The 72089-nt window shown below is 34.5% G+C and overlaps 3 protein-coding genes and 2 long non-coding RNA genes across 7 annotated transcripts; 3 read left to right on the forward strand and 2 right to left on the reverse strand.

Annotated features, from left to right (window-relative positions):
* Positions 1-1857: 1857 nt before the first annotated feature.
* Positions 1858-6107, reverse strand: LOC129926442 (uncharacterized). Its single transcript, XR_008778101.1, has 2 exons — positions 3653-6107; positions 1858-3563 (listed from the first exon to the last, which is right to left on the reverse strand). It is a non-coding gene; the product is annotated as an uncharacterized LOC129926442 (long non-coding RNA).
* LOC129926443 (uncharacterized) lies at positions 2522-3450 on the forward strand. The gene is made up of 2 exons (XR_008778102.1): positions 2522-3028; positions 3184-3450. It is a non-coding gene; the product is annotated as an uncharacterized LOC129926443 (long non-coding RNA).
* Positions 6108-8174: 2067 nt separating the features above from the next.
* On the forward strand, positions 8175-30380 carry LOC106078896 (elongator complex protein 3). Of its 3 annotated transcripts, none has more exons than XM_013239966.2 (19): positions 8175-8283; positions 9989-10093; positions 10314-10419; positions 10530-10620; positions 10756-10803; positions 11201-11271; positions 11369-11432; positions 11609-11677; positions 11987-12084; positions 12546-12602; positions 13031-13111; positions 13352-13432; positions 13686-13812; positions 14094-14166; positions 15239-15359; positions 18380-18536; positions 19316-19543; positions 19759-19840; positions 26412-30380. In XM_013239966.2, exons 2-19 carry the CDS (start codon positions 10072-10074, stop codon positions 26486-26488), a joined length of 1653 nt encoding a protein of 550 aa, XP_013095420.1. In that variant the 5' UTR covers positions 8175-8283; positions 9989-10071; the 3' UTR covers positions 26489-30380. The 3 variants fall into 3 exon arrangements, with proteins under 3 accessions (XP_013095420.1, XP_013095418.1, XP_013095419.1); XM_013239964.2 differs by having other exon boundaries at positions 8194-8352; XM_013239965.2 differs by lacking the exon at positions 8175-8283 and adding an exon at positions 8510-8720.
* On the reverse strand, positions 29851-41751 carry LOC106078895 (transmembrane 9 superfamily member 4-like). The gene is made up of 21 exons (XM_013239963.2): positions 41599-41751; positions 38807-38917; positions 38445-38547; positions 38292-38335; positions 38053-38186; positions 37637-37736; positions 36915-36967; positions 36724-36765; positions 36483-36571; positions 36163-36315; positions 35692-35762; positions 35288-35420; positions 35021-35102; positions 34635-34710; positions 34432-34515; positions 34069-34164; positions 32583-32662; positions 32394-32457; positions 32162-32281; positions 31945-32034; positions 29851-31104 (listed from the first exon to the last, which is right to left on the reverse strand). The coding sequence occupies exons 1-21, from the start codon at positions 41608-41610 to the stop codon at positions 30955-30957; spliced, it is 1887 nt and encodes a 628-aa protein (XP_013095417.2). The 5' UTR covers positions 41611-41751; the 3' UTR covers positions 29851-30954.
* Positions 41752-48477: 6726 nt separating this feature from the next.
* Positions 48478-56446, forward strand: LOC106075322 (40S ribosomal protein S20-like). The gene is made up of 4 exons (XM_056030510.1): positions 48478-48634; positions 55289-55400; positions 55999-56198; positions 56358-56446. The coding sequence occupies exons 1-4, from the start codon at positions 48632-48634 to the stop codon at positions 56415-56417; spliced, it is 375 nt and encodes a 124-aa protein (XP_055886485.1). The 5' UTR covers positions 48478-48631; the 3' UTR covers positions 56418-56446.
* The last annotated feature ends 15643 nt before the right edge of the window (positions 56447-72089 follow it).

Here is a 72089-nt window from a genome sequence, read left to right on the forward strand (position 1 = left end):
CAGACATTTGTCAAATTTTATACAAAGTAACGTTACAAGTATGAGCAAAGAAGATCTGCAGAAACATGTTTCAACTGTACAATCAGAGTTAACTTGCTCTGAGTAGACGTAGTCCGATGTGGTTGGGAGGAGCCATAGAAATCTAAATGAAACATAAAATAGGTCCCAGCGTACTGAAATATATTTAAGAAATAATTTATCCTCAATTTGTTCAAATTTAGTAAATGTACTGCTAATGTTTCTAACTTTACCACTGTCAGTGTCTAGCAGAGAACGGAGATTTTCAAAATTAAACTGTTAAAAAGGTGGCCAAGTTGAACAAGAGATGCTATCAGTGCTAGCATTGAAAGCAAAGAATTTTAAAAGTATTAAACATAACTAAATAGTTTGTTTTTTAAGAGCTTTTAGTGAAAGTGTGTGGGATGAGTGGTTAAGCGCTTGACTTCCGAACCTGGGTTCGAATCTCGGTGAAGACTTTTTTTTTTTAATTTCGGGAATCTTAGGACACCCCTGAGTCCTTCCAACTCTAATGGCTACCAGACTTTAGTTGAGGAAAGTAAAGGCGGTTGGTCGTTGTGCTGGCCACATGACACCCTGCTCGTTAACTGTTGGCTAAAGAAACAAATGACCTTAACATCATCTGCCCTATAGATCGTAATGTTTGAAAGGGAAACTTTGCTTTTTTTTTGTTACTAGCGTTACTCACCGGTTACGCCTGTTGATTTGGTCCCATGCTATATATTGTTTAATTTTGCCGAGGATGGCCTTTTTTTTTTTTGTTGTTTTACTTATAACTTGGACCGGCTCGTTAATTCTTATTTACACTATCATTCTCTACGGACAACTCGTGACTGGCTCAAGAAAAACTGGTCGCCCACACCTCCGTTACATAGATGTAATAAAACGGGAAATCAAATCAGTGAACATCAATACTGACAATACTCTAGACCGCACCAGATGGAGAGACAGTGACCAAGAAAGCTATGGAAAGCTCAGGAAGAAAAACGTACGAAAAATGGCCAGCCCACTACCACCGCAGCAAAAGCCACCTTAACCTGCGATATTAGTGGACGGGAGTGTCTCTCCAAAGTAGGGCTCCACAGCCACATGAGGATGTGCGCGAGATGAATCATTGTCGTTCTACGACTGAAGGAGGCCAACTACACTATCTGTCTCCAGTGACTTATATCCGGCTCGGATGCTATTAGCTCTAATATATAAATATATATGTGTGTGTGTGTCTCTCTCTCTATATATATATAGGCCTATATATATGCGTGTGTGTGTGTCCACGCTATTTTCTCTTGGAATTGATATTGGTTCTTATTGTAAACGTGTTAACGTGACGCCTGACTTAACCCCCCCCCCCCCTTTTTCAAAAAGTATATTCATCTTGAGGAGAGAAAAAAAAAACAGTTCTGTGACTTGTGCCAGCCTTTTCCACACACTAAGTGAGACGTCAAATTATACTCACTGGAACATTGCACTATCAATTGAACGTTTTATCGCCTCATGTAATGCTAATAAACTAATTAGTGAGCAAAATGTTAGCAAACGTTGACTGGTAAAGGTCAAACAGCACTTCCTCAGTCTTCCTGTGAGTTACTAACGTAGGGAAATGTTTCTTAAAAAAGTTGCAAAATGTTTCTGTTTCAAAGAGGCCCATTACATAGATCACCTAGTTCATTAAGTCTAGCAGGTCATCTGTCCAGTCCATTGAGCACCTAGTTCATTTGGTCTCTCTGGTCATCTATCCAGTATGTTGAGCACCTAGTTCATTTGGTCTCTCTGGTCATCTGTCCAGTCCTCTCAGAGCTGTATAGAGAAACAGTTTACAAATGAAAAGTTCAACATCAATTGAGATTTGAACAATTTTATTGTCAATGCAAAATATTTTCAAGAAAATACAATCTGGACACATTTGTAGGCCTAATGGCTCTGTATGTACAAATATTATTTTTTATAATTTAATTTTTAAAAAATTAGAAAAAAACATTTCTGATAAATTCTCAGGCAGTACTAATTTGTTCAAATATAATTTTTTTTTCCTTTCAAAAAGTATTTGATTACTAATGAATGGAAGAATTGAGTCGAATGAGATACCAAATACTCGTTTCAAAGTGTACCATGTAGAGGCTACTTGGAGCTACTTTAAACACAAATTATTTGTTAGAGAAAAAAAACTTCTATGGTAGCACAAAATAAATGTGTTTTAAGTGTGTCTAAATTGAGCAGTCTAAGGGTGCACTTGAAAATGAAAGGTCTTCAAAGGTTTAGTACCAATAGAAATAAGAAGAGGTAGAAAAAAAAAAAGTGCTGGTCCTTGGCTATGGTTACTTTGGGGAGGAATTGGAGGCGGTGCTCAAGTGATAATAAGCTTTGGTCAAAGAATAATTCTATTGCAAGTACTGAGTTGACAATATATGATAAAATATAAGAGTCAACAAATAAGAGAAAGTAAACACTCTGTGAATAAAGAATAAATTCAAATCTATGCAAATTCATACAAAAGTCTGTACAAAAGCACACAATTCTATTTAAAAACATTTTGATAAATGAATATTCGCTTCTGAATCATTTGTGATAAGTTTCGTATAACTTTCAGGATAACTTCAATGGTTTGAACAGACCTCCAAGGAAGCAGCAACTGACCAATCAGAAGACATTTTTTCAGCAGTCAATAAGACATTCAGATTTATTTATAAATCATTTGTTTATTAAGTAACTAGTGGCGTGTGTGTGTGTGCACTCACCAGAGGGCATATGTGTGTGTGTGTGTGTGTGTGTGTGTACACCAGAGGGCATGTATGTGTGTGCATATGTATGTGTGTGTGTATTGTTGTTCTATGGTCATGTACTTTATTATACATTTGACATGACTCAATATTTCAATAATTCAAAAATAGTTTTTAAATCACAAAATATATTTTAAGTAATCATTTTAACAACTACTGTACACTATGTGACAACAGATATAAGTCTCATAATGTCTAATAGTAGGTAAACATTCAAACTTCCATACAGTGAGGTCATCCTAAACCTCAGCACTATACAGTGAGGTCATCCTAAACCTCAGCACTATACAGTGAGGTCATCCTAAACCTCAGCACTATACAGTGAGGTCATCCTAAACCTCAGCACTATACAGTGAGGTCATCCTAAACCTCAGCACTATACAGTGAGGTCATCCTAAACCTCAGCACTATAACTACAGAAGATGTGTGGAGCTGGAAGAAAAGCAAAACTGTTTCTTACTGGCCACCATATTTGTCTACACTGTCAAACATTTTAGTCTACAACCATGAATAACTTAAACAGCAACAGAAAAACTGAGCTAGACAAAGCATTACTGAATTGTATCTTGACAATATTACACTATTTTCCAAAAGTAGCTAACTTTCCAAGTATATTTTTAGAAAACTTGGTAAGACTAACACATTTTTAAGGGAACACAGTGTAATTCTAAAGTATAAAAGCTATATTTTAAAAAAATGCATTAAAAAAAAAAATACAGCCAGACAGCAATGACTCTAAAGAAAGATACTCCAGATAATGTTCTGTACCTTATTCAGCACAGAGGATATGATACCATTTGTGATGTATAACGACCTTGTCCTTTTTCTTCATCTATACTCCAGATAGTGTTCTGTACTTTATTCAGCACAGAGGATATGATACCATGTGTGATGTATAAAGACCTTCCCTTAATTCTTCTTCTTTTTCTTCTTTATCACAAGCACAAAATGCCAGGCTTTGCTACTTTTGACCTCAGCACTGTTTTGACCCTTACTACTCCAGTGGTGAATGTTGTTATTTTGTAATTAATTCCATTTCCAATATGGACTTGGCTGTTTGATATAAGCATACCAGTGATATTTTAAAAGTCATCTGCACTCTTTGGAATCAGTAGAATTAATGCCACAGCAAGTCACAGCACAAATTCTTACAGTCTCAACATTAATATATAAATATCAGTACGGTAACAGAAACATATTCACTAATATTAGAAATTTTTAAATTCAAACATCATTAAATGGAAAGTAATCAAAACTGTTTTTAAAAAAATACACTAGTAAAGTATTAATGTGAGCAAATTGAAGGGAAAAAAGAAAAACAATAAAGTGACATTAAAAAATAGAGAATAGCTGGCAATATTTGTACAAGCCTATTTTTATTTTATAAGTCAATAAGTTAAGCTGCTGACAAAAAGTTCTGAATAGAAGAATATAATTGAAAGTCGAAGATATTTTCAAAGTTTAACTCTATGTCATCATTTTAAAGGGAATTGGGAATATTACTTTACATAATTATACATTTTTGAAAGTAACAATATGTGTTTAAAGAAATGTTTTGTTTTTTTTTGTTTTTTTTCAAAACTAAGGATTAGGGTTCATAATGTATTATTTACAATTATTATTTTTTTTTAAAAGTATTTCCATTTACGAGACTTAATAATTTTTTTTTCAACCCAGAAATTAAATGCTCATTTTGACATTGGAAACTGGGAACTAAAAATATATTAAGAAAAAAATGAAAGAAAAATCAGGTCCATAAGAAAGACAATCAGTATTATTGACTCAAGGTTCAACTTATTTAATACAATTTAACTTTGAAGCCTTAAAGACAATGTTGTACATAGAAGGCCAGGGCTAGCTATATTGTAAAATGATATATTCCTATCCAGAATAATGCCATCTTTCCACATGACTAAACTTTATCTTTTTGAAGCTTTTTTTTTTTTTTTAAATTCCAAAATTGATGATCATAAGTTATGCGCAAATGGCTTCATAGACTTGCAAATGTTGTTTTTTTTTACAAAGGTGTAGACTACATAGTTTGACTAATGCACCTTTAAAAAAGGGGTTCACTTCATACACTTACCTCTGTACCCTTTCACCAGAGTTTACTTACAGTCTTTCTATAGTACTTTTACACTGTCCAATATACTTTTTACCTCTTAATTAATATTAATTGATACCACTCCTTAAAAAAAAAAATGGGAAGAATTATGCCAAGCATAATTAACAATTGTTCCTTCAACAATTTTTTTTTCTTTGTCAATGACAAATATTGAAGAAAACAATCAAAGACTAGAAATTTTGTATGCAGTGAACAAAAAAAAAAAATGCAATCTTATTTTTAAAAAAGTGATATCATGGAAATGTAAACAAATGAAATAACAAAAAAAAAAAGGTTTAAATGAAGTCAAAGAAATATGGCCACAAAATGATGCAAAAAAAAATGTTCACAGATGAACAAATTAATGTTGATGTTTAATTAAAAATTTGGAGAAAAATAAATCACAATATTAAAAGTTATAAATAAAGATTCCAACATTAGTTTTTGTATGTACTCTAATAAATGTAACAATTCTCTCAAGTTTTCCTTTATCAATGGTTAGCTGATACATTTTTTAAGAACATACTTAACAAGTATGATAGTGGTCTGCAGTTGCAGGTGAACTATATCAATAACAATATATAGTCTTCATGTCCAATCTAATTACAAAAAAAAAAGGTCAATAAAAAAAATTATTAAGTAACCTCTATTTTCAATTTTAAAAATATTACAATTTGTAAAAGATCTTCTGAGATAGCTGCATCAGAGTTGATGTTTGCATGGGCACATGATGTATCACCTTTTAGTAACAGATACCAATTGAAAAATCAAAATGAAAGACAATAATGTTAGGTTATCCAATCTCTAGAGACAACTGGAAACAATGAGAACACATTTCAAGCTAAATCAAAGATCATCTAAATCTAAATAACAATCACAAATTATCATTTTTAGTCAACTTTTATCTCATTGGTATATTGATAATCCTATTTGATATTCTTGATAACAGGGACTCCTTGAAGGTGTTAACAAATGTGTTGTTTTTTTAACTGCTGGACCCAAATACTTGATAACTCAAACAAAAAGACCTTCACCGCTAAGAAAAAATGGCAACACAGGCACAGTAACAATTAAAAATGAAAAATATGATTTTTAGTATTAAAGGAGGTCAACATTAATATCATTTCATCTGATTCCTGTGATATTTCATGCATAAATGAATTTATTTTTTAAAAGATATATTGCAACGTTAACATTTCTTTACAGCAAAAGACATCCCTAAGAGTTGTCGAAATTCTCACAATCTGCACCTTCACATTCATCAGAGGAGCAGTGCCAGAGGATGCAATTTCCAACACAATTGTAACAGATGAGAAACACTGCTGCCAGAAAAACAAGGCTGCATATTGTACATGGCTTCCGCACTAAGAAAAAGCTTGTCAGGTAGAGAACGATGAACATGGCATGGTTGTAGATAAAAGCTGGGTTCAAAGGCTTGGGCATGAGAAGAACTGGAATAAGCCATTGGAGGCAATACATGATTAGACTGGTCTCCAAGTAAGATTTACAGATGTGACAACTTTTGCTTTCAATACACAGTGATGGTACACGATGATAAACAGAAGTTTCAGGAATTAATATTATACACTATGAGCAAGATCACATGATATTTTCAATAAGATGATTTGTTACTTGAAGTTGAAAACCAACTAAGTTCAAGTTTCAGAAAAGGCGTGATCAAATGTTTTTGTAAGTCCAAAAGAAAAGGCTGAAAAACAAAGATGGATATAATGTCAATTAATTTTATAATTTTTTAAAAGTTATTCTTTTTTTTTTTAAATTAATTTTAAACAAAATATAAATATTAACTAATACAGAATGAAGTAAAGCAAAAATAATAATAATGGAAACCCTGGTAGATTATATTTTAGATTTGTATAAGATTTTACTTCAGTAGGGACTGGGCAACATGTAGCATAGTACACCAAACTTTTTAACAAAAACAATTATCAAAATACTTTTTTTTGTGATTGTTTATTTCAAAAAGAAAAACTAATTTGTGATGTGCAACATTCACTTTGCTATAATAATTACTAATGTGACAGTGCAAATATTAGAAAGCATAAATAATTATTAATATTGAACTTGTTAAAATATTTTTATTATGAATGTTAGCTGCTAGAAATGTCTAACCCAAATATTGTAGAAGTTATTTATAGATCTACAGCAATCTAGCTGGAGTACCATCAGGTCCAGAAGCTTAACTTGGTTTTATGTTAGCTAATAGTTTTTTGGATCCCTTTTTTTTGTACATTTACATCTCCTATGTTTTCTTCTTGGTTTAAATTTTTTTTTAAATGTGTTTTTGTCTCCTGGGGCTGAGAATGTTGATGCAAAATATTTATAACTTTAGAAGAATGTTAGCTTTAATTTCATCATTATGTGTTAAGTTATCTTCGCCTTTTAATGGGAATACTGTTGTTCCCATTTTTTAAAGATTTAATGTATGAACATAAGTTTTTATTGTTGTCTTCAGATATTACTTTATTTATGTATTAACTCTGCAGCTGTCTGCTAACTTTTTGTTTTTGGGTTAGGTATTTCATTTGATTTTAATTTAAGGTACTTTTTATGGACTTCTTCTGCCTAGGCGCTTACTACTTTAGTTTCTTAAATTTAATTTTTTTCAATAGGTTTTCTTTCTGTTTGCAAAGTTTCTTTAATTTAATATTAAACCAGCATTTAATAATTTAATTATTATAACTTAAATTTAATAGATTCTATATAAATATAATATATTATAAATTTTATATAAGATAGAAAATAGAAATAATAAGAATATTTAATTAATGATCATTATATATATATATATACATATATATATTAATTATATATAATCATATTTATAATAATCTATTCAGTTTATTCAGACTTTAAGACATCTAAGACCAAGACTAAACTAAGAGTCAGACGTCTAAGAGTCTAAGTCTATAAGAGTATTGTGAACTATTGTGACATTAATGTCATTATCATGATTATGATGATCATGATTATTAAATTATTCAAATTATTCATATTTATTGTCACTATTCTAATTCTAGATAGTTAAGATAGATTCAGACAGTAAATTCTACACATAAACACACTCAAATAGATATATGCCTTAAAAAAAGGAACTTAGTTGAACTAGTTATAGATCTACACAACTACAGTAACTTACAGTTTTTATACTTAACAAAACTTAGACCGACTTAGTTGTTTTTTTTATAAACAATTGTTTTACTTTAATTATGTTTTGATGTAAACAAAACTATTGCATAAAAACTGGTACTTCCCCTTTAGATGATTCTTATAAAATGAGGAACAGGCCCATTTTACGAAACATTCCGTGTTAACTGTTATTCAATTATAGAGATCTAGAATTAAAGATCTAGATCAATCATAGTATTACTAATTAGTAATTAGTATTAGAGTCTAGACTATCTAGAATAATCTAGATCTGGAGTCTAGATTGTAATTATATTTAAATTAATAACAATTTATTAACGAATGACAATGTAGAGATCTAATTCTGACAACTGCTACAACTCTTACTCTTACTAATACTAGACTCTAGTCTTACACTCTGACTTACACTACTTACAGTGACAGTTACACTATTCGTGACTAGTCTAAGTCTTACTTACTACTAATCTAAGACAATCTAAGTCTAAGAGTCTAAGTCTAACTTAGATCAATAAATAATCAAATAGATGATGTAGTAATACTAATAGTAGTAATAGCAGATCATTTAAAAATTCTAGGTCTATAATAATAAGGTCATGGTCGCTTCCAATGTGAGCTCCAGGAAAACTTCTAGTTTTGGCCGTATGAGACGTACGGTATGCTCATATCATATATCACATATGGATTCTGACATAAAATGCAGTGGCATACTGTACTCTAGATAGTCTAGACACTCTAGATCTAGTAAAATGTAAAATCTAGATTCTAGTATAGATCGATAGGTTACTATCATCAGTATAATGAGTATATAAATAATATAATATATAGATCTATATAATGATCTAAACAGTGTACAAGTAAACACGTCTAAATCTCTATAGAGACTCTTCAATCTAGATTAAATTATATCTATAGGCTCTTCATTACATTCTCATCCTGTTCCTAATCTGTATTCATTTAGTTATGCCTTCAGTCATGAAGTGACTATATAGATCATCTCATGGATGATGAGATGAATGCCTGAGCATTAGCTTTGGTCGGAATGATGTTGCCCACACATCAGTTTCCCCCTTTCCACGCAGCTGATGTATCCAAAAGAACTGCAGGTGCCAATACAGTTTGAGGTCACCGGCTCCTGATTTTTCCTCATGATTTGGTATAGCTGCAAGGCAGCAGATGTTTGAATTCAGAGTTTTCCTTCTCCTAGGTGGGTTGGCTGCAAGGGCTAATTAGCCCCTCTGCTCGAAGCTTACTGGTGTAGGTGCCAGTTTCTTGCCTAGGCTCCTTCTTCTGTAAGTGAAAACACTTCCACCGGACTCAATATTTGAGCCACATTTGAAGGCCTGAAGTTGTCAGAGGCTATATGAGACGCATAATAATAATAATTTTATTTATAAAGCGCTGTTAAAAAACAAAATGTAGGCTCAAGGCGCTAGGTAATAACATTACAAACACAAACACAACAGCTAAAATGACAATTAATCTAAAAAAAAATGTAAACAGATAGGTCTTAATGTTCTTCTTAAAAGTGGTGTAGCATGTTGTCTGTCTGACATGTCTTTATATCCATCACCACTTCTGGCAATGACAACCTTTTGGAACCACCTGTCTTGATTACATATTTTCTTTTTTTACCTTGTTAATAGGAATCTTTGTATATTTTTAGAATAACACAAACAATATATTCTAGAGATTTAATAAACAAGTTTGTATTGATTTTGATATGGGTCTTAAAGGATGCCATTTTAATTAAATTTTGAATTTAACTAAGCCCCAAAAAAGTCATTTTTCCCTTATCAACATATAGAGGCACATATAGAGGCACAAGCTGTTATGATGCTTAATATTTTTAATCCTTATCAGTATTTAATTAGTAATTCTTAAATATTAATTAATACTTATTATAATCCTTATTTCTCAACAGTTTCCATATGAAATTATAGGCCTTCTTCATTAGAGCTAACGTTTGCTATTCTCTTTGATGTTCGAACTAAAAAACACTGTAAAATGGGAAAAAATAAGAAGAAAGGTACAAAATATTTCTTTACAGCTGATTATAATAAAGCAGTAGTCAATTTTTCACTCTTTCATTTATTTATATATGCTTAGTTATAAAATATAAGTAGCATTTTTTTCTTTTGTCTGAATTTGTTAATTAATATAACATCTTTATTATTTTATTTTTATTAATAATAAATTTTTGAGTCAATTTTTTTTCATGCCTATTAGTTTTTCTTTTTTTATTTTAGTTGCACAGAATTTCTCCAAAGAGGAACTGCTGGTCCTGTCAGTGACTGAAATAGTCAATGAGCTTATCATTGCAGACAGGGAAAAGAAGGATGTGGACCTAAATAAGTAAGTAGGCTAATCCAAGTTTTGTTTGGTTTCTGTGAAGCCTAATAGCGATGTAAGGAGAAAAAAACAACACAATTTCCATAGCAACAAACATTTTGTTTTACATGCAGATTGAAGACAAGAATAGCTAGTAAATACAATATGGCTAGTCAGCCTAGACTTGTTGACATCATAGCTGCAGTGCCTCAAGAATATAAGAAGGTGAGAGAATGTTATTTTAAACACATGATATGTGTTAGTCAGGATGCAGAATTACTTAGGTAGTGTAATCTTCTCAAGTCCTCATAATGGTAGAATCATAGCTTCATACATTTTTGTTGTATTTTTAAATTTCAGATTTTACTTCCAAAATTAAAAGCCAAGCCCATACGAACTGCAAGTGGAGTATGTATTGAATATTAGAAACAAATCTTACATTTTTAGATTTTATTTTTTATTCTTGCTAATGAAAGATAAAAATTAATACTCAGTCATCAAAATCATGGATTTGACAAATTTTTATTATTTCATTTTATAATTTCAACAAAAAAAATTAAAAGTAATTTATTCACAATCAACCTCTGTTGACTGACCTTTGTTTGTTTTGTACACATTGTAAATTTAAAAGTTTTTTTTTTTTCATTGACTTTGCTGTATATAAACAATCCAGTTTAATTGATTGACAAAAAGTGTTGCTCTTTCTTGTTATAGCTCTTAGTGTTACACAAATGGTTTGGTTAAAATTGTTATTTATAACTGTAGTCAGTACTGCTAGTAGCTCTAGAATTGATTCTATCAACAGATTGCAGTGGTGGCAGTGATGTGTAAGCCTCATAGATGTCCACATATTGCAATGACTGGAAATATTTGTGTGTAAGTTGTCGTTTCAATGAGTGATTGACCAAAATGCCTCTTTTATTTGTTTATTTTGGCTCATTTTTTATTAGTCAATGTGTAACACTTGTTTCAGGTATTGTCCAGGAGGCCCTGACTCTGACTTTGAGTATTCAACACAGTCCTACACTGGATATGAGGTCATTGCTGACATTATTGCTCACTAAAAATATGCTCATTAAATGTTCCTATTACAAGTCATCATCCATACATTTTCAAATGTTAACTTTTCTTTAAAGTAGAATAGTAGTCACAATACTTTTTTTGTTTTGTTTTAATACTTTAATGTCTATCACCTTTTTTCTGTATTCTTTAGCCTACATCAATGAGAGCTATAAGAGCCAGGTACAACCCCTATCTACAGACAAGGCACAGAGTTGAACAGGTAGTCCTTACTGTAATACACTAAAATAGTTTGAACATTAGACAGCTACTTGGGACATTTTTCATCTTACTCTACCAGAATTTTAAGTAATAATTAGCTCTTGTGTACAAATGTGCTTCAAAAATGTAAGAACTTAATAAAAAAAAAAACTTTATTTTAAAATGTTTCATTTTATTTCTTATTTATATAAATATAACATTTAAAATTAGGAAAATCAAAATCATATTTTGTAATTATATAAAGATATACCATTTTTTTCTATATGTGTATTATTTATAAACAGTATTTGATTTTAAAAATATTTCTTAGCTTCAACAACTAGGTCACAGTGTGGACAAAGTTGAATTCATTGTGATGGGAGGTACATTTATGAGTTTGCCGGATGATTACAGAGATTATTTTATCAGGTAACTGCCATAAAATTTGACTCGATTGAAATCATCTTTTTATAAATGTTTAAAACTAACAGTGAATGAAACTCAATATAATCCTCTCTCCACCACACACTAAATTTTATTCTCTGAATTGTAGTGGCCAAAAAGATTAAATATTTTTGCAACTCGTTTTCACAATTTAGCTTCCTGCCACCTTTCAATGTCTATTTATATCTATATAGTACCCAAGTGTCTCTGCCTGCTGCAATATTAATATACCCTACCATGAAGTGTTAGTCGAAGCTAAAAGTTTTAAGTCATGGATACATGGTCTATCAGTATGCATTCTCACAACATGTCCTTATCCCTATTTTCTATTCTAATCAGTAATCTGTGAGAAAAATGTTCCTTCATTTTAAAATTGTATATGAATATTGTTAACTGACAGTATAATTACTGTTGTGTTTAATTCATTGTAATTAAACATGCTCCAGGAATCTCCATGATGCTCTCAGTGGCCACACAAGTTCCAGTGTTCAGGAAGCTGTCAAGTAAGTCAAATATGTTTTCTCGAGAGATTTTCATTCATTTCATTTGCTTTGAATAGTAACAGCTAAGGTTCCCAGCATTGCATGATAAATATTGATGTGAACGAATGGCTCAAATACAATTTTCTTCTATTGCAAAGAGGTTAAAATAAAAGAGGTTGAACATTAAGTATACATTGTTTTTTGTATGGTCTTCAATATCATGTTTGAATAGGTGATGCAAGACAAGCAGTGATTGTTTTTCTTGTTTAAATAATATTTTTAGACATGCTAACATGATAAGCTTGTGTTTCTTGGCTTCACTAGAGTGTTTTGAGTTGTTTTCTATACCTAATGAAATTTATTGTAAATCACTTTATCACGTTATTACTTTCTGTCTCAGGAGACCACCGGTTGTTTAATAATGCAAAAAATGTTCTCAATATTTTTAGATACTCGGAGAAAAGTACCACAAAGTGTATTGGAATCACCATAGAAACCAGACCAGATTACTGCCTGAAGAAACATTTAAGGTAAACCAATAAATCTATCCACTGTTTTGTTGCACTGAAACGTAGGGCTAGTCAATGACATTTTTACTTTATCTTTCAAGTTTGGCATTGAGTGGAAAATATTTCTTTTTTTTCTAAATTAATATTAGCATGTGAGAGAAATAATGAGCAAAGTGTTGTTTGAACTGATATCTGCCATTTTGTTTGAAGGATAGTCTCCGTAACTTACAATCCATTCCAATTCTGTTTCTGTGCATCTAGTGATATGCTGAAGTATGGCTGTACAAGATTAGAGATTGGTGTTCAAAGTGTCTATGAGGATGTAGCTAGGGATACAAACAGGTACTTCAAAAACACTTTTTTAAAAAACTTGTTTCAAGTTTCAGATGATTGTTTATTTGAAGCGAAAATTACTCTATGAAGAAAAAACAATTGCTTGTTACCAGGTTTATTGTTTTTTTGTTGTTTTTTTTAATTCAACCCAATTTTTTTTCACAATTTAGTCTATTAAATTTGTTGATAAAATTATAAATAAAGTGAAATATTGATTATTATTTGGGCAATGTTTTCATCTAAAACTTGTTGATGTTTGTAGAGGTCACACAGTGAAAGCTGTTTGTGAGTCTTTTCAAATGTCTAAAGATGCAGGTTTTAAAGTAGTTTCTCACATGATGCCAGATTTACCAAATGTTGGATGGGAAAGAGACATTGAACAGTTTGTGGTAAGCATTTATCATTTGAAACTATTAGCTCTTCTGTCGTGTGAATACACTTATCTTTTAGAAATAGAAAACCATTCTTGAAAAAAAAACAATAATTATGTTGATAACCTTATTTCTTCCAAGATCGTTACATTTTGTTTTGACTCATATTATGGTAGAAGTATTTGATGTTTATAACTCAATTGCTTAACTGTGTTAGATAGTACTATCTTTATTCTTGTTTTGATATTTTTGTGTGTCATGGTTAATGGACTGTTTGAATTATCTCTCTTCTTGTACAGGAATTTTTTGAAAATCCAGCCTTCCGTGCTGATGGACTTAAAATCTATCCAACCCTTGTAATCAGAGGCACAGGTAACTTATATAAATTCAAGCATGTATAATTAGTGCTAATCATTGAATGTGTTTAAAAAACTGTACCATCTAGGAGAAGTACATTTCTTGATCAGGCTCTTTATATTTTTGTCCTTTCCTATGCTTTGTTTGTGTATATTAAGCTTCACAATGACAAGTATATTTTTTCCATTGGCTCAAATGTTTCTGTATTATATTGTTCCATTAAATAAGGAATTTATATTTTTCTACTTCTAATATGTATGATTTGATTATATACTTCTATGACTCTCTAGTCAGGCTCTCTGCAAACACTGCACAATGTGACATAAAAAAACAACTGAAGAACATGACTAAACCGGGCTCTAAAAAAACATGATACTTTAATAAATGATAAATCAACAGCCAATTCTGTATGATTGGAAACATGATACACTGGCTACAAATGCTTCACTCATCATATAATCACATACTGTGCTAAACTATATTGGTCTCTGTCTGTGTCATCCTGGACTTATGCTGCTTCAGTCTGGACTCTCAGTACTGGCCCGTCTTGCTGTGCTAAACTGTCCCAGACCAAATCATCTAGACTCTGCAACACTTTGTCTCCGTGGTCCACAAATGCCTTCTTGAAAGTGATAGAAATGATCACATGGCCATATCAGGAGTGATCATCACGTGGAGAATTCATACTTGCACTTCCTGTAGTTCCATCCCTTGACCTGGTAAACTTTCCCATTAAGACTTAATTAAGGTGAAGTCAAAGTCAACAGTTTCTATGGAATAATGCCTATGGAAATTTTTAAGAGCTCAAAATTGTAATAACCATTCACCATCCAGACATTTAGCTTTTCAAATTCACTAATTTGAGGCAATTTTGCTTCAGTGGTCAGACAGGTATATATGAAGGATGGAAGAATGTATGGGCATCCTAAAATATTAGTAGCCTACAGTTCAAAAGTTTACCACCTTCTTGTTCTCTCTCTCTCTCTCTCTCTCTCTCTCTCTCTCTCTCTCTCTCTCTCTCTCTTTACACATAATTGTCTGATTCACTACGTTATGATGGAGAACTCACTTACTTAACTCTATGCAGGTCTCTATGAACTTTGGAAGACAGGACGTTACAAGAGTTATCCACCCTCACAACTCATTGATCTCATCGCTAGAATTTTAGCCCTTGTTCCTCCATGGACTAGAGTTTACAGAGTTCAGAGGTCAGTACAAAGGGGTTTTAATTCTAACAGACATATAAAATTCCATTCCTTCTTCTTCTTCTAGCCAGCTTTTTGCTGCTGAGCGGTCAGCTCTTTTGCAGACTGTGCCAAGGAAAAATAGTGTGCTGTTTTCTTCAGTTGTTCAGCACTGCTGTACAAGGTGTTGGTTATGTTGGGCTGGAGTGGTTGTAGGGTCTGCCTAAGGTGGATTAGGAAGGGGCATTCAAAAAGGATATGGTTTACGGTTTCATAAGGGTGGGCGCAGTGTCTACAAAGGGGGAGTTGTGTGGGATTTAATTTTATTGTGATATTAATTTAACAGAGGTGTGTGTCCTGTCCTTAGTTGAAAGATTATAGATGGCTCTTTGCGGTGGAGGAAGTAAATACTGTCCAGTTTGTTAGTCATATTAATTTCTTTGTACATGGCTCTGCCTGTGTTTCCTGTTGCCCATTGGTTGAGCCACTCCTCTTTGTGGTTGTTGATTAACATTGACCTTAGAGTGAGGTAGTTAACAGGTCTATCTGGTTGTTCCATAGATGATCCTGCCTTTGAAAGCTTATCTCCCCTTTCATTTCCCATGACGCCAGTATGTCCAGGGATCCAATGTAATGTGATGTTGATGCTTAATTTTGTCATCATCTGGTGTATTATCACTATTAGTCTTGTCAACTCTATTGGGCTTTTTGAGGTGCTGCTGTTTAAGTGCTTAAAGAGTGGATTGGGAGTCTATAAAGACAACAATATTTGATGGTGGTTGTATCCCTTCATATAATCTGTTTTCGACTGTCTGCAAAGCTATGGTAGTTGTCTCAAATTGGGCTTGGAAGTTTGAGCAGTAGTCGCCACAGGGTGCACTTATTTCAAAGTGTTTATTTTTGGGAAAGACCAGGAAGGCACCAAGACCAGCATTGATGGTGTATATAGGGATGGCTATTTTTGGATAGCTTTCAATTGTTTCAAGCTTGCCTACTTTGAGCTCCAGTGGATTTGATTCTTTTGTTAGAGTGTTATTAATTAAATGTGTTTTAATGGTTGGTTGTTTGTAGTTAAAAAGTCCAGAAGTTATGTTTGAGAATCTGGTAATTTTTTCTCTGTTATTGGGTAGATGGTGTTTTAGGGCTAGTTCGTCAGTAAGTTGGATCAGAGTTCTTTGCTTTTTTTGCTTGTTTTTCTTTTTCTCTGTGTTAGTAGTTTATTTGTATCTCTCAATAGCTTGTAATGTTGCTCTGTTGCGCCTTAACTTAAGAGGTTCAATATTGGAGTCTATTTCACAGGCTGTTGTGGGAGTAGTTCTCATACCTCCACTGATTAGCCGCAAGGTTTGGTTTTGGATTGTATCTAATGATGATTGATAGGTTTTGTTGGCAGCTACTTGTATGGAGAGACAGTTATTCATGACAGATCTGACATATCCAGTGTATAACTGTCTCCCCAGGATGTTCCTGCTAGGTGTTTTATTATGTTTAATCTTTGTGATGCCTTTTCTTTTAAATCTGCCATAAAGTGTTTTACAGACAGTCTTTGGTCTAATTTTACACCAAGATATGTTGTATTTTCTTCTTTATTTATTGGCTGTGAGTCTATTTTTAGGATGTAGTTTCTTTTTGCTGTTTTGTTGCTGTGGCTAAAGATTGAATAAACTGACTTTTCTTTGTTTATTTCCATTTTCCATAATTTTGAAAACATGGAGATAGTTGTGATGGCTCTGTTTAATTTGGATCTTCTCAGCACCAGATATTTCTCTGTAGTCCAACTTAAGAGGTCATCTGCGTAAAGTGCCTTATTGACCGAAATGAGGTCCGGGAGGTCATTATGAAGATTAGAAAGAGTGTGCAGCTAAGGGCTGAACCTTGTGGTAGGCTTCTTCCAAACTTTTTTTTTACTAGAGATGGCACCTTCGAATTGGGTTTGGAGGTTCTGTTTTTTAGAAAAGCCCTGATCCAGCTATACATTCTTCCATGGATGGCCATTTTTTTCATATTCAATAATAGACCTTTTCTCCACACTCTATCCTAGGCTTGTTGCAAATCTATAAAAATAACTGTAGTGTGTTTGTTTTCATGAAACCCTTCTACTGTGTCCTGGATAAAACGAAAGAGGTGGTCTTCTGTTCTACTTGCTTTCCTGAAGCCAGCTTGTGCATTGTGGAGTGAGCAAGTGCTTTCTAGCCACCAGTAAAGTCAGTTATTGATAATTTTTTCTGCCATTTTGCCAATGTTTGATGTTAGAGATATTGGTATGTAACTTTTAGGGTCTCCTGGTGGTTTATTTTTCTTGAAAATGTTTGCAGTTCTCCATTCCTGTGGTATGTCTCCAGTTAAGTATACAGTTTTGGGCCTGTGATCCTATTCCCTAGATCATTTCATTTGTTATTTTATCGGGTCCAGGAAATGTTCTAACTTAAGGTTTTTTTGGGCAGTATTGAGCTCGTATAGAGTGAAGGGAGTGTCAAAGATCTGACAGTTGACAGTTGGAGCTTTTTCTTCTCTCTTTAGGATATTACTAAAGGCCTGGTCCAGTTGTTTTCTTGGATGTGACTTATTGATGCTAGCAAAGTATTTATTGAAGGTTTCAGCCTTTTTAAGGTTTTCTCATATTAGGTCATCAGTGTCTTTTAATGGTTGGGGGTTTGTTATTTGTTTCTTTCCTGCTAGCCGATGTAGGAAGGTCCAGGCCTTTCGACCATCCTTGTTTTTAGGTCTAGTTGTTCGCATGTTGTGGTCTTTTTTTTCTGTTTTAATTATGTATATAATAAACCCTGTCAATTTGTTGTACGTTGTTTTGTTCTCTCTAGTAGGGTTTTTTTCTACAGTCTTCCTGGCCATGTTTCTTTCTTTTACTAATTTATCTAATTCTGATGTCCACAAGGGTTCATTCCTTCTAATGTGTGTATTATCACTGCCAACATGTAGTGTGTGTCTATGTTCTTAGAAAATGACACTTTAAGAAAATCAATGTTAGAACAAACTTTGAATGATGGAGATGAATTGTTGAATGAATATAAATGTCACATTCTTAGAGATATCCCAATGCCATTAGTGTCCAGTGGTGTGGAACATGGAAATATACGAGAGTTGGCATTAGCAAGGATGAATGATTTAGGAACACAGTGTCGAGATGTCAGGACTAGAGAAGTTGGTATCCAAGAGCTCCATAACAAAGTTAAACCTGATCAAGTAAGAAACTTATTTCTATGCATTTATATTTAAAAAAAAACAAACAACATTTTGTCAAGACACATCATGATCAAGTAAGAAATTTTTTCTTCAAAGTATATTGGGAAAAAAAAGACTATTTTGCAGAGATTACAAATATTTCTTAATTGCTTCATTGGTTTAAAAAAAATGATTTACAAATCATTTAAGTCCCTACAAGTGTGTTTCCTTAAAGTTAATAATGTCTAAGAAAAAGAATATTTCAAATTTAACTTGCAGAATGTTAGTGTGATTGTCTATAGTTAAATTACAAGGCTCTTTTTCTCAACCTTATTTTGTTTATGGTTGAATTCTATATTCCTTATTTACCTTTATTAGAGTTGAGCTTTAATCCATTGGCTTAGCCTGTTTTTCTACCTCAGTAGAATGTCCAACGTCTGATGATGTTAAATCCAAAGACCTCCAATCTATTGTTTTATTTATTTTAATGCTCAAAGCTCTCTGAGATATCTCTATCATGGGACCTACATGGGCTCATCATATTTTTGTTAATTCTTGTCACACCAACATAATATTTATTATAAAAAATGTGTGCATGTGTTTTAATTTACAAATGAAACAATTGAAATTTAAAAAAAAAGGATTGATAGAGAGCAGTGTAATGAAAACAAAGGCCCTAAATTTCAATACTCCTTGGGCTTAGTAACAAATTGTGCTTTATCTTCTTTTGTAGAAATCAAGTTAATAGTGTCATCATGTTTTAATTTCCTTTTCAATCAATTAACTTGTTTGAATTGCAGGCCGAGCTAATTCGACGGGACTATGTTGCTAATGGAGGCTGGGAAACTTTCCTTTCCTATGAAGATCCAGAGCAAGACATCTTGATTGGTCTGCTTCGCTTGCGTAAATGTTCTCCAGATACATTTAGACCAGAACTTAAAGGTGGATGTTCCATTGTAAGGGAACTCCATGTTTACGGCAGCGTTGTTCCTGTGCATACCAGAGACCCCAGAAAATTTCAGCATCAGGTGTGTTTTGTTCAACACTTGCATTTCTAATGGAAGTTTTTGTGCCTGGATTATTTATTGAAATCTAGCTTTGATAACAATCAATCCTCTCTTGTAAAATTTGTTTTCATTGCTTCTTGAATTCAGTATAGCTAAGTCCTAGATTGCTTCCATGAGTTCAATATAGTTAAGTCCTTGATTTGGTCAGTAGATTACTCAATGCCTAAATTTTGCAGGGCTTTGGAATGCTGTTAATGGAAGAAGCGGAACGAATAGCTCTAGAGGAACATGGTTCAAGAAAAATAGCTGTTATTTCTGGTAAATATGTGTTGTTTTTGTCTGAGTTTCAATGATGGAATATCAATTATCTTTAAACATATTATATGAAATACATTCGAAAGGGGAGGGGGGAATGAGAACTTGAAATAAGTTCATTCAGCAAGGACCTTGGTTGTAAACAATCTTGCCAGTTAGTAATGAAAGGTTAAAGCATGCTTTCCTCTCAAAATGTGTATAAAACCTGGATAGGAAAATGTGTTTTTTTCCACTTAAATGTTATGAATGCCCTTTGAATGCCAGCAAGGTGATGGTGTGGTATAGGTTGAAGATCAGTTCACAGGCTCATCAAAGCTTACTTCTTCACTTCTTCAAAAATGATGAGTGGATCACAGTGACTATCATATCACTTAGTATGTTTAGATGTTGCAATCATTTTTTGTGAGTCTCCACAGCTTGGTTTCAACATGATGATGTGATATACCCCACTCCCCTCAAGAAAAATCCTGGTTTAGTGAATGTGTAAATCTACTAGACTTTATAATATTCTAATGACAGGCCTTTAGATCTAGAGCTAGAACACAGTAGGCAAAATGCTTCTGAACATTATTAATGTGGAAATACCCACTGTCCAAGATAAATAATTTTCTAGTACTACAGTGGAACCTCGAGATATGAGTTTAATTTGTTCCAGACCCGAGCTCGTAAGTCGATCTACTCGTATCTCGAATGAATTTTCCCCATATAAAATAAAATAAACCCAATTAATTGGTTCTAACCCTATATAAAGCTCCAAAATTACCTAAATGCTGAAAAAGACGTTATGAATTAATAAATGTAAATGAAATACGTATACATAAACAATAAAATAAATGAAATGAGAAATGCTTTAAATACAATGTATGTAAAGTAATGGTAAATGTACAGAATATTATCTGAGTGGCTGACGACTGCGGCTGAGTGTGGGTGAGGAGGAGGGAGTGAGGGGGGAGCACAGAACTAAGGCTACGTAAACAACACTTCATTAACAGCATAAACAAAACAACACTGCTTCTTTTCAATGGATATCATCCTCTTTTTCGTATCATTTGACTTTGCACTTACGTTAATTTTCTTGAGACCCATGATGCACAAGAATAATTCCAATTAAAATCACTAAACTCGCTAGCTACAACACTCACACTACCGAGACGAGCCTTTGTTAAGTGCTGTGATAGGTGCAAATGGTCGAGATCATGGTGTACCCACACGCTGCTGTTTTTATCCAAGTAGTGGCTGAGGCAACTTCTCCCCATTTTCCCGCGCTGGCAATTGTGGTTCCTATTCCAAGTGAGAACGGAAAGATCCGATTTCGCACATTCATTGTCAATCAGTTTTAGCTATTAAGCTCGACTCATAACTCGAATTGTCACTCGTAAAATGAACAAAAATTTTGTTCTTTGGCGCTGCTCATATCTTGAATTACTCAAATGTATAGCAGCTCGTATCTCGAGGTATATACTTTAAAAATCATGATGGTCAAATTAAAGTTTTCCTAGTGCAGCCAAGGAGCTAGTAATTCTTTTCCCTCAGTGTACTGAGTGCCATGGACACGTCAGATACCCTCTACCTGGTTTAGCCGGCCAGTCAAAGCCGTTTCCGGGGTGTGGCCGCTGCACATGCTACAGCTTCTGGGAGCCACAGGTGAGAGTTGGGTACCGAGTGGGGACCAAGAGTGAGCCAAGCTACCCTCAAAAAGAGGGTATGACTGCCTATCCACTAGAGGTGCTACCCCTCCTAGATACCCTACCATGTGAAGTCTGGACTTGGCGGCCTGTGCGTAACATCACAAAACTAGACTAATCGGACAGAAAGGCAAGTACCAGCACAGTGATGTGGAGTACCCAAGAGCAGGACAAGACACAGAAAGTCTCTGGTCATCCACTGCACCCAAACTTGTCCCCAGACGTCTTGACCAAATCTTTCTTCAGAAAAGGACAGGCTTTAGGGCAAGAGAGTGAGGTCGACGTGTTGCGTGAATCCTCCTCACTTTAATCCAAATCCCAGCGCAAGTCACTTGTCATCCCCCCCCCCCCCCCCCCCCCAAACACAACCAAACCAAAGTCCTGTGGCGACAGGCAAGCAGTGAAGCGGTAGGTGTGGGCACACTGGAAGCCGTAGCTGCAACCCTGCACACAGGCGGCTCCGGCCATATGGTTGTTCACCACTGACACAGAGCAGCAGTGGAGTCCGGCAGCCCCCTGAGTGGCTGAGCAGCCCTATTTAGGAGTGCACTGCTCACCTCCATAGCATGAGGACAGGGCTAGAAAAGGTGCCCCAAAAATTGCCTGCTCAAAACTACCCTAGCCAGCCTACCGCAGTTGGCGGGAACCCTACTCAAGCGGTCGAAATTCAAAGAAAAAGACGAGGATAGTTCCTCTTACCATAGGCGCATGGAATGTGCGCACACTACTTGACAACGACACATCTGATAGACCACAAAGACAAACTGCACTAGTAGCCAGGGAGCTCCACAGATACAACATAGACATAGCAGCACTAAGCGAGACTCGGCTTGCAGATGAAGGTGAACTCTGCGAAAGAGGAGCTGGATATACTTTCTTCTGGAGCGGTAGAAGCACTGAAGTACGACATGAATCTGGAGTCGGCTTTGCCATAAAAACATCAATAGTATCTAAACTAGTTGGGCCTCCCAAAGGAATTAGTGATAGGCTCATGACCCTAAAGCTGCCTTTACAAAACGGAAAGAAACATATTTCCATTGTTAGCTGTTACGCACCCACCATGACCAACCCAGATGATGTCATAGCAAAGTTCTACGAAGAACTAAACTCCACCTTACTTGATATTCCAAAAAACAGAAAAGCTACTCATTCTCGGTGACTTCAACGCAAGAGTCGGCTCTGACCATCACATCTGGAAAGGAGTCTTAGGCAAATTCGGGATAGGTCAATGCAACAGCAACGGATTATTACTACTCCAGACTGGTGCTGAACACAAGCTGCTCATATCGAACACAATATTCAGTCTTCCAATGAGAAAGCAAACTTCCTGGATGCATCTCCCCGCTCAAGACACTGGCACCTCATAGATTACGTCATCACCAGACAATCTGACCGTCAGGACATTCATGTCACCAAATCTTGCTGTGGTACAGAATGTGGAACAGACCACCGCCTCATCATCACAAAACTAAACATTCGTATTCAACCAAAGAGACGTCCGCAAAAATCTAAACCCCTAAAAAGGCTAAACACGGCCAGCTTAGCAGATGACAAAACTGAAAAGTCGCTTGCAGATGCGATAGAGAACTGCCTCAAGTCCACCCTCCTAACTGAATCAAATGTAGATAAAAGCTGGGAATGCTTCAAAGAAGCTATCTATAGCACAGCATTAAACATATTCGGTCCTATGGAGAGAAAGCATCAGGACTGGTTTGATGAAAACAGTACTGAGATCAGAAAACTATTAGACGAAAAGCACAAGCTCCACAAATTGTATCTGAACAACCCAAACTCCCAGTCCACTAAAGATGCTTTCACTAACATCCGCAAATATGTGCAAAAATAGTTACGCCAAATGCAAGATACCTGGCTTAGCAAAAAAGAGGAAACAATACAGGAATTTGCTGACAAGCACGATATGAAGAACTTCTACCATGCCATAAAAAAATCTATGGACCCACAAAGTCAGGCTCATCCCCTCTATTAAATGCCGATGGGACAATCCTATTGACAGATAAGGAAGAAATCCTAAAACGCTGGGCAGAGCACTTCGAAAAGGTTCTCAATACACCTTCCATCATAAATGAAGCGGCCATAGACAGGCCACAGCAAGTACCAATAAATGAAAAAATGGATGACCCCCCTATGCTAAAGGAAACCGATCTTGCCATTCAACAGCTCACAAGCGGGAAAAGCCCCAGGAGCTGACTCCATTCCCGCAGAGGTCTACAAAAAAAGTGGATTAGCCCTGATTGAAAGACTTCATAAGCTCTTCTTAATTATGTGGGAAAAAGAGTCAATACCACAAGACTTTAAAGATGCCACAATTGTTCATTTATACAAGTGAAAAGGAAACCGCCAGATCTGCGACAACCACAGAGGAATATCTCTTCTCTCTTTTGCTGGGAAAATCCTTGCACGCATCCTACTAAATCGGCTCATGCAACACATAGAATATGGTCTACTACCAGAAAGCCAGTGTGGCTTCAGAAAAGAGCGTGGAACCATTGACATGATCTTTGCAGCAAGGCAGCTCCAGGAAAAATGCCAAGAACAAAATGCTGACCTGTTCTCAATATATGTCGACTTAACAAAGGCATTTGACACTGTTAGCAGAGAAGGACTCTGGAAGATCATGTCAAAGTATGGCTGTCCACAAAAATTCATAACCATGGTGAGACTATTTCATGATGGCATGAAGGCTCATGTCCAAGAAAGTGGAGAACCATCAGAGCCCTTCGAAGTATCAAACGGGGTAAAACAAGGCTGTGTCCTAGCACCTACACTGTTCAGTATCATGTTCCCCGCTATGCTGACAGATGCATTCACAAATAGAGAAAACAACGGGATAAATATATCATACAGATTTGATGGTGGCCTATTCAACCCGAGGCGGCTTAAAGCAAAATAAAAAACAAATACAGCAGTAATCAGAGACTTGCTATTTGCTGACGACTGTGCCCTAAATGCCTGCTCTGAAAATGATCTGCAGAGCATCGTCAGTGACTTCTCAAGAGCATGCTCAGACTTTGGCCTTACCATCAATACGAACAAGACTGAAGTCTTATATCTACCTGCTCCTGGGAAAGCCTACTCGGATCCAAGCATCACTATAAATGGACAGGATATAAACGCAGTGGACAAATTCACATATCTTGGCAGCACACTCTCCAGAAATGGAAAAATCGATAGTGAAATCGACCTGCGTATCGCCAAGGCCAGTGCATCCTATGGCAGACTGTCTAAAAATGTCTGGAACAGACGTGGTATCACCACAAACACAAAGCTAGGGGTCTATAGAGCCGTCATCCTCCCTACATTGCTCTATGCCTCAGAAACATGGACAGTGTACAGTAAACATGCAAAGAAACTGAACCACTTCCACATGACATGTCTGAGAAAAATACTAAATGTCAAATGGCAAGACAAAATACCAGATACAGAAGTCCTTCGAAGAGCATGTCTGCAAAGCATCCACACAATCCTGATGCAGTCCCAGCTGCGATGGGCAGGTCACATCTACAGAATGGAAGACCACCGCATCCCTAAATCCCTTGTATGGCCAACTAAGCGAAGGAAAGCGCTCGCAAGGTGGTCAAAGAAAGCACTTCAGGGACACCCTCAAAGCTTCTCTGAAGGCGTTCAGCATAGACCCAGGCACCTGGGAGACAGAGGCACATGACAGAGCATTATGGCATTGCGCTGTGAAAACTGGCGCACAGGTTGCTGAGGAAAAAAGAACAACGCTGGCAGAAGAAAAACGCCAGAAAAGAAAAGCAAGGCAAACGACACTAGCTCCAGCTGGAATAACCTGCCCAGTGTGCTGCCGAACATTCCGGGCTCACATAGGTCTCACCAGCCACATGAGGAGGCACAAAACCCCAGTGCAAAGCCCTCAGCCCCCTGGATGACAAAGTGGTCATCATCGAACCACGATGGACGAACTATATATATATATATATATATATATATATATATATAATTCTTTTCCCAGCTGTCCAGTTTCTAGGAAAATTGTTAGAACTTATATCTTATTATCTTATATCGAGAACTGTCCACCCAAAAAGAAGGTTTTGCCCACCCAACCCTTCTGAATGGGCAATTTGAACAGAAGCATTGTTAACCAAAAAAATAGTTAACTACTGTAAATTTGCCTTCCATTTCTAAAGAGTCCATTATAAATAAAATGATCAATTGAATCATGAGAAAAAGAAGGTAGAGGAATGACATGTGGATTGTTAAGATGCAAGGTAGAGGAATGATATTTGGATGTTAAGATGCAAGGTAGAGGAATGACATGTGGATGTTAAGATGCAGAGATGATTGAAGAGAAAGCAAACATCCACCACATTGATGAGAAAGCAAACATCCACCACATTGATGAGAAAGCAAACATCCACCACAGTGATGCAGTGCTTGCCAGGTGAAGTACACTTTCAAAACCATTGTGTTACTAATGGCTGGGCTCAAGTCATTTACCTTCAAGATATCATCACAGAATTGGATGTTTTGACACTATGGCAATCAATTGGTTATCAAGACAGCCTGGCATCAACTAGCATTTATTTATATGTATATATTTTTCATTTCACTTTGACTTTACCTACAGAGTGGGCAACAGAATTCCTTTCTCAATCTTAGATACTAGTAAAATCCTTCAGTTTCTCTTTTGATCTTAGTGGTTGTCTTGCAATTTTGCTTTGAATACTTTGAATTGGAAGCAGTTTGTGGTTGTAATAATAAAAAAAAGTACTCAGTATTTTCTAAGATTGTCTTCGCCTAAAACTGACACAAGTTGAGAGAAAATTAAATTTACTATGTGTCAGTACCATTCTCAACTACTTTCATTTTAGTATCATTGTGTAATCATCTCTTTTTATCATCCACAGGAGTCGGCACTAGGAATTACTACAGAAAAATTGGATATGAACTTGAAGGACCTTACATGACTAAAATACTCAGATAGAAGAAGGAATATAAATTCTTTCAAAACTAGCCTTTGTGTTATGTTGTTCAATGCTTAGGGTTAGCGTTGGTTCATATGAGGAAGATTTTAATTCAAAACAAGATGAAGAACAAGAAATACGATGCAGTTATGTACATTTAGTGTTATACACTTTGACTGCTGAAATGTTTGCAAATAGATCTTTTTTCCTATCAGGAATGCTCTTTCACTACAAAACCAAAGGAAGTTTATATTAAGAAAAAAAATGCAATCATTTCCCCTCACTATGTTCAGTCACATTTTGATGAAACGTTTTTGACCAAAACAAAATGAATATTGGTAAATCAAAGTTTAGCAGTGCACTTTTAAAACAAAATGTCTACTAAACAAAAGTTTCCATTGTCTTTGAAACCAACAGAATTGGTAACTAAACTATATCTAGGTCAATGTCAAGTGTTCATTGCATGAATCCTAAACCCTTTTGTAAATGTAGATTTAGCAGTGACACTAGTGTTCAAATACTGCCATTAAATAATGGAGAGCAAAAGAAACAACATTGTATAACAAGCTAAGTATAACACTTTGAACTGATCTAAAAGTGATCAAAAGTTTCATTCAAAACATTCAAACTAAATGTTTAATGACAGTAACATTGTGAACCACATTTGATCCAGGTATGATTTGCAATGTGTAAGTTACTCAATTTGACGAACATTATTTATATATAGATAAAGATCTAGATTTAGATATGATTTTATTTGAAAGAAATAAAAGATTTTAAATTGTCACAGCATGTTTTAAACAAATAACATTTTTTTATGCTGTGTATGTTCTCACTACCAATAAAAGAGACAGTCGTGTTAAAAATTGATCCACAAGTCAGTCAACAAATGTGCATTTTCTTTAACTAGCTTTCACTGTGAACCAAATTGTTTTAGATCTAATTCTATTTTCGACTTGTATTTACAATAGCAATATGTAAAGTCTAGCTATAAGTTGGTGTTTTTTTTTATTAAAATTAAAAGTAATCCAACTTTTAAGAAATTTTCAGTAAATCTTATGTTCACCATGTCCCTTGTTAAGGTTTTCCCATATTTTTTTTTCTTTATTTCTGCTAATTTGTTTACATATAGACCAAGGTCTACACATTTTTCCTCTTCTTCTTCTTCATTCTCATTTGACATGTTGGAGGGTTCAGATCAGTAATCCTATATCTGAGATGAACTGCACAGTGGTTTCCAGATCAGGCAGTTCTCTGTATAGTTTTTGTTCTATAGGAAGGTTTTGGGGTCAGAGTCTTGTTCAGACCTCTTGATATGGTATGCAGCTTTGAAGGACATAGTCAGCATTCTCTGGTGAGGTTTCGCTCATTCTCACTTTAAGCTTCCGGAGCATATGTTGTCTCATTCTGTTGTGTCCGGTTCTGAGTAAAAAAGTTATGAGTTGGTCATGTCGAGATAGCTTTAACAGGCATCCTTTTTCTTGTAATTGGGATGTTAGCTAGTCCAATTATCATTTCCTCTGAAAAATCAAGTTTTCTTAATGTATGACACCATTACTAATAATTTACATGAGAATGTAATTTTATGTTGTTGTTTCTTTAATCTACCTGCCTTTTTTTGTGCATTTAGTAGGATTACTTCAATGTAAAATGGTGTAGACTTTGACACAAAATTGTTCTTATTACAGAATTATAACAATCTACGATTTAAAAAACAACAAACAATTGATTTTTGGTTAAAAGCAGGAAAAAAATATATACTAAAACATTCATTTCTGCAAAGACATTAGTTCAGAAACTTGTTTCTTCAAAATACAATACTTAAAAAATAAATAATATTTCTACATTTAACTACATTATAGAAAACAAATGACTCCAGAATTTTTTTTAATGATTTTAATAATACAAATGTAGCAAGAAACAATGCAGCCAATGAAAATGTTCATAACCTATATAATAATTGATGTTTACAGAATATCTATTGGATCACTACAAATGAAATAAGCCTTTCAACTGATATATTTGTAAATTATAAAAATAAAGAAAATAATGAAAATGAACAACAGTCAAATAAAACCAGATATTGTCAGACCAACCAATGTTTCATCCCACCCCAGACCTTCCATCATTGTTTGTAGTTCAAACAAGTTCCAGTGTCGAGTATAAATAAGGGGTATGAACAAAACATAATATTTACAACTCTAAAATCACCAAGTTAACATATCTCCCTCAGAAAAGAAGAAAAACATTCCAATGATTCATCCACAGAAATGAGCCCATGGTAAAATCTAATATTAATTCCTTTATGTCCATGCTGTGTACATGGCTGCAATGGTTTCAAACATGTACCAGTACCAGACATTGTAAATCCATGTTCAACCACAAGAGCTTTTACTTGGTACACAAAGCTCATAGATTTCTTTCCATAAAGTAGCAGTCAAGAAATCATTAGAACACCTAACTATGGCCATCCTATGTAACACGATGACATGGACAGTTTACAGTTGATAATTAACAATAGCCTGGACATGTTCAGGGGTTTTGAATATCTCCATCAACTTTAGTAGTAGGGAGCACAAAGCCTTTTTTTTTAAAAAAGGATGATGTTGTCTATCAAAATTTTTTATCTAAATTCATAGACTTTTTAATTTCGTCCATAGTCTATTTCTTATTTCATCAAGTTTTCATTTAATGCAATACATCAAATATTTACACAATGTATATACATGATCAAGTTTTCTTGTATTTTTTAAAGCCATATTATTTTAGCTTCATTTAAAAAATGGGTATAATTAACTGGATGATATATTCTATTGAATTGTCAGCCATTGCATTGTTTTCCCAGACAGTGGAATGTACTCAATAGACATTTACACAAGAGCTTGGAGTCAAGTCAGTTATATATTGTTATATATTTTCATTGCAGTTCATAATTTAAAAAAAAAAGGGATTATTTCACACACACATCAGGTCTGAAAAGAAAACTTTGGCACACTTAACCTTTTAATCTCACCCAAAAGTGTACACTATCTACATCAGTAATCATTGTTAGCTGATCCTTGGAGTATCTTAATAGTTATTTAATTCTTGATCTGTGATGACTGTCATCAAACAATAGACTCTTTCTTAGACTTTTGTATTTATTGTTGCTGATACTGAATTCCAAAAGTATACTTGACCACAATATTTAACTTCCAGTTCAAATGAAGATATTACTAGAACATTTGTATGTCATAATGATTTCAAATGAGTCATTAACAAGTGCAAATAAATAAAACATGTGACTGAACAATTCAACTATTTTAAATGTACATGTTCTATTCATTGGTATTTTACAATAGTGGAAAAATTAACATAATCCATATTAGACCAAGTGTCTTCACCACACACAGCTGTATGTTCTCTAGACTGCAACCATCCCCACCAGCTAAAAGATATCACAATGTTTTGTTCAAACATGAAATAACAACATTGAGTGTCTACTCATCAAATACTTCAGTGACATCAAACAACTTCAAGACATTCTAAGATACCACATAGACTCTTCAATGACAAACAACTTCAAGACACTCTAAGATACATTTCTTTTGTGTACAAGAATGTCTTAAATGATAAAATGTGAACAAATGAGTGTATAGCTTAACGCATGGTTGTTCTGAAACATCATTTACAAAGCTCATCTGAATCTGTAATCAACAGTCTTAATACAAGCTTGGTTTAAATTGATGAAGACACACTCCAACAAACATACTAAATGTCAGACAAATAACAAATACTGAAATAGGAATATACTTAACAGTAATTTTAAATTGCTACATAGGAAGCTTTAAACACCATAGCATCAAAATCTTGGTACCATAGAATTATATTTTTAAACCTAATCTTAAAAGCGTAAATAATAGATATTTTTTTTATAAAACTAGTATTTAAAAAAAAAGGGAATACTTATAGCTACAATTTCCTGCAGTATTGCAGGGGAAGACAACATTCTAAACCATCCTTGTGACAGCCTTAAATGCAAGCCTTCCTTTTAACAAAGTTTATTTAAATCCCTACATAATGGCATCAGTATAAACAAGAAGAACCTGATTTTTGAAGCTTTAGTGTAAATCAAGCAAAAACACTCACACATTTGTTTCTTTCCCACTCTTATACAACTACAAGACACAAGTTTTGAGTTGCTACATTAGAACAAAAATGAAGTTCAATTTGACTCTCACCTAAACACATTTAAATTCTATCTTCAATCATGCACTCTCCCAAAAGTATGAATCTATAGACCATGTAGAGTGAACACTACAATATGTTAGCACTAATTACTTAAGATCGTAGTAGCATGAAACACTGACAAGGCAGGTGTCAAGTCTAATCACATGCATACTGTCAACGCTGTATCAACAACATTTACATCCCAGGACAATCAAACGGATCAGACTCATCATTAACTTTCATATACATTAATATACATTCCTGTCAATCCTCTAGTCTAGTCGATCTTGATTGCTCCATAGATACGTCTTATAAACCAGTAGGCAGCAAAGAATCCAATAGTCCCAGTGAATACCCAGAAAGTGAATACAATCAATATGGTGTAGCCAAAGTACAGCAAGGTGGGAATGAACTCAGTGATTTCCAGCTGAAACAATAAAATGACATTTAGTTTGACCAGCAAAAATAGTATTTTATTAATTGTTAAGGTCTATTCTTATAAAGGACTGATCAAGTAGAGAGAGCTTGCAAGTTTCATAGACATCAACCACCTTCAGAGACAATGCAATGAGAGAAGAATCCATTGTAAATTATCAGACCAATTCTTCACAGGCAGATTTTGTTTATGCATGCAAATGTTTCCTTATTATGGCAGCTTTATGACAAAGTTGTTGTTTTTTCTTCTGTCTAAGGCCACCTCGACCTCTTAGTTTCTGTAATTATCATGGCAGAACACTATCTCTCATGCTGCATGATTCTGTATTTACATTGATAGCACTGGTCTTGAGGTTGAATTGCAGACATCTTAATAGGTTAGCTTTAGACATATGTTGGGTCTGGTTATCTTGACAAATTGTGTAAAGAATGTCTTTACAGATTCTTTTTTTATTTTTTGGCATGCAGCTGACTTGAAAACCCTAATTTTTTCTTAAACCATCAGAATTATTTTTCACACAATTTTTATCACATATGCCTATTTATATATGTCATACTGTTTTTATGTTATTAAAACATAGACTAGTTATATAATTTTTCGTTGGAAATTAAATGTATTACAAGACAATTTATACTTCAGTGTTATAAATAGTCATTGAGAAAAAAAAGGTAATATCAGAGATGAAAAAGAAATTTATATTTGATTTCCTATCCCAACAGTCCTTATTCATTATTATTGTAAAAAAAAAAATGAAACTATATGAACCATTCAAGTGATTCAAAACGTGGATCAGAAAAGAAAAAGACTACCATCAGGTTCTGTGGGACTCACCTTGGTGATGAAATAGAAGACTGAGTAAGCAAACACATAGACAGCTGATCCACCAGACACCACAAATGTTCTCCACCACCAGTGATAATCCTAAAGAAACAGTTTAACATTGTTTTAGAGTTACATGCATACTCTAGGTAACTCTAGTAGACATATTAGACTTTCAACATTGTCTTTTTCTAGGAAATAAAATCCTTAAGACTAAATTGAAACCTACCTCCCCACACAGCTGGAAATATACCATGACAACAGCAATCTGAGAGACAGACACAACCAATATGATGAAAACTAGAAACAAGAAGCCAAACAAATAGTAGTACTGGTTTTCCCATATGGCCTAGAAGAAAGAAAGATTTAAAATAAATCATTAGTTGTAAAGAAAGCTAAGATATGAATTATAATGTTCAGTTCAATTGTAAATTGACTATTACTGTATAAAAGGGACTTACAGTAAAAATAAAAAAGAGTTCAATAAACATGGCTCCAAAAGGTAAAATGCCAGCCATCAAAGTTCTGCCAACAACAAAAAAAATGTCATGCTCAGTCATCCAGATTAGTGTTAATCAATTCAAGCTAAAATAACTAACAGAACATATTATTGATAAATCTACATATTATTGATAAACATTTACACTTACCCAAGGAAAGGGTTCATGTACCAGGTCTGTTCAGGTACTTGTCTAGGAATCTGATTTGTACGTACTGGATGCTCATAAGCCTAAGAGTAGAATTAGATATGTAACAACTACATAATGTTAACAAGATTACAAAGAGAGTTTGTGTTGCCACACAAAATCAGAGGCAGCCCCCATCAAATTCACCAATGGATGAGAAATATATTCAAGCCATATTCTTTTGATCGCCTAAAGAAATTTTTAAAATTTGGCGTTATTTTTCACATAAAAGCAAACAGTGCAACACGTTGTCTTTGATAAGACTCTTCTAACTCTTCTGGAATAAGTATAGTAGCGTTAAATGATCACCTAAGATCAGCATGGAAACCTCCTAATACAGTGTCTGTGGGACCTAGTGCGGTAGCTCAGGAGTCACCCATCCCATCAACTTTCTTGAAATATGTTCCAATGAACACTATTGCTAGTTGTTTTTTTTTTGGTTGAACTACTACAGTGAGCTGATTACCTACTTTTATTGATTTTTACTCAAATGTAAAATCCCAATGTTTATTTATTCAAATGTTATTGCAAATTTTACAATAATATTTAATTAAAATTATAAACAGACTTAACGTCATATGAACATGTTTCTTTTGTTATACTTTAAATGGTATAACGTTGTGTTGTATCATTTACACTTAAACTACCATCTAGGTGTGTCAAGGCATATTTGGGCATATACATCAGATTCACTCACTTCTTGATGTGAAACTACTGCTTACATAATTAATAAATCTGCACCACTAAGCTATTAGAAGATAAACTATTCTTCTAATGGATTATAAAATTAAATTTTGTTCAAATTGTTTAATACAATTAAACCTAAATCTAGATTCTAGATCTATGTCGGGGCTCTATTTATTGTAATTTAGATTGTTGTCAAGAGTATAGCCTAATGAGGATATATGAAAACTGCGCGCTATAAAAGTAGTTCTTTTTTTTTTTTAAACTTACAACTGAAATTTGAATCAGTATTCTATTCCATGAGTTAGTTAATAAATGGAAAATCTCTTTTATACCACTTTTAAATGAAAATCTTCAGGGGAAGTAAGTCTTATTAAAAGGTTCACAGGCTTCTTCATTAATAAATCAAGCTTCATTCATAGATTCGCACATTGGTACAAAAAAATTGCATTTAAGGTCACAATTGAAAAAGCATCAATGGATCATTATAAAATAGATTTTCCATTTATTAACTATCTCATGGAATAGAATGCGCGAAAATAACTAAGTCAATGTGCTGTTTATTCCAGAGCCTACATTTATATTTCAAATAGTAAGTAATTTGCACGGAAATCTTGCAAACAGTACAAAGGTAATGCTAAAATTTAACATGCAGCCAAACAAACTTAGTAATTATTTAGGTGGTCTCTTCAAGAATAATTCTAAAAATCTCACCACAATTTTATTAATATAAAGTTTGTCTATCTTTAATACAATGAGACTCTACCTGTTTTCTGAATCCAAAGTAAAAGCCCATGAAGACCAATGGTAGTGAGATACCAAACCACATACACAAGAGAGCAAGCATTGTTGTGAATGGAACCTGTCAAATAAACAAAACCAAAAGTAATTAATGTAATGAATATTTACTATAGAGTATTAACAAAAAAAGGAGGGTGATTGTTTAAATAAGCAAACTGACAATTATTGACTGAACATTACAGGATACTTTTCATTAGAAAACAGACTACTTCCATCATTAGAAAGTTCTCACTAATAAATTAATACATTTTATTATAATCTTAATTAAAAAGAGATGTTCATGTTAACCCTAGTACTATAACTGACTATCACAGAAACAAATACTCACAGCTCCAGATGAATGTTTGCCCCAGATGAAAAAGTTGAGCAACAAACTCACTCCAAACATGATGGCAGGGTACACTGTTGCTGTCTGCAAGTAACATAACATGGATTGAGTCACATAATGTACTAGTCTTCTATTTATGGCAATGTACAGAGAGCTCACCTAAGACTAGGTTCCAATACTTGAGATGGATTGAGATCACTTACTTGAAATGCAGCTTTCTTCCACTGCAAGCCTTTCATTGTTTTGTAAAGACGAGCAGAAAAATAGCCAGCAAACAAACTGAAACATGGAATGTAAAATGTTTAATTCAATAGACATAAATAAAAATAATTAAAACATAATGGTTCAACTATGTAGATAAGAACAATGCAAAATAACTATTTTAAAGAACAACATTTGATGACAATGCAGAAAATAAAAACTAAAAAGGTTCTCGTTTAACGTATATGATATAATGACTTTTTACAAAAAGCTTCCATCACAAATGTGATTGATAATTTTTTTTTATTTAGATTTTTTTTTTTATGGTGCTTGTAAGATGTAATATTGTAACATGATTGGCACCTGTATAACTACTGATAACCCTTACCCCATAAACATGTAGAGAAATATTCCAACTGTCATGAGAGAGCCTCTAGCAGATGGTGATAACATTCCCAACATAGCAAAAACTGAAGAACAGAGGACATGAGAGAGAGAGCAAGGTTAGCACAAAATATACAATTGACTAGAGTGATCACTGATTAAAATAAAGAGTGCTTTTTAAATCTGTCAAAGAAGCTACAATACCAGATCAGAACAAAATGTTGTCTATTACAAAACAAACTCAGGACAATGGAGTATGTAAGATACTCACAAATTGTAATCAATGCCATGAAAAAAATCTGTATGCCTGCACCAATTAAAGATGTAAGTAGTTTGGAAAACCGTGGTGGGCGGAAAACATCCCCGTGAACCAGCTTCCATCCTGTTTCTTCAACTGTTTCATCCTGTTCCATGAACAGAAATAAAGTCAAGAAATGAGCATCCATTTATTTTACTTTAGATCTCTACATTTACCAAGCTGCACATGTAAGCTACCTCTTGTTTTATACCACAGAAGTATGTAATTCTAGAACACCATTTTCATTTTTATAATACAACATAAATCTAGTTGTTCATGCCTTTTTTAAAATAGGGAGATAAATGTAAAATTTCAGCAAAAAGCTATTTGGTTGTTAGTAATATAAAAAAAAATTATTACGTAAGATAAACATTTACCAAATCATCATCTTTGTTATATTGAGCAATATCTCGTCTAAGAGTCCTCACCATGATCATAGTTAATATACCTGTAAAAAAATTTCTTTGTTTTATCAAGTGCTCATCAGATAGGCAAGTGTTAATCTAATCAGAAATAAAAATTGGTTCCCAATAAAGAGATGCAAGCTTTCGATACTTTCAAAAAAGAATATAATGTTCAAACAAAGATATACATTTTCAAGCTTCTATAATATTAATAATGAATGGTCGTTTATATTATCACTTCTAGCATTGAGACAACCTGAAAAATACAAAATTTAAATATTTAAACATAAAATGAAGCAAGTTCTCTTTTTTTTAAACCAAATAAAACCAAAAGACTATTCAACATTTACTTTCACAAATAGTATTGATTTCTTCAACCTTACAAAAGCAAAAAAAAATATACTGCATTTTTCTGCAAAGTTTTCTATTGGTAGACAGACTTACCAGAAAGAAAGAAAACAACAACGACAGAATTGATGATAGAGAACCAATGTATCTGCACATCACTCATAGCCAGGTAGATGTCCCATCTTGAAGCCCATCCGATATCACTGTTCTCCCACTCCACTGAATATGTGAACAAAACCTCTGTTGGTGCTGCATATAAAAAATAAACACCAAATGAGATGAAATTGTACTAGTAATAATTAATTTTAAAAAAATATATCAATGATCTATGGGTCATTGGTGCTATCTAATTGATGTATGACTCACTAGCACTATTAAAGATTGTCACAAAAATAAATTAATAAAAACAAAATTACCATCATCATTGATTTTCTGGGGGTTTTTAGAAGCTGCAAATTCACACTTTCCCTCTTTGGGATCAAAAGTAATTTCTCCTTTTGCATAACTGTATATAACCAAGCAAAAAAACTTTAAAGTAAATCAATTTTTTTTTTTTATTTTAAGTTCACTTTTTTTTTTCTTTAAGTAAGCAGAAAGTAAGAAAACTGTTGAACAAAAAGTATCTAATAGTATCTAATAGTATCAACATAATGTTACCTCTGGGGTTTAACTTTAAATCCAACCACTCTGTTAGCTCCACTAAAAAAATATATATATATATAAATATAAATGTCAAATTTGGAAACTTTGGCAAAATTGTAAATAGTATATTTATATAGAAGTACCAAGAATGAAATTAATTTTGTTCTTCAAAACTGTATTTCGATCAATGAATTAGTTCAACTTACTCTTCCCGTTTGTGATACAAGAGAATCAGATTCAGATGATTGTGCAAATAAGCCTGAAACAGTAATGTCAGGTATTAGAACAAAGAAGATCAAGTCTTGGACATACAATACAAAGAACAAATGAACATTTTGCAAGGCAGCTCTGAACTGGAAAAGAAAAGTTTGGGAGACCAAAGCAGATATGAAGGAAATTTGTTGAACAATCAAGATGACAGGATGGACATGGCCCCATTCGAGGGGAATGTCCAGAAAAAAACAATAAAGCGAAGAATAATTGTCTTAAATAAGAAGCTTCTTTCTTTATTTTTTTTGGAGGTGGGAGGGGGGGGGGGGAATTAAACAGTAAAAGAAAATGAAAAATGTGACATATTTTTTTAAAGTACAGAGATTTCCAAATGCATTTCCTACTATGAGAAAAATAGACTAATCTTTGCAACTATCTAAATGAAATCAAAATCATTTTAAGACTATTGATTTCAGTTAATAAGAAAATCTCTCATGATGCCCAGCAAACAATTAAGGCCACTATTTTACTAACTGATAAATTATTTACAGGCAAAATTATACTAGTTAAAGAAATAAGATTCTAACAAGTTTATTCATAAAAGATTAATGAAAACTCATTAAACAAACATATGGCAGGCTAAAAAAAAAAAAAAAAAAAAAAGATTGATCTGAATGTTCTTTTTGGAAACATAAGCATGCTATACATTAATACTAACTTCTTTTCCTGACACCACACCAAGTTTATACCCATGTTCATAAATAGTTTGACCATCTGGCATAGTAAGAGGTGTTGCACAAGGGAGGTTATCAACGATTCTGAAACAGAAAACATCGTATCACTAGAGTTTATGCTTCCTTAGGAAATGTAAAAAAACAAAACTTACATAAAGCATTTACTGATACAAAGGAATTGAATTACTTGTGTTAACAAATGTTAAGGCTAAAATAACTAATACATTTACTGATACAAAGGAATTGAATTACTTGTAAGTGTTAACAAATGTTAGGGTTAAAATAATGAATACATTTGCAAGTATCTTGAGATTAGATGTAATTGTACATAACAGAGTTAGTGAACTACTTAGCACACAAATAATAAACACAGAATAAAATGAAAAAAAAAACAACTTACAAGTGCACATAGTAGTCATGTAATATTTTGTCAGCCAGATCTTTACTTTTTTCCTTATCCATTGAAACTGTGACAAAGTCATTCTTTTCATCTTGACAGAGAACCCTGCATTTGATGTTCTCCTCCATTCTCACCTGAGCAAACAAAACAATATCAAGAGTCTAGACTTGCTACAGAAATGGAGGTTGGAAAAAAAATCATTAGCTTTACAATTTGCTATCAAGTCATGTTTTTATTACCTCATATGGAGTACTGACAATACGATCTCCTCTCAATACTTCACCTAGTAGACAGAAAGAAAAAAAAAGTGAACATTTCCATTAAAAGATAATTATGTTTTTCTACCAAATTTTCAGAAAAAAAAAAAGGGGGGGGTAAGATATTCCACTAACCTAAATTCTCAGCCTTGTACACAACTCCTTTTGTGGGCTTGCAAAATGGCAAGGCATAATATTCATATGGAAGCTGTGTTTTAATACTAGTCAGTTTTACAGCCTAAAGTATATACAAAAAAATAAGGAATTTAAAAATATAAAACCAAGTATAAGTTTAAAAATTCATTCTAATATCATGTCATAAATATTATGCTAATAGCTTCTGAAAAAAGATATTGTAAAAGTACTGCATCACAAAAGTAAACATTGATTTTCATAACAATTTTAATAAACACATTAAATTGATTGAGCTTGTTTTTCATCTACTTGAAAAATTCTACAAGAAAAATGATACACAGATTTCTATGTGTTACATTTACCTTGACTTCAACAACATCATGAGGCTTGAATTCAATTGGTGCCACACCAGGTAAGTAAAATCCCAAGACTAGACTGTTACAAAAGAACAATGCTGCTGCCACAATGTACATCTGTAGAAATGTTCACATGATATCTAAAAACTACTCAATTATAACAAGTATAATACTCTGGTCCTACTAGTTCTCTTAAGAAAGGGAGCCATTTCATTTACAGTAGCACGAACAGTATGATACTGTATCTGTAAATACTATAATGTTAGTCACAGGGCCAGTGTGTAACTAGAGTCTAGAGTGACTAGGGTAGGTAAGTTTGACTTTGACAGCGCATTATTTGATAATGGTTTGACATAGAAAAGAAAATGAAGTATCAAAATCTTCTTTAGTTTAAGGAGATTAAGGATGACTACTTATATTTGCACCCGTACCGATATTTGTTATTATAATTTAATTCATATAATTCAAACAAATTTTGTCACACATTATTTGATTCCAAACACCAAAATTTATTTCAAACAGTCTTTAAATTTTGGCATCAATAAACTCAGATTTTAATTCTATATTGATATTAACTAAATTTTAAGATCCCCAGGCATAGCCCCTCACATGAGATCATTAAGATGTTTTCAAATTATACATAAATATGAACACAAAAAAATAAAAATATGACAACACTTATTCTACCAAAATTAGGTCACTAGGATAGACTTTTTTTATGTTTGCATGATTAGATGTGTGTTGAATGTTTGTGTTTTTTGTTTATTCATTTAATAAATTTCTAATACAGATGATCTTTTGTAGTATATTACGGGCTAGGATGGCCATTCTTGCCTAAATAGCTGAATCCTCTATATTCTCTCTATATAAATCTAGATCTATCTAGTAGGTCTAGATCCAGGCATTTAACTTCATTCAATGTATCAAGCTCACTCCAAACATTTGCCCATTTATTCTCTATAAAAAACAATAACAAACAAACAAAAATATAATATATATAAGATCATTAACATTGATGTTTAAAACTGACTGTTTGAAATAAATTTTGGTAAGAAAGTCGTAATTTAATACAAACACCATATTAACTTTTTATTTGTATGGAATCAAACAACTTGGCTTATGAATCAAATAAATCAGCTGATAAAACAGAATAAATATTGCCAGGCATAGACTTAGCCAACCAAAAAATACAGTCTTAACCATAGGAAGAGGTAAAGTCATCCTAGTAACATAGGAAAAAACAACAGCCTGACTTACAAATTTGAATTTCTTTTTTCTTACATAAAAAGACAGCTAAATGGAAGGAAATCGGGTCAGAATCATTGGAAAATGGACACGCACATTATCGTATTATACACTAATACAGCATGCTAGTTAGTTTCATATTAAATATAAAAATAAAGATGTAATGACCACAGCAAGTTGTATGGATTCACATAATGTCCGGAATAAATATAAACTAACTAGTACTAGAAAGTAACTAGATCTAGATGATCTATAATCTATATTATAATTATATTATTTATATATTTATATATATATATATATATATATATATATATATATATATATACAGAGAGAGAGAGAGAAAGAGAGAGAGAGAGAGAGAGAGAGAGAGATCTATATTTAGATCTACTTGTATTTTGTAAGACTTTTCTACCATACTCTAGTGTCTCTAGACTCTAGACAGACACACTAGGCTTCACTACTACTAGGTCTAAATCTAGGTGACTAGTGACACTCTTACTTACTAGATCTAGATCTAGATCTAGTCTAACTCTAGTAGTAGTAACACTCTATTATAATATAGATCTAGTTAATCTAGTCTCTAGTCTAGTTCTAGATCTAGAGACTCTGACTGAGTTAAGACTAAACTCACTAGATCTAGCTAGATAGATTAGATCTAGAAATCAGATCTAGGACTAGGACTAGCATTCTAGACTCTAGAAGTAGCCTTTGATGGAAAGTTTTACAGAATAATGAAATAATGACATTCACATTGAGTTGAATCAAGTTGAATGTGATTCCCTGTGAATAATGTGAATACTCTGTAGTCTGTAGACTGAGACTTCAGAATTAAAATACTGAATACACTGAATAGTAATTAGTAAATTAGATCTAGATTCTACATCTAAATCTAGAGTCTAGTCCTAGACTAGACTGACTTAGTAGTGACTAGATTAATTTTTCGGTACCAATTTTTCTAGATCTCTTCAGAGTCTTCTGTCTCTAGATATCTATATATAGAGTCTATAGTTACATAATTTATAGACATCTAGATCTAGATATCTAGATCTAGATCATCTAGTATGTCTAGATTACTCTAACAGTTACAGTACTCTAACTCTAGTCTAGACTCTAGTCTCTAGATCTATAATTATAATTCTAAATTTCATCTAATCTAGGTCTATATATATTATAATTAGATCTATCTTCTAAATCTAGATTCTATATTAGACTAATTTAATTTATATAATTATTATATTATTTATTACATAGATCTAAAAGTTATTTTATTTAATAATTAAAAGTAAGTAGTCAGTGTACAGTTACAGTACAGTAGTCTAATACTAGATAGATCTAATAGTAATAGTCTAATAATAAAGATTAGAATTTTATAAATTTAATAATCTAGATATCTATTCTATGTACAGTATAGTTTAGATGCTAACTAAGCCTATCTATCTAGATCACTCTATGACTCTTGTAAAACTATAAAACCTTGCAAGAAACTATGCAATTTCAATTTCGGTAATAAACAAAGAAAACTTAACAATAATAAACAATAATTTGCTTACCAAGGACGCCATCTTGTTTCAAACGTGGAATACGTGACGTCACGATCGGTATTTATCGGCATATTTCGCCAAGTGCACAATTATTAGATTATATTGTGTAAAGTGTGTAAGCCTACTGTGTACAAGACACACTTTCAATCATTCCAACTTAATGTGCTATTTCCATAGCTCAGTAGTTAAACTAATTCACATCGACCTAGATTTGTAATTAATCAAAAGATATTAGACTATATATTATATATTAGGCCTATATATATTTGAGGCCTACATACATGCATATATACGTAACATATAGGCCTCTATCATGGGCGTAGCCAGGATTTATTTTCGGGGGGGGGGGGCGCCGAAAAAAATTATATATGTTTGTATGAGTGTGTGTGTACATAATTAATCTCTATTACATTCTGACCTTCATTCTTTTGGAAGAACGTTTATTGTGCCCTTGAATAGCCTTGAAAGCCAACTAAATGCATATTCTGAGGTATCTACAGTGCATTATTTTGTTATTAAAAAGTTTTATTTCAAAAACCTAATGTGCTATTCTTATTGAGACCCTCCTGCGCCGTTCGGCGCATTTGCTGGCAAGCTGCTTCCACAAAAATCTGTCACTGGCAATGTCTGAAGCCTCTTCCCACCTGCTCTGAGGACCTCCATGAAAGTATGGCGCCAAATTGTTCTAGGATGTCATCGCAACTCTTATTATGCATAATTCATTTTGTCGGAGAACAAGTCCCGCAAACCTCATTCGACGCTCTGTCACAACCTTACTAAAGGGTCGACTCCCACTTCGGCATAGGATTTCCTTGATTTAGACCCGATCTCTACAACTGACTCCTAACATCAGTCTTAGCCATCTTTGTAGAGCCACATTTAGTGCTTTTCAATTTCGGCAGATGACTATTCATTGCACTTTATTAATGAAGCCCAGCCACTGGTAGACATGTGTAACTTCTCTTGACTACGATCTTGGAATTAGCTGACTATTTTGCTTTAGATGTTATATCGAAAAGTGAAGTTTTATCGTCGAAATTATCTGTTGGAGGGTTTTAAACTAAAATATATCTGGAGTTGTTGTTTTATCTTTTATTCAAAACCACATTTAGCTATGGTCATAGAATTTGGTGACTGTAGTTTGCTTAAGAAATAATATTGAAGAGAAAGGCTTTCAACCTTAAAACGCTCTGTAGGTGGATTTTGAATTCAAAACTATCTTGAGGGGTTTTAAGCTTTTAAAAAAGACATCTGGAGGAGAGGGGTTGAAACTCAAAACCCCCATTGGCTAGGCTACGCTCAAAGAATTTTAGTGTGTAATTTGCTTTTTTTTTATATTAAAGAGGTATTTTTTTTTTTACATTAAACCCATCTGAAGGGAAATTTAAACTCAAAACCCCCTTTGGCAACGGTCAAAGCATTTTGAGTGCGTAATTTGCTTTTTTTTAACATTGAAGATGTTTTTTAGCTTCAACCCGTTGTTGTGGGGTTTAAACTCAAAACCCCTTTGGCTACGCCCATAGATTTTAGAGTGTGTAATTTGCTTTTTTTTTATATTGAAGAGATATTTTTAGGTTCAAACCCAGCTGAAGAGGGGTTTAAACTCAAAACCCTTTTGGCTACGCTCATACAATTTTGAGTGTGTAATTTGCTTTTTTATATTGAAGAGGGGTTTATCGTAAATTTTGGAGAGAGGTTTAAAATCTTACTTAGATGTGCTCTTGGAATTTGGGGATTGTCGTTTGCATTTTTTTTTGTTTTATAGAAGAGGGGGATTTAAATGGTAGGGGGTTCTAAACTCAAAACCCATGGTAGTGGGTTTCAAACTCAAAACCCCCTGGTAGGGGGTTTTAAACTTAAAACCCCCTGGTAGGGGTTTTAAAACTCAAAACATTTGGTAGGGGGGTTTAAACTCAAAACCCCAAGTAGGGGATTTTAAACTTAAAACCCCCTAATAGGGGTTTTAAAACTCAAAACTCCCTGGTAGGGGGTTTTAAGGGGGTAGGGAGTTTCAAACTCAAAACCCCTGGTAGGGGGTTTTAAACTCAAAACCCCTTTGGCTGTGCTAGGGCAAGTGATGGTTTAGTATTAAAATCTCACCTAAAATAAACAAAATTAAAGCATAAGATCAGTCACTAAATTCCAACATTTCGGGGGGGGGGGGTTGAACCCCCAACCCCCCCCTGGCTACGCCCATGGCCTCTATATAAAATGTCATGGGCGTAGCCGGGTACGTAAGGGTTTCGGGGTTCTATCCCCCTACCGTCAGAAGGGGTGGAATTTTGTGACTTTTTTCTTCAACTTTTTTTTGTTGTTGGTGATATTAGGTATTTCGATTTAAAAATCATATGCATAATGCAATGGAACCTACCTATAGATAGAGCGTCTGAGAAATGTTTTCCATTGATATCAATTTTATTTTGCTGAGTTAATTGTAAGGGAAGTTATTACAATTTTAGTCCTCAAAAATTAGCCTTAGCTTTTTGTAAAGCTAAAAAAAAATCTTTGACCGAGAAACTTTAATATTACAGAGAATTATATTAGACTATATTATAAAAAGTCTTAAAGTTATGAGGGTGGAAACTTAAAACTCTTTTTCATTAATATGTAGGCCTATTCTGTTAAAATAAAGTATTCGCTAAGAAATTAATTAAAATAAAAAAAGCATTCGACAAAAAAAAAATTTAAAAAATCAAGTAGGCCTACTGGGTTTAAAACCCCATCCAGAGGGTTTTCTAGTTTAAAACTACCACTACAGCGAGTTTTGTTATTAAAATTAAACCCCTCTTCTATATTAAACTAAAGCAAAATAAAGTCACCGAATTCTACAGTGTAGCCAAAAAAAAGGGGGGGTAGTTTAAAAGCCCCTGTTTTATATAATCCTCCCAACAGATGCTTTGACGGTAAAACTTCCTTTTTCGGTAAAAAAAAAAAGTCTAAACCAATATAGTCATCACATTCCATGAGCTTAGCAAAGAGGGTTTTTGAGGTTCATCATCATCATCATCAAACTCCATTAGAGTGAGGGCTTGAGAGGCTCAAATCCTCTCTTGCAAAAGCCCTGGACAGAAACCCTGCTGTCTTGCGTAGTGCATGAATGTCGCCATACAGGTCGAGAATTTTGGGTTTCCCAGACCTGTCGAGACGGAGATCAGCAAGTCTGGGGCAGTCAAACAGAATATGAGGCACGGTTTCCTCTTCTTCCCCGCAGCGAGGGCACCGTGAATCAAAATTTGGCCATAGCCGCGAGAAATATGAGCCAACAGGACAGTGGCCTGTCCTGCACTGTGCTATAATAGCTTGCTCAGGCCTGGACAGCCTCCACCACGGGGAAGTGCGGTCAGGGCGCCTCATGCGCTCCCAGACTCCACGGGCTTTTTGGGACTTGTCCCAGCACTCAAACCACTTTTCCATTTCTGTTTTTTGTATTATAGCCAGGGCTTGATGAAAGCTTACAGCGTATCAGTGGGTGGAATTAGCCCTCCCTGGTGGGCCAAAGAGTCTGCGATTGTGTTGCCAGTCACACCTATGTGACTCGGTACCCACTGCATTATTACAGGGGTGCCATAGCGTTGTTTGATGTTATGTGAAGCCATGATGACAGTGTTGATATTGGGGGGCCATGGTCCGGGGCTTTGCAAAGCATGTAGCACAGATTTTGAGTCAGTGACCACAACAATCTGTGTTGCCCTCATTGAGAGTCAATGACTTTTAAGGCTTCACAGACTGCCATGGTCTCCGCATCAAAACTGCAAACACTACCACATGGTCCAAAGATTTTGACTGTGTGAGAGCCAAGAAAGTCGATGTAGGCTCCATAGCCTGCTCTTCCAGAATCTATTGATGCCGATCCATCAGTGTATGCAAAAATAGCACTGGGCTTGAAGGTAGGCTATTAATGGTCTCCAGAGCTAGGATTTGAAGGTCGTTAGATGAGCGGCTTTGCTTAGTGGCATTAGGGTCTACTAATTTCAAGCGTATGTCTGGGGTTGTTGGGCGACACCAAGGGGGAAGGGGATGAAAGCGTTGAATGTTTTGTCGGTTGGTGGAGAGGCCAGCTTCATCAGATAGTCTAGTGGCATGATGCATAAAAGACTGCATCTGGATACGTCTTCTGCATCTCCAACCATCCACTAGTTTTCTAGCTGGGAGGTATTCATCCAGCCTTTTATATCGCTCATAGCAGGTCAGTACTGACCTTTCCCTCCTAAGGGTTAGTGGAGCTATATTAGCCATTATTTCAGCCGCATTCACTGGACTTGTCCTAAAGGTTCCACAGACAAATCTTAGTGCTTGGGACTGTATTTTATCAAGTTGTTCAAGAGCAGTCCTAGAGCCATAAATTTGCACAGGTAGGCTGTAGTCTATCTGTGATCGGACTGCTCCTAAATACAGGGATCGGAGCATGTCTGCTCGGGCTCCCCACTTTGTGGATGCCAGCTTCCGCACAATGCAAAGTTTCCCTGAGGCCTTTCTTACAACATCCTGGCTGTGCTCACACATTTTTAGTTTGCGATCTAAAGTTACACCAAGGTACTTGGGTAGCTTTTCCATGCTGAGAGCCACTCCGTTGAGGGAGAGCTGGAAAGGTTGCCCGAGAATGCCAGTCCCGAGCGTGAACAGAGAATAGACCGTCTTGGAGGTGTTTATTTCTAGCCTCCATTTTTGTGTGTATGAGCAGAGCGTATGGAGGTCTTCTTGTAGCACTTTTTGTATAGAGGTTGCGCTCCTTCCGGATTTCCAAAGGACAATATCATCAGCATATAGCAGCTTTTGGCATTTTAGCTGAGCCGGTAGGTCATTTATGAAGGCCGTGAAAAGGGCGCATGACAGGACGGAGCCCTGGGGGAGGCCGTGCTCGAGGGTCATTTCCCCTGAGACTTCTCCGTACATCCTTGTTCTTATTGTACGCTCTTGTAGGAAGTCTCTAATCCAGTAATATATCCGTCCCCGCACCCCCACGGCTCTTATCTTATGAAGCAAACCAGGCCGCCATACTTTATCATATGCCTGTTTTAAGTCAATGAAGACTGCGTATGTGCTTTCGGTCCTTTGGAATCCATCTGCTACGCTCTGCACAAAGATGTTGACTTGGTCTATAGCGGACATTCCAGCCCTGAAACCAGCCTGTTCTGGAGCTATAAGACGGGCACTCTCAAGGTTTTTTAGGTTACCCCCCCCCCCCTTTCCAACAAAAGGAAAAGCAAAATACTAAATTTCGTGAGTGTAGCCAAAATGTGTTTTGTGGTTATATACCCTTCCCTCCACCGATAAAAAAACTACAGTTAAATTATAGTTTTCAATTTCTACCAGTCGCTGGGCTCCATTAATAAAGTGCAGTGAATAGCAGATTTGGTTTTTGACTTCCAATTGTTTATTTCAAGAGTATCACTATAATGCACTGTAGATACCTCAGATTACGCTTTTTTTTTTTTCAATACCGGAAATAATGCTTGAGTGTAGCCAAAGATTTTTAAAGTTAAAACCTCGAATCTCTAATAAAAAAAAAATCATTAAAAATAAAGTCAACAAAAATTCGATGAGCGTAGCTAAAGGGGGGAGGGGTGAGATCTAAACCCCGCTTCCAATAAAAAGAAAAAAGCTACAGTCACTAATTTTAAATTCCATAAGAGAGGCCAAAGGGTTTTGTGTTTCCACCCTCCAATAAGAAACTAAAGGACAACAAGTTTTCAATTTCTACCAGACGCTGGGCATCATTAATAAAGTGCAGTGAATGGCAGATTTGGCCTTTGAAGAGCAGCAGTATAATACACTATAGATAGCTCAAAATATGCATTTATTTAGCTCACATCGCTCCCCTCAGCCTAGACCTCCTAGCTGTATGCAAGGACGGGGTTTCTACTGTTTTTCCACTATTTCCAGGAATAATTTCACTAGGCCGCAAAAAACGTCCGAAAAAATGGAGGGCCAGAATGTAAAAAAAAAAAATAAAGTTCCTCCTTCAGACCTTGTGATCTATAATCTATAGGGCAGATGATGTGAAGGTCAGAATGTAATGAAGATTAATTACGTGTATATATACACACACACACACACACACACACACACACACACACACACACACACACACACACACACACACACACACACACACACACACACACACACACACACACACACACACACACACACACACACACACACACACACACACACACACACACACACACACACACACACACACACACACACACACACACACACACACACACACACACACACACACACACACACACACACACACACACACACACACACACACACACACACACACACACACACACACACACACACACACACACACACACACACACACACACACACACACACACACACACACACACACACACACACACACACACACACACACACACACACACACACACACACACACACACACACACACACACACACACACACACACACACACACACACACACAAAAAAAATAAAGTTCCTCCTTCAGACCTTGTGATCTATAATCTATAGGGCAGATGATGTGAAGGTCAGAATGTAATGAAGATTAATTACGTGTGTACACACACACACACACACACACACACACACACACACACACACACACACACACACACACATACATACATACATACATACATACATACATATATATATATATATATATATATATATATATATATATATATATATATATATATATATATATATATATATATATATATATATATATGAAAAAAATTCACCCCTCAAAACCCTCCCCGAAAATATGTTCAGTTATTTAAATAATACTGAAATATAAAGCATTAATTCAAGTTCATTTAGGAAACCAAATATTTTAAGAGCATTTTTTGTTTTGTTTTTTAAAGAAAGAAGGTATGGACCATAATATTTTGACCACTAAAAAAAAAAAAGTTTCTTCATCCGACGGAAGACGAGATTTTAAGTTCCTTTTCTCTCCGCGTGTGTCTGGAGCAAGTAGCTGGCTCACCGCTGTTCAGAGAAATATTTCCTACTTTGAATAAGTCGGCCAGAATAAAGCTAAAATGGTAAATATTTTGATACTAGAAAAGTCTAGGTATAGATTTAGTTTTATTCTTGACTCTAGAATGATGACGATTATCATTTTTAGATATATTACTAATTTAGTAATTACTATCATTCTGAGCTCGACATGATTAGTAAAGTCAAGTAAAGCATGGTTGTCGGACACGCTAAGCCATTCTCCGGCCATTTTTAAGTTTCAAAATTCATAACTCCGTAATGGTCTAACCTATGAATAAACTGATGGTGTCAATGAATTTGTCATCCTTTTGTCTATAAAAATATAGCTATTTTCAACTATTTTGTAATGTATCACTACGCATAGTTAAAATTAGATCTGATGTGAAGAGGGGTAGGTTGGGATTTCTGATGCGTAAATGTTTTCGTCATGATTTTTGTCTCTGTAAAAGTTGTTGGCCGGTTTGGAGATTTATCGGACACTTCAAAGGAAATAGATGTCTTCTATATATTAAACATGTTATTATTAAGACATTTCATCCTTAATTTTATTATTCTGTACATTAGCGCAACGACACAAGCCATATTATCACTTTTCCCACGCTCCACGCTTTTATTCTTGGCTTTTAACTGACGTCACATCACAGCCACTACTTTGGGCCTAGCCTAGTTGGTCATGCTAGGGTAGGTACTTCGATAAACTGACCTAGATCCATTTTTTTTTCTCCCAAAAAATGGCTGAAAAGTGTGTCAGCACATTTTACCCTTTTTTTAGGGGTGGTCATTTCCATCAAAGTTTTAGCATATTGTATTTGATTTGAGGACTAATTATGATTACTTTTTGTAAACATAAGATATCGGAGATCATTTTTATTTGCTTTTGAAGCCAATCTGTTAAATGGTTACAACAATCTCACTAATTCTATTGAATTTAGCATGTTAATATATATATGTGTGCTAAGTTTGAACTTTGTAGCTTGGCGCACTCTTTAGATATTAATTTTCAAAGTTGATGGTTAAAATCTATTTTTAGTAACAACCAACACTGTGATTTACTGGAAATGGTCAATTTCTGTCTATCACGAGCTTTTTTTAGAAGCACACATAGGAATTTTTCATTTAGATTAACTTTTATAGTGTTTGAATGCTAGATTATGGAGAGGGAATGTGTCTTTATTATAATGACTTTGTAATCTGCAAATTTTAAAGTAAAAGTTTAATTACTTTAAAAAATAATATTAAATATTACAATTTTTTTTTCATATCTTTAGCTCAGCGAACTAATAATTAATTTTTTTTTCTGTTGTTGTTTTTTTCTATTAATATACATGTAAATTAATAGTTAATAAATGAGTACATTATATTTTTAAAATGATGAGCTATTATTGCACAAAAATTCAAGTAAAAAATCTTTTAATAACTTCTAAAAAAATCGCAAGGTTTCTTTTTTATTTTATTGTCCGAAGCAAGAAATTTTTCATTTACAATCTAATTTTTAAAGCATTTAAATTAAGGCTCTACAAAAAGGTTAAAACTGTTTTTTTATGAAGTTTATGAAACTTATAGTCTTTAAATTTTAGGAAATATTTTTCTGCGCAGTGCTATTTTCATTTATAATTTATAAGAATTATCTATCTGATGCATATAAATAGCTATTTAAATACAGTAGAATTTTAATTAAACAAAATAAAACACAATACAGATCTCTGCTTTGTTTTATTTGTGACTTTTGGGCTCATATGATGACAAAGTTTTATTTTTTGTCGAAGGCTTTTTTATATATTAACTTTTTTTCAAAGATTTTATTGCTTGGTCTTATTTTTTAAATTTATTTTAACAGAATACTGGTTAATGTAAAAGAGTGTGAAGTTTCAACTCCATATCTTTAAGACTTTTTATAATACAGTTAATTTAAGTTCAACTGTCAGTTGTTTCGGTCACAGATTTTTTTTTTTATTTACAAAGGCTAAAGAAGGCTCATTTTTGGCCACTAAAAATTTAATAACTTCCCTCACAATTAACTCAGCAATATAAAATTGGTATCATTGGAAAGCATTTCTCAAGTTCTAACTAAATAGGTTCCATTGCATTGTGATCATTTTGAAATTTTTATCGAAGTACCTAGCTAGGGGAAAAAATCGCCTCTGTTGGGGGGGAGAAGAGGAGTATTCTCTCTAGTCTACCTACGGGGCACTTTTTTTTCCCCGTAGCACAGCTCCACTAGCGCAGTGCGTGCCTGTCTCACCTTAGCCTTTTTGGTACCAGTCAGATAATTACTAGTCTCCTGCTCTCTCTCTCACTCACCTGCTTTTTTTTTTTTAGAGCGTGTAATGGTATGCTTAAGAGACGTGGAAAAAAGGGAGGGGGGGGGGGAGACTTCATGTAGTATACTCTTTTGATTTTGACAATCTCTTAGGTCTTAGAATGTTGATGTTTCACACAATGGCCATTTAGCGCACCTGGTCGATCAATAATTGTAGGCTTGAATGATATTGCTGTTATGACTTTTTTTTTTTCAGCTGCCCATTGATGCCAATTTATTATTGTATACAGATGTGCACTTAAGTGCTATAACATTTGTACATATTTGTTGCATATTAAATGGTTTAAAATAAATGGTTATACATTTTGCATACACCACATTAACTTTTTTTTTATAAATATGTTATGAATTTTTTTTTGTGAAACATGTAACAAACACACACAAGAACACATACATAACTTAAATATAAATTTTGTACTATATTATTTTAAGTAACAACAAAATTATTCTTGTAAATGTTTAAAAAAAAAACAATAACAATTTGTTTATTTCCCCATATTTACTGTGTCAAGTTATTTCCCTTTGATGAATAGCGTCATATGACGATATGTTTTCTTATTCAGAAAAGGTAAAACTTGTGGGCCACCCCCTATTTACATGTTTAAGTGGGAAAGGAGAGTCTGGGTTGTACATGTCGGAAGTGTGACAAAATAGTCCATGCTCAATATTTATGCGAAAGTTGGGTAGTAAACATTCAAATAAAGAAGATTTAATAATAATACATCGAGGTGGCCGATATGCGAGACAAAACCCGGGTGTCAGATAACCATCCTTTACTCTAATATTATAAATATAGAGTCTAGTCTAGTAAATCATTCGTGAAGATTAGTGACATTTTTTATTAGACTTACTTGACTTAGTCATTAGTATCATTGACTAGTCAGTCTAGTGACGTCTTTGTCTAGATCTATGTTACACTATCTGACTATCATGTGACTGTATGATTATTAAAAAGTCAGTCAAACTGTCACAAGCGCATTCAAACTTAATGACAGTTGACTCAAAACTGCATCTCTTAATTGACTCAAAAAGAGTGAAATGATGACAGCTGAATCAGTCTCGAGTAAGCTGATTTGTAAGCCTTCCCTGGCTGTGGCCTCACATAACTTGCCTACTAGCCTAGGCTAGGCTTTTGACACTTTGAGCTTTGACACTCATGTTAAATCTAGATTATTCTAGATCTAGATTTAACTTATTAAGTTTGTTAACTCATTTACTGCGGTGTTGTTGTTTTTTAAAAAAAAAATGCTACTAAAAAAAAAAATGTTCCAAACATTTCTAAAACAAAAATTTATTATTGAAGTACCAATGATGCTATAGTAACATATTTGGTATCAAAGTAAAGGTAAATGAATGGAGAATGTGAAAATGTAAACATCTTTCTATTTAAATATAAGATACAAATTATAATCTAAATAATATTACACTCAGAAAAAAAATGGATGCCAACTTTAGAACTTTTGAGACCTAAAGTTAGATTTTGTTCTTTGTATTACTGTTGAAACAGCATATTTAGACTATTTACAGCATTTTCAAAAAGAAATGTGATAAAACAGTCAATAAAAGATGATGAATCATTGATTATATTATTATTTTTACCTGGTTTTTTAGTCAGAAAAAAAGTGAAAATTATTGCGCTTTTCATTACTACCAATAACAATAGATACAAGTACTAAATCTATCAACCAAATGCACTCAAATATTATGTACATTTGAATCAATGGGATATAGATCTAGATTTGTCTTCTTTTTATTTGCCTAGAATATCTTTCATTCTAATACTAGACCAGTGCAAGACATAGGCTAGCGACAGATCAAAGCCTAAATCTCTAACTAGATGAAGGACAATAAAAATCCTAATTCATTTTACCTAAGATTTAGACATCTAATAGATCATTATTACTGTTACTTTGTGATAAATTATGGATTTAGAATAGTTTTATATTTTACTTTTATGTAGTAGTAAACCTTTTGGAGTGCAACTTGAACCAGTATAGTGATGGTGATGTTTTTTTACCAAAAAGCAATACTAAAAAAAATTGCTAGAAAATATACCAAGAAAAGGCCCAGCATGGTGGATGAATATTGGATTTAGATCTGCCATTTATGTTGTTTTCATTTATCTTAGGCTTAGATCTATAGGAATCTACAAAGGTGTAAAGATAAAAGCATAGATCTAGTCAACCTTGATCTACATTCAAGACCTAGCCCTAGTCTAAGGCTAAGGCCTAAGCATATAAGGCAATACTAGATCTAAATCTAAATGCTAATAATGTCCAAGTCTGCTTCATCCTATGCCAAATCTTTCAAGATCTTCATTATTACAATTCATAGAAGTATAAATTTTTTATAAAGTAAAAATAGTTCCACTGTTGTTAGTTAAAAATTTTAATTTAAAAATGCAACGAAACAAAGGTAGGGTAAGAACATCTATGGGATAGACGTTCCGTGCGTTTAGGGGCAGACAGACCGTGTATGGGATAGACGCTCCGCACTCATTGAGTTAAGGCAACTTTGAACTTAAATTCTTAAGATTATGGCATTATGCTTAGTTATAGTTATGGCTTAAATTTAGATCTGTCAGGTTCTTATTATTGCTTGGCTCGCTAGTGGTTATGTAAAAGAACAATTAATACTCAATATACTTCAGCTCCAGCTATCCATGAATAACAAACACTTAAATATCAAATAAAGCACACAATTATATCACTCAAGAAATAATACAAAACACCAGTCCAGTAAGTGACCGTCCAACCTTCCTGGACTGGGAGCAAGACCTCACTGCCTAACACACTCTCTTGCACATTCAACAAAGATTAAATCCTTCTTTACATGTGCAAAACTTTACACATTCTTAACCTGGGAGTGTATAAACAAGGGGATATAGATCTAACTATCAAACCAAAATATCAGTTACATATTCACTCTCGCCATACCTCCCTCTGACAAGATCTATCATCTGGATATTTATTTTGTCTTGTCTTACATTCAACATTGTCACTGTGAATTTATATCACCATTGTAAGATACACTAAAATTAATATTCCTGTGATTTTTGTTTTAACATTATATGTAATAGTATTTTAAATAACAAAAATATGTTCATGACTATCCCCGTTTCCCAGCAATAATTTGATCTAATTCTAATGTCCTAATAACAAAATGACTAAAAATTTATAGTTAAATACTAGTACTCAATCAACATAATTGTTTCTATGGCTAAATTTATTAATAAACTTAAATAAACAACTAAAGAATAATTTATTTGACACATTTTTATAACCAGTGGGGACAAGAGGATTGGCTGGGCTTAGTCATGTTACAAACTATTCACATCTATTGGCATCATCAATGATGTGAAAGATTTGATTGAACCAAAATATGTGGTTATTTTCAATTAAAATCCACTGCAATTGTCAATACTGGAGAAAAAAAGAACTATAATATAGAATTGGCTATAGATGAGCTATAAAACTGTTTGAAATTTGATTTATAATCTTTTTTTCTGCGATACTGGATGGCCTATCTAGGACTAAATTCTAAATGTAGATTATTATAACTCTAGATACCTAGATAAATTTCTAGACATATAACCAAAATTACATGACTTGCGTATTTAACTTTAGGCTAAGATTTGAATGTGCTGCATTAGGCATCCAGGGGTGCTAAATTTACAAGACAAGAAAGCCTAGAAATCCTGATTTCAAGGGGTTCCAATTTTTGTTCCCAGGTTTGCCCACTACTATTTTATTTTGCAATCCAGGTTTCTAGTAGATTGAATCTAGATTTTGGTATACATTTCAAATTTTTCCGTTATTCTTATTGCTAGTTCCGATCACACAAGCCTCCATTTTGAACCTAAATCAACCAGTTTCATATCTCACAACCTGCGACACTTTCACAGTACATGCACTTTATTCCCTTTAAGCATGATTTATTAGAATGAACCACATTCTTCATGGAAGTCACCTAGATATAGAATTTTAGATCTAAAATAGTTCTGATTTAGACTGTAAATGTCTTGTGAAGTCTAGACCTACTCGTGTACCTAGGAAATAAATAATTTCACAAATGCATTCACAGTTGACTCTTTTAAGAACTGAGACAGAATTTTGTTCCTTTCATGTTTTATATTAGATTTTGGATTATAATATTGATCTGGAGGTAGAATCCAGATCTAGATTTAAGACGGATTAGATCTAGATCTACAATAGATAAAATGACTTCAACTAGGTTTTAAAGTCTGTGTGGTACTGGTGATATTTGCACGTTTCATTTTTTTCCTACAAATTTTTGTTTCATTATTTCTTTTAATGTTCATCTTAGGCACAGTCTTAGTCTAAGTTGAAAGTTTTTCTAATTTCATTATTTGTTACAGACTTCAACAAACTACACTAAAGATAGTGCTTTGAAAACTTCTGGTGAAGAAGCTCCCATACACAGAATTCGCATCACTCTGACAAGTAGAGTTGTTAAAAGTTTGGAAAAAGGTTTGTATTTTTTTTTTTACAAATGTGTATATTTGTCTGATTCACATTATTTCTCCCACTTCCCAATCTCTGATCAAGTTGAAACTTTGCACAATTATTAATTGTTTCTAAGAAAATATGGATGAATTTTTAAAACTGTAACCATTAGTCAATTAAATAGTGGCAATTATCTAATTTTGTTTGATATTGAAAAGGGAGATATTTGAGATATGTGATTATAAATGTGTTCTTCCCTTTAGATAAGCTTGGTTTATGACTATAATTATATATGACTACCCTGATAGAATAGAGGATATAAATCAATTTACATAATTATTCGAGAAGTTGTGCATAATAAAAAGCAGTGGGCACAGATAGTTATCTCAGTTGTCATAAAAATTGGTATTGGTTACAATAATAGCACTTTGAAGCTTGTATTCGGTTGCTGTGCCAGTGATGCAAAACAAATTATCACATCAGTATTAAATTTCATTGTAGAGTTCTGTGAAACAAATTTTTCTGGACAGGTAGATGTTTTTTCTTTTCAAAGAACGAAACCATGCAAATGTTTAAATGCTCAATGCTAGTGATTTATAATTGCTTTCTCCTTCTTTACTAGTATGTGCTGATCTTATCAAGGGAGCCAAAGAGAAGAATCTGAAAGTAAAGGGCCCAGTGCGCATGCCAACCAAAGTACTGCGTATCACTACTCGTAAGACTCCTTGTGGTGAGGGTTCAAAGACCTGGGACAGATACCAAATGAGAATTCACAAACGTATCATTGATTTGCACAGTCCATCTGAAATTGTCAAGCAAATTGTATCCTTTTATAACTTAATATAGTATTTTAACTTTTTAAAACTGGGAAACAAAATGTTTATGAAGGTACCAGTATGCAAAAAAGCAATTTATCATCAGGTGATTTTTTTTTTTTTTTTTTTTGCTTTGCACATTTATGATTCTTAACTGATGCCACAGACTTCCATTTCTATTGAACCTGGTGTGGAAGTTGAAGTCACCATTGCAGATGCTGCATAAATTGTTCTAAATAAAAGTTGTATTGTTAATGTTATTTGTTCTTTTACTTTTGTCCTTTGTTTTAAATCAATTTGTTTTGAAATGTATGCATATCCCAATCAATGAAACATGGGTATGCTATGAGTTAAGAAAAGGCTCCAGAGGCTTATGTACTGTGTTAATTAATAATAAAAGTACGACCATATTTGAACATAAAGTGCTGTTGATTATGGTTTTATCAAGATTGATTAAACTTTTCTTTCTACGCATGATATACATAGACCTGTTGTCTTCAAAGGGGGGGGGGCAGTTCTCCCCTGAATGAGACAAAACAATTGAGTACATTTACTTAGATCTTAATAAAGGTTTTGCTGCTCATTTTCCATAATTCATATAGCAACGTTGACTGCACTTAAAATTTTGTGCTCAACAATAAGCAGAACAATGTTATCGAATAATTCTAATTATCCTTTAAGTGCTGCAGCTACTAGGTGTTTCAAGTAATTCTTGTGTTAACAGCTTTAGTACCGGTACACAAAATATATGAATCTTGTTAAAACGTCCCTTGATGACCACCTTGCATATGTATGTACCCGATATATATATATACAATACTAACATATTGTAATTGTTAAACAATAATATTGGATGGCTGCCTGGTCGTGCGGTTTGCACGCTGGATTGTCGTTCAGATTTATCGATGGTCCCGGGTTCAAACCCTGCCCGCTCCCATCCCCCGTCGTCCTGCGGGAGGTTTGGACTAGGAAGTAATTATCTTCAACTCTGAAGGAACATCCGAAACATGTAAAACATTTTACAAACAAATAAAGTATCAGATCAGTTGTGTGGAGAGGGGGAAACTGATGTGTGGGCGACATCGTTCCGACCACAGCTAATGCACAGGCATTCATTTCCAAAAGACACTATTGCATGATAATGTTTTTGTATAAATGTAATGGTGTTAACATTTTTTTAAGAACTATGAACCAAATACTAAGCATTGGTCAGAGAAAGACACTATTCCACGATCAATTTGGACACCTATCTTCTAGAACAGGGGTGGGCAAATTGCGGCCCGCCGTCACCTACATAAATCAGGTGCGCCCACAGTATATACATATAAAAATGCAAATGTATTAAAAATAATATCTATATAAACTATTGAAACTGTCTCATTATAAAAAAAATGTCAAGTAAACGAAGATTATGCTTATTGGTTATACACTCAATTCAAGACACAATCTCTGATCAGTATTTATTCAATGCTATGAAGAACTGTGTTGAATGTTGGGTATGCTTGGAACAATATGGTTAATAACTGATGCAGCTCGATCTTTGACTGAGTAAAAATATCCCAACCATAAACTCTAAACAGGAAAGTTTGCACGAAGCTGCATAAAATTTCAACATATTAGTAATCAACATAACATAGTAATTAGACTTAGTAGAGTTAGGGGTGTTAACCACAGGTAGTTCCGATTTAGAAACAAAACAATCCAATGTATCCGCTATCTTAGCATGGGTAAGGCAAACGAGAACAATATAAAATCTCACGGATGAAATTGTTATGTTTGACTTGAAGGACATTGACTGTGACCTTGTTACCAATATTTCTAGACAGATTTCATGTGTTTTATAATTGCAATGGGCCCTTTTGCATAGGTGAAACTGTCAAGTAGGAAATGTAAATGCGTTTTAAATCTTTTCAAACAAGGCTTTCCCATTTCTACAAGCAAGCAAAAGAAAATAATTTGTGTCATTTTCCTTTGGTGAAAGGTGAAACTATTTCTAGTGAAATGATTAAAAGTACAACACTTATTTAGATTCCTTAATTTTGCAATTTATAAAAGCAAATTTAAAGACGCCAAGAACCAGTTTTCAATACCATCAGTTCACCATTTAGCGCAGAGGCTGATTCAGCCTCAGAGGACATGACTCTTAGAAGAAGCTCCAGTCAGTACTTCCACGGGAGACTTATGGGTGCCAGAAGCTGTACACACTTTTTTAAAAATGTGCTGCTGTTCACACAATTTGTGTACACATCTTTTTCTCAGTTCTCATTTTACACGTTCAAGCGTTCAGATCAGTAATCCTATATCTGAGATGAACCACGCAGTGGTCTCCATATCAGACAGTTCTCCGAATAGTTTTGGTTCTATAGGAGGGCTTTGGGGCCAGAGTCTTGTTCGGATCGCTTGATTTAGTTTGCACAATTGAAGGACATTCTCTGGTGATGCTCCACAAGGGCAAGTTTCGCTCGTTCCGTCATTTAACTACCGGAACATATATTGTCTCATTCAGTGAACAAGCTTTTTTTTGTGTGTGGAAACTAAACAAGTATAACTACTGGTCTTTAACTGACTGTAATTTGACAGCAGTCACAACGGTAATAACAAGTAAGATAGTTTCACAGTTCCAAAAGTAAAATACTGCACATTAAGTACAACTGTGTATTTGTGGGGATATTGTGATATAAATTGACGACAGCAATTTTTTAAAAATCGTAAAATTAATTTTAAAAATTGCTAACTCTTGTAATTCCTTAACGTGGAGCGTGGAAAAAAAAAGACAAAAATTTAAAAAAAACTACAGTATCCTTCTAAATAGTATATACACATGCGGCCCTCCATCCCCAAATTTTATAAAAATGCGGCCCTCGATACAAAAAGGTTGCCCACCCCTGTTTTAGAATCTAGATCTTTGTTAGGCTATAAATCTGCTCCCCAGTTGCTTGCTAAATATTAATGTACCGGGTAATTTTTTTTATTGGTTGAGATTTCTTTCTTTTTTTTTTTCTGTTCTAATGATTACATTAACATTTTTTTTTACACAATAAAGAAATCAAAATAATGTGGTGAAGACTTACAAGGACGCTGTCGTCCTAAATGAGTGTTTGACACAATTTTAAAGTATCTAATTCATTGGCTCGAATACAAGAGTTTTAGAATCTCAACTGTTTTGTTAACAGGAGAAACTCACATTTCAGACTCAGTTTAAATTTCCAGTAAAGTGAGAAATGTAAGAAGAGCTGACACATTTTAAATACAGAAAAAAGAGAAACAGGTTGTGGAGTTTGGAGAAAATTGATAATTAGCAGTTGTGTCGAAAAATTAATTCTTAAAGTATCATCTGTAAGTTCTCACGTGGGCCCCCACTAGTTAAAGAGTCATGGACCCCTTTGTTTCTACTCCACAGGCTGTGGGCCCACCATGGATGCTACGCTAATGATCTAGGGGGTGAGTAGGTATTATTGGGTGACTTCTGGAACGTGACTTCTGTTTTCCCGAGGTTTATAAATAAACCGAGAGGCGCCGTTTGTTGACCGCGATCTGGAGACCATGTTCCCTGTGAGCTAGCAATCATCGGCATAGAGAAGCTCTGTCATGATAATTTCTATATTTTTTTTTATATGGGATAATTAAACATTGCCGTCTGAGCGAAACATGACGTAGATGCCTTCATGCAATCGCTGTCTCATTTGACCCAGCATTACGCCAAAGAAGAGAGCGAATAAAGTACACAACCCTGCCTTGTGCCATTTTCTATTAGTAGGTGATCAGACAAGTCGCCATTGTGTCTCATCTGGCACTATTCTCCCAAATGAAACTGCTTAAGAATTGATAGAAACGTAGGTGGGCATCAGAGCCTAGTCAGAATCATTCATAGGCCATCGCGACTGACCGTGTCGAAAGCCTTGGTTAGGTCTACAAAGGCAGTGTATATTTTTTAGGTTCTGCTCTTTGCATTTTTCTTGTAATCGTCGCAAAATGTATAAGTACCTCTACCGGCCAACATTGTCAGATAGCACCCCGTCCACTAAAGAGTGGGTTAGTCAGTCAAGCAAGACTCGAGCAATAAACTTTCCTGCTACTGACAAGTGTAATGTCTCGATAGTTGGAGCAGTTAGACTTGTCACCCTTTTTGTATAGGGATATGATAACGTCATCTCGAAGTTTAGATGGGACCACGCACTTCTCCCAGCATGCAGCGAATAAGTCTGTTAGCCTCTCGGTTAGGGCGACACCTCTCATTTGAAATATTTTAGCCGGAAGTCCATCAGAGCCAGGTGCTTTGTATCATTGCCATATTTGCCAGCGATTCCTCCGATACCTACCTTTTGTCACCAAGTAGTGTTCTGTCCACTGATTTACTATATCCGCTTTGCTAGTTAATATAGTGGAACCATCGGAAGACTTTAGAGGCGCTTTAGTCTGGTAAGATGGGCCATAAAAAGCTAATACATTGCAAACAAACAATACTTGGACACCTATTTGAGAAAAACATTTTTAAAAAGTTTTAAAATTTAAAAAAACAGGTAGGAACGTATATTTCATATGCTATCGTTATAATGGTTTGTTATAGTAATTTACAAATTGTAAGTCGAATTTCGTGAAAGATATGAATAAGTTTATTGCGTTAAAAAAAGGGAAGTAGACGATTTTGTCATGCACAAACCAATCTCATTGTAATCTCCCTTGCTGCATAAACTTGTGCCAAAAAAAACTGTTTTTTTTTTCTAGTTATTGAATAATTATACCTTAAAATTTAAACTAAATCTAAATTATATATATATATATATATATATATATATATATATATATATATATATATATATATATATATATATATATATATATATATATATATATATATATACTGGTATATAAAGAGATCGTGCAATTTTGTCAGATTGTAGTTTTGGCCTCACTGCTTGTACATGTTGAATGAAATAAATTTGCAGATTTCTTACAATGAATAGCCAACAAAGCACAAATTATGGTAAATAGAACTATCATACAAATATAAGCCAGGGCATGAATCAGCGACTCGGCAGCACAACCTTAATAGGTGACCTTTCTGCCAGTACCAGCACATTAAAGAGCTAATATCTAAATAATTACTAAAAATAAATATAATATTTTGTGTGCATATTTTTACAAGCGTTATGATAATAAAAAACAAGTCGAATTGCAGTGGTTTCTCTGTTGACCCCCAAACCTCCATAATTCCTCAGATGACCATCCTAATGCTTAAAAAATCTTCCTATTGGTATTATTAACTGGCCTAGTTTGGAATGACCTTGACTTAGTAGAGACAGATATTGATTTCTTCATCAACTTTATCTTTCTAGATCTATATGTTATCTTTTTTATTTCTTGGAAATTTAAATTTTGATGCTAGTAAAAAAAATTAGCCGTCTACAGCCCAGTATGGTCAACTTATTTCGTACGTAGGAGACGTAAGCGATACCCCAGCCTCGGTGGCAGATTCAGTCACGGGTTGCAGTTTATGTAATAAGATTTTATGTATACATAAAGGCCCTAAGTCTAAGGCTCTAAATCTGATTCACTTATTAAAAGAGAGCTCATAGCATGATGTCAAGGACAAGCAAACAAACGCGCACTTTCTGACCTCTGACTGATATTAGGTCATCAGTGCAACATATCACTCATAGAAAAAAATGGCCAGCTCTGGACAGTGTCAGGGACGTTGTGATGCGTGACATTAATTAGGTTAAAAAAATATCCTCAGGTGTCGGTACATTAAACTGCTCACGTAATGGGAGAGGTGATGAAGGTGGGGCTGGAACAGAAGGACTCCGCCATTAGCATGTCATCAGTGCCAGAGATAATGAGAGAACCGCACTGACCAGAAGAAATGCATTCCCAATACCTAGTCACGGAATGTAAAACCAATTAATGGAATGGCTTTCTGTAACAAAGATTACAGAGTCAACAAAACGTGGGAGTGGCCAGAAGATGACTTCGATCAGTCAACAAAATCTCTAGATTTAAAATATCGTACAAGCTCTAAAAAAGCGTGGGCTGTTCTTCTCACGGCTGCTGGCTCAATGGGCGACCCATTCACAAGTGGACCAGCAGTAACGGAGACACAAATGGGATTAGGATTAAGATCTAGATCTATGAGACAAGTGCTTGCTCTTCACACCTCTTAACGTAGTCTCAGAGGACAGTTTCTTATGTAGGCGATACGTGTGTGTGTGTGTGTTGTTGGTTTGGGAATGTTATGTGTGTGTGTGTAGGCAGCTCTGTGTACCGCCTTCACCTCCACTCTCATAATTTCGCTCTTAATTAACAAGCGTATTCTGCTGAAGTATTACACTTCTAAATGGCATGATGACCGCATTTGACTGCTGTGAGTTTGGACTAGAGAAAATAGTTCTATCTAGTAACGTAAACACTGCGTGGAGTTTGGGCGATTCTGCGATCTTTCTCCTAGAACTCGAGCTATTGGCCCGAGTGGGCGAGTTTAGTTGTCGGCTTGAAATACAGTTGTTTTATGTCGGCTAATAAATTGTCAATCTTTGTCATCACTATCGCTAAGTCGTTCAGGTATTAGGGCTGATCGACAGCCAGTAGGCCTATATGTAAGGCTGTTGTGCTCAGTAGAAGAATTAAGTACGAATATCTAGTGCTATAGTAAATTGTTAGATTTACCATATTGAGTAATTTGATACTAATATAATTAAATGTGCTACTTATTGATGTCTTTAGAGAAGCCCCCCCCCCCTTCTGTCTGCCTTAAATTAAAATTAATTAAAGTCCTGAGTTGATAGTAAAGATGTGCAAAATGTCCTAGATGGGAGGGGGGTGGGGGGGAAACCGATCCACCTTTTAAAATGGGACAATATAAAAAATTGCTCACTCTCTCAGCTTTACAAGCTAGTGGATACGCGTGTAGTCTTTGCTGATAAACATACATATCTCTGCTAATCAATAGTGACCTACGATCTTTTTAGTAGGCCTAAATAATATTAGACCAACTCTTGTAGTCTCATCGGTAAAGTCGATTTCTTTTATTTTTTTTTTCTGTCTAGGCTTACTATCATCAGGGGATATTGCTTCCATTGACATTCGACAACCTACACAAAATACATCTTAGGCCCACGCTGACGTAACAAAGGTTATTCTGATTTGGTGTGGTCGGGTTATTGCAAACTGATGCGTGTGGGTAATACCATTAGTGTTTCCAACTCGAGTGGGAAAAAAGATTTATTGAACATAGTGTTGACATACCGTTATAAGACGTCCGATGTCTCTTCCCATATTTGCCTAGTGACGTCGTCAGCTCGCTCATACGGGGTGCGCGACGTCCCACGTCTGCTTGCGTATAAGGGGCGATAACACTAGAGTAGGAATAACATTGAACACTTGTCAAGAGAGGCAACTTAAAGTAAGGTGGAAAATGCAAATTAGGCGGAAACAATCCCTTTCCGGCAGGCGTTATTATTACGTCAGTGATATACATGTTTATACAATGTTTTCTATGTAGGCCTAGTTGTAGTTCTTCCAGAGTTGAAGATAATCTACATCCTAGCCCAAACCTCCAGCAGGACGACGGTGGATGGTAGTGGGCAGGGTATGAACCCGGGATCCTCGAGATACTATAACGACGTCAAGCGCAACTACCACACGACCAGGCACCTGTAATGTAGTCTACTCATATGATAATATAGAAAAATGTCAGAATTGTCAATTTTCAATAAATAACCTTTTTAATAGAATATATATGCTCTTACTTTGTTGCTGGTCTTGAGGATGTAAGCGTCTAAGTAACAAAACAGAGCACAATTTGCAATGTACATATGTTAACTAAAATGTTCCTAATGTTCACAAAAAATAAGGAACCAAATAAAATCAAGCCGTTATATCAAGAAACCATCTAGGACTATATATATATTTATTTATTTATTTATTTATTTATATTATATATATATATATATATATTCGGCATAGGTAAAAATCAATGATGTATGCTCTATATGCGTCTGTGTATACAGAGTTATTCAAATGTTTTTGGACCTGACAGAATGTTCTGTTTAGATCTACTAAGTACTGATACAGAATACGAAACACAAGTTGACCAGCTACCATTAGAATGTAGTTCGTGTGCAACTTGTGCATTGTTTAAAATGATGAACTAAAATCAACAGTAACAGTTCATTCCAGTTATCGAGCTTGTAGCCTACATCTTTCATTGTGTAGCATACATTAACATAATTGTTTCTATAAGTTGGCCATATATATTAGTATAATACAGAATACTGGTTTATAACCCTTACGCACAATGCTTAGAGTGTCATGATTTAATCGCTAGTTTATTGTTTCCGGTTTCCGTTCGGTAAGATATGTGCCTTTTGTCTGGGCTGAGTTTATTTAAGAAAAACAAATATATACCACTGGGTATTTATTTGTATTAGTTTTAGTGGACATTTTTAGTTAACCATATATAAGACCTTGATTGTAAAAAATCTGACATTTTGTATAGTTTATTACATTTTTAGTTGTTACTTACTTATTAATAATGTTCTTTGTGAGTGTGTGTGTGTGTGGAGGGGGGGGGGGCTGCGTAAAATTAGACTAATTTTTTTGAAGATTTTTTTTTCTACCTAGAATCCAGATCTCAAATTGACAAATTATCAGACTTGATGAGTGCAACGTCAACTGAGTCAATCTGGACATACCATTAGAGTCTCTTGACATACCATTAGAGTCTCAGGACATACCATTAGAGTCTCAGGACATACCATTAGAGTCTCAGGACATACCATTAGAGTCTCAGGACATACCATTAGAGTCTCTTGACATACCATTAGAGTCTCAGGACATACCATTAGAGTCTCAGGACATACCATTAGAGTCTCAGGACATACCATTAGAGTCTCAGGACATACCATTAGAGTCTCAGGACATACCATTAGAGTCTCAGGACATACCATTAGAGTCTCAAACGCTTGGAACAGAAAACAAATGGACCTGCATCCATCACCCTTTGATATACATGTATATAGGCCTATTTATTGAATTCGCACATTCGGAGTGGGCAAAACAGTGTGGACACGGTTCTCGAAAAAGGTTCTAATGATTTTCCTAAAAATTTGACAGTTGATATATATTGTTGGGAAAAGAATTATTAGCTCGTTTGCCACATGAGGAAAACTCGAGTTTGAAGTTATCATTTTTCAAAGTAAAAAAAAAGCAATAGATTTAAATTTGTCTAGAAAACGAGCAAATGTTTCTCTTGAACTAAACTTCTTCGGGTATTTCCGCTGTCATTGAAGAGTTGAATCAATTAGTGTTCAGGAAAATTAATTTTTCGCATCGTTAAAGGCCTATCATTGGAGTATTATAAAGTCTAGTAGATTTATACATTCGCTTAACCAGGATTCTTTCTAAAGGGGGGGGGGGCTAGAGGGTTTTAAAAATGTTCCATTGTCTAAAATTCATTAGTTATTTAGAGAAAAAAAATCGGTTATATATATAGGTTATAGGTTATATAAAGTAGGTATGGTCTTTTATTTAAGTTTTTTTTTTTTTTCTTGTTTAGTTTTTAATTACATTCATTGCCAAGTAGAAATAATTAGGACAACGAGACAAGCTCCAAAACCTGAGTTACCAGTATCTCTACTACATCGACAGCCCAATACTTTCTAATTGTTGGCCGCTACGCATTGACAATGTAATAGCTCAAGTGGGGCTCAATAAGCCGTAGTGCGCTAAAGTGCATTTGTATGGATGTGCTGTTGAACACGTCTGCCTTCTTCGACACCTACATGTGTTTGTATTATTGAGCTCGCGTTCGTTCAAACTTCTACATACGTGTTGTATACAAATGATTGTTGAACTGGACACATTGGAAGCTCTGTGATCCCTTTCTCTACCCACCCCTTCCTCCCACTTCCGCCCCTATCCTAACTCCCCCCCCCCCAACTCTGAAGACGTCTCCTCAAGCTAAGGCCATGTCTTACCCGGCTGTCACTCAACGCCCATCTAATACACAGTCAGTCTAAATTTAGTTACCTCTTTCCATTTCCATCTGTAAATCTAGAGGGCTTTTGAAAAGAAGAAACACAAAGTTGCTATTTCTGTCTACGCTGTAGCTAAATATAGACTCTGAATTGTCATCCAACAGACGCAAGCGATATTGATCTACACTAGTGGTTCTCGTACTGATAATCGCCGACCCTGTGTTGTTCCAGAAATATTGGTCCATGAATAACATGTAGGACACCAAAAGGCGGGAAATAAACAAATCGTCCATTCTGTAGTTTGGTTGTTCACTTGAACAGTCCCTTAACTTCATGTTTACTTCAAGGAAGATAATTACGTCCTACGTATTTCATGTGTCAATCTAGTTATGCATGTTAATCAATGAGTTAAACTCTGCTAAGTCACTGGATTTCCTGGCTGATTCAGGCAACCCATTCAATTCTCTAATGGCACTAGGAAAGAAGGAACATTTGTACGAAATTGTTCTAGCATAAGGAATAAGAAATGTACCTTTATTTTTATTAGTTTTTTTTTTCTATTTATAAATTATGGTTTAGTGTTTTATATATTACGGATACTTGCTATAACGGTCAACAGTACAGTTTGTTGGTTGCTCTGAAACTATTTAGAAGCATTGCTCTTCATGAGCTGGTCAAAGTGTGAGCAAGTTGTGGTGTACTTCCCATTGAACTTTCCACTTGCGTTAGTTCATAGTCACACATAGACGATGGTTCATAGTCACACATAGACGATGGTTCATAGCCACACATAGACGATGGTTCATAGTCACACATAGACGATGGTTCATAACTACACATAGACGATGGTTCATAGTCACACATAGACGATGGTTCATAGTCACACATAGACGATGGTTCATAGCCACACATAGACGATGGTTCATAGTCACACATAGACGATGGTTCATAGCCACACATAGACGATGGTTCATAGCCACACATAGACGATGGTTCATAGTCACACATAGACTATGGTACATAGTCACACATAGACGATGGTTCATAGCCACACATAGACGATGGTTCATAGCCACACATAGACGTAGGTTCATACAGAAGGCAACAGCTGCTGTTGATGAGGGAAGACAACATTACACGTGCAGTAAAAAAAAAGTCATATTAGCACGACCAAAAAACAGATACATATCAACGTAATGCCCTGATGTTCGTGGATCGATGGCAGACTCCGTCATGATGACGTCTTGGGAAATTTAAAATACACAAATATTGAACTTCTTTTTTGTGGATGATTGAAATAGTCACGTGACATAATGATGTAGATGTAACGAAGTGTAGGACAAGGGCATTAAGTGAAATAGTAGGGGACTAAAACATTGGCAGATTTACTCTCAGTGAATCTCAACTCGGATCGACCTTTCCTTGGACACAAAATATCTTATTTTAACAACGATAACAATGTTACATTTTTTGTTCACACTTCTCAGCATGTCTCTGTGTCATGAGACATCAGCAATACGTTGAACTAGAACACCACTTGGTACTCCGTTTTGGTACTGAGGTAGTTATTACTTACACCCTCTAGGTACTGAGGTAGTTATTACTTACACTCTCTAGGTACTGAGGTAGTTATTACTTACACCCTCTAGGTACTGAGGTAGTTATTACTTACACTCTCTAGGTACTGAGGTAGTTATTACTTACACTCTCTAGGTACTGAGGTAGTTATTACTTACACCCTCTAGGTACTGAGGTAGTTATTACTTACACTCTCTAGGTACTGAGGTAGTTATTACTTACACCCTCTAGGTACTGAGGTAGTTATTACTTACACTCTCTAGGTACTGAGGTAGTTATTACTTACACTCTATAGGTACTGAGGTAGTTATTACTTACACTCTCTAGGTACTGAGGTAGTTATTATTTACACTCTCTAGGAACTGAGGTAGTTATTACTTACACTCTCTAGGTACTGAGGTAGTTATTATTTACACTCTCTAGGTACTGAGGTACTTATTACTTACACTCTCTAGGTACTGAGGTAGTTATTACTTACACTCTCTAGGTACTGAGGTAGTTATTACTTACACTCTCTAGGTACTGAGGTAGTTATTACTTACACTCTCTAGATACTGAGGTAGTTATTACTTACACTCTCTAGGTACTGAGGTAGTTATTACTTACACTCTCTAGGTACTGAGGTAGTTATTACTTACACTCTCTAGGTACTGAGATAGTTATTACTTACACTCTCTAGGTACTGAAGTAGTTATTACTTACACTCTCTAGGTACTGAAGTAGTTATTACTTACACTCTCTAGGTACTGAGATAGTTATTACTTAAACCCTCTAGGTACTGAGATAGTTATTACTTACACTCTCTAGATACTGAGGTAGTTATTACTTACACTCTCTAGGTACTGAGGTAGTTATTACTTACACTCTCTAGGTACTGAGGTAGTTATTACTTACACTCTCTAGGTACTGAGGTAGTTATTACTTACACTCTCTAGGTACTGAGATAGTTATTACTTACACTCTCTAGGTACTGAAGTAGTTATTACTTACACACTCTAGGTACTGAGGTAGTTATTACTTACACTCTCTAGGTACTGAGGTAGTTATTACTTACACTCTCTAGGTACTGAGGTAGTTATTACTTACACTCTCTAGGTACTGAGGTAGTTATTATTTACACTCTCTAGGTACTGAGGTAGTTATTACTTACACTCTCTAGGTACTGAGGTAGTTATTACTTACACTCTCTAGGTACTGAGGTAGTTATTACTTACACTCTCTAGGTACTGAGGTAGTTATTATTTACACTCTCTAGGTACTGGGGTAGTTATTACTTACACTCTCTAGGTACTGAGGTAGTTATTACTTACACTCTCTAGGTACTGAGGTAGTTATTACTTACACTCTCTAGGTATTGAAGTAGTTATTACTTACACTCTCTAGGTACTGAGGTAGTTATTACTTACACCCTCTAGGTACTGAGGTAGTTATTACTTACACTCTCTAGGTACTGAGGAAGTTATTACTTACACCCTCTAGGTACTGAAGTAGTTATTACTTACACTCTCTAGGTACTGAGGTAGTTATTACTTACACTCTCTAGGTACTGAAGTAGTTATTACTTACACTCTCTAGGTACTGAGGTAGTTATTACTTACACCCTCTAGGTACTGAGGTAGTTATTACTTACACTCTCTAGGTACTGAGGTAGTTATTACTTACACTCTCTATGTACTGAGGTAGTTATTACTTACACCCTCTAGGTACTGAGGTAGTTATTACTTACACCCTCTAGGTATTTGAACGATGTTGTCCTAACTCTTACATTATTTGTTGATTTTCATTTTTTAAAACTGTGACGTGATTATTGATTGTTGTGCAAGCCATTAGTCTATGCTACCCTCCTACAAGATAGATAGTAAACTATACAAAGATGTGCTTGATAATGAATGAGTAGTTCCATGGTAGGCCTGTAAATAAATAAAGAGACTAAGTAAAAGTTAAAACCAAACATTTTAGTAAAGGAAGCGATTGGTGGGCCGCCAACATTGCTTAGATATATTGTTATTGGACAAAAAGGGTGAAATAGAGCTATTTGTTTATTTGGATTGTAGATTATTTTCTTGTGCCGTATTTGATTGTGTATTCCGATATTGTTGCACAAATTATAAGAGTACTGCCCCTTACGTTTGTGCTCCGGATCTGAAAGTGAACAATAAAACCAGTGACTTGTGTTTGTATTTAACTCTTTCTCTCCTAATTGACGATTCCATCGTTGGTTTGACTTCATTAAATTTAATTAATGTTTAATTTTATAAACGTGACCTTGTGTTATATAAAAGGCGCATGTATTTCCTGTTAATTAAACTTAATTAAATTAAAATTAAAATTAAACACTTAACCCAAAAAGTAAGCAGACAGCTGCAGAGTGAATACATAAACAATGTAATATCTAAAGACAACAACAAAAACCTATGGTCATACATTAAGTCTAAGAAAATGGAAACAACAGGAGTAGCGCCATTAAAAGATGAACATAACATAATACATAATGATAATGAAACTAAAGCAAACATTCTAAACAAATACTTTGCATCAGCATTCTCAGCCCCAGGAGACAAAGACATATTACTGAATTTGAACCAAGTAGACAACATAGAAGATATAGTAGTACAAGAAAATGGAATTCAAAAACTATTAGCCAACACCAAACCAAATAAAGCTTCTGGACCTGATGGTATTCCAGCTAGATTACTCAAAGAACTAAGTAATGAGCTAGCCCCAGTGTTCAAAATACTCTTTCAGGCTTCACTTAACCAGGGCAGAGTACCAAAGGACTGGGAAGAAGCTAATGTCACCCCCCTATTTAAAAAAGGAGAAAAATCTGACCCAGGAAACTACAGAGTACAGACCAGTATCACTTACCAGCATCACATGAAAAATCCTAGAACACATAATATGTAGCAACATCATAAACCACTTAGACAAACATAATGTCCTCACACCATACCAACATGGCTTTAGGAAATATAGATCATGTGAAACACAAATAATAGGACTAATTGATGATTTTTCAAAAGATTTAGATAATAGTGAACAAATAGATGCTATCTTACTAGATTTTTCTAAGGCTTTTGACAAAGTTCACCACCATAGTTTGCTTAAAAAATTAAAATATTTCGGCATTAATGGTCCACTGCATCAGTGGATTAAAGACTTTCTGATAGGGAGAGAACAAACTGTAATAATAAATGGCTCTAAATCAACACCGATAACAGTAAACTCAGGTGTACCTCAAGGAACAGTCTTGGGTCCACTACTATTTTTAATTTACATAAATGATTTACCAAATTGCATTAGTTCAGGAACAAAAGTCAGATTATTTGCAGACGATTGCATAATATATAGAACAATAAAAACAACACAAGACACAGATATTTTACAAAGAGAATTAGATGAATTACAGAAATGGGAATCAAATTGGAGCATGTTTTTCCACCCAGAAAAATGTCAGTTGTTAAGAGTAACAAAAAAACCAAAACAAATTAATTCCACTTATCTTATTCATGGCAAACCAGTAACACAGACTAAAAACGCAAAATACCTAGGTGTTATAATAAATTAAAAACTGTCATGGAATCCACATATTGATGAAACTACAAAAAAAAAATCAAACAAAGCATTAGGATTTATTAAAAGAAATTTCTATAAATCAAATAAGAACATAAAACTAAAATGTTATTTAACCTTGGTTAGGCCAATAATAGAATATGCATCCTCTGTTTGGGACCCCTCAACTCAAGAAAACATTAAGAAACTAGAACAGACACAAAATAGAGCAGTGCGATTCATAACAAACGAATATTCACATTTGACTAGAGTAACACCTTTAGTAAAATCACTAAATTTAGAAAGCCTTCAGGACAGAAGGCTCAAAAGTAAAGTAGCAATAATACATAAAACACTGAACCATAATCTTCAAATACAAAAACAAAATTTAATAAAATACTCTGAAAGACACAAAGATAAAGGCACATTCCTCGTCCCATATGCTAGGACAAATTTGTACAAATACTCCTTCTTCCCTAGTGCTATTAGAGCATGGAATGGGTTGCCTGAGCTAGCCAGGAAAACCAGTGACTTGGCAGAATTTAAGTCATTGGTTAATATGCATGACTAAATGCATGACGCGTAGGACGTAATCATCTTCTTTTTTGAAGTAACGTCTGTATTATATAAGATAAGATAATTCCATACCAAATGAAATATTTTCTGATAACAAACAACAAATCTATTGAAGCTTCATCATAACAGGGGAGGGACATGGTGACGAGCAAAAAGAAGAATTCCTTCGAAAAGTGGAAAAATAATTACGGAGAGAAAGAGTTGAACTACGCAACCAAAGT

This window comes from Biomphalaria glabrata, chromosome 5, assembly GCF_947242115.1.
Source record: "Biomphalaria glabrata chromosome 5, xgBioGlab47.1, whole genome shotgun sequence".
Lineage (NCBI taxonomy): Eukaryota > Metazoa > Mollusca > Gastropoda > Planorbidae > Biomphalaria > Biomphalaria glabrata.

Coding starts and splice junctions, on each gene's coding strand:
- LOC106078896 (XM_013239966.2), top strand. CDS start 10,072: ATGGGAAAAAATAAGAAGAAAG. Junction 15,360..18,379: donor AGAGTTTACAGAGTTCAGAG/GTCAGTACAAAG, acceptor TCACATTCTTAG/AGATATCCCAATGCCATTAG. Junction 18,537..19,315: donor ACAAAGTTAAACCTGATCAA/GTAAGAAACTTA, acceptor TTTGAATTGCAG/GCCGAGCTAATTCGACGGGA.
- LOC106078895 (XM_013239963.2), bottom strand. Junction 38,548..38,806: donor ATGATGTTGTTGAAGTCAAG/GTAAATGTAACA, acceptor TATATACTTTAG/GCTGTAAAACTGACTAGTAT. Junction 36,572..36,723: donor TTTAAAGTTAAACCCCAGAG/GTAACATTATGT, acceptor GGTTATATACAG/TTATGCAAAAGGAGAAATTA.
- LOC106075322 (XM_056030510.1), top strand. Junction 55,401..55,998: donor TGTTAAAAGTTTGGAAAAAG/GTTTGTATTTTT, acceptor CTTCTTTACTAG/TATGTGCTGATCTTATCAAG. Junction 56,199..56,357: donor CTGAAATTGTCAAGCAAATT/GTATCCTTTTAT, acceptor CTGATGCCACAG/ACTTCCATTTCTATTGAACC.